Source organism: Panicum virgatum, chromosome 4N (genome assembly GCF_016808335.1).
Source record: "Panicum virgatum strain AP13 chromosome 4N, P.virgatum_v5, whole genome shotgun sequence".
Taxonomy (NCBI): domain Eukaryota; kingdom Viridiplantae; phylum Streptophyta; class Magnoliopsida; order Poales; family Poaceae; genus Panicum; species Panicum virgatum.
In genome coordinates, this window is record NC_053148.1 from 9,877,751 (window position 1) to 9,933,997 (window position 56,247).

Sequence of the window (56,247 nt, forward strand, 5' to 3'; positions counted from 1 at the left end):
CCCTAGAAGAAATGCTAGTCATGTGACCAAACCATAACCCACTCAATACCGTGAGCACGGCTATTCGAATAGTTTTTAACTCTGCAGAGGTGTGCAACTTTGCCCACAAGCAGGGTAACACAGCACGATCACCTTAGTGTCGGTGCAGATCCCAACAAACCCATTACCCACCTTAGTTAGACTTGACTAGCCAACACGTTATCCACCAAGGGGTCATTGACCAGTCACCGTGATTTAACTGGGGCATAAGTCACACAGAGTTTATCCCTTTTCCTTGATCACCCGTTGCTCTCAGTTCTCCTGATGGCTATCAGACTAACTAGTGGGGTTTATGCTAAGCCGTTGCCACACACAACGGTCGAGTGGTTTGCACGATAGTTGAGTTAGGCAAGATGACACATCAACTCGGTCCTTAATTGTGACAAGATGGATATCTCCCTAACTTTCTTGCTCAACCACAAAGGTACGAGCACACCTTTTGATAATTCACACATAAATGCCATCCATCTCATCGGAACACATGTTTCATTTATTTTCAACAAATCCACCTTTTCCCTTCCCACACACTCACACATTTTCCTTTTATAAAACCATTATATTTGATGTGTAGTAGAATGAGTATAAGGTCCTAAGCAATTCTAGTGGTGATCAACATCCACATAGAATGAATCATATGTAGACATCAATTTAGATGGTCAAGGAATGGTTATAACAAGTCAAGGGGTGGCTATCCAACCATGTTTCAGCAGTAAAAACAAATGCAATTTTGTAAAACAGGTCAATATGTTGTGTTTATAAAACTGGGACAAAATATGCATCAAAGGATGAGATTGAACTTGCTGTTCACAAAGTCTTCCGGGAAGTCCAGATCGTGGTACTGTCCTTCGGGTTCGGGGTCGTGGTACTAGTCCTCGCATACTTGCCCGTGGTACTGCTCATTGACGGGTTCTCCCTCGTTCACACCGTGATCTACGGCACACACAATCAAGCACACAATAAAGAAAAAGAAATAAAAGTTTTTCTGTTGAGCTCCAAACAGAGAAAATTAAGATATGGATATGAGAAGAATATTTTTGGGAGATTTTCTAATGGCATGACCGAAATTATATTAGAAATGGCGTGGTAAAGTTTCGGGGCAAATGGAGGTTTTTAGCGCATGAAATGATGAGTTAAAGATAAGTTTAGGGGCTAATTCGTAGTCCATGGGCCAATTTGTAAATACTTCTAGAAAGAAAGGACTTGATTAGAATTTTGGAAAAGATTCGGGCTACTCTAGAAAGGGGCAGGGGTCTATTTGAAATTATATTTATATAGTGGAGAGGCTTATTCATTAAAAGGAATAAGAGAGGGGCTTATTAGAAAATACTTTTAGAAGAGGAAAGGACTTAGTTGCAATTTCTAGAAATATCTGGGCTGAACTAGAAAGGGCAGGGGTTTATTTATAAATGTTTTTGTGTAGAGGAAGGGTTTATTTTCAAAAAGGATGAACATGAGGGGCTTTCTTGGAAAAGGTTAGAGAGGAGGTGGGGTTCTTAAAGAAAAAGTTAGAAGGGCAGGGGGGTCTGGGCAAACTCGCCCTTCTTCTCCCTTTCCTCGACAGAAACAGGGAAGGGGGCGCAGGGGGGCGGCGCCATGCGCCGGCGGCCATGGGGGAGGGGGAGAGCACGAGGGGACCATGGGGATTTGATTCCACCGCTCACGTTGGGCCGAGGCAGCCCGTGGACGGCTCCCCACGGCGGCGGGTGGAGGTAGGCGGCGGCGGCAATGACGGTGGCGCTGCAGGTCTGGGGAGGGGGTGAGCAGCAGTGGCAAGGGTTTGTGGGTGTGGAGAGCTGTGTTGGGGGTCTATTTATAGACCGGGAGGGCGAGGAGGAGCGGGAGCACGATGGCCGGCGACCGGCAAGCTTGCTGTGCGGCGTTAATGGCGTGGGGGCCAGCTCGGCCGCTTGCCGGCGTCCGTAGCGGTGCTGTGGCTTGGATGTGATGGGGTGCAATGGTGGGCGGTGGCGTGGAGCTGCGGTGAAGGGACGGGGCGCGCAGGGGCGGTGGTGGCCGGTGGTCCTCTGCTCGGCGTGCGGCATGAGCTCGGCTCGGCCGGCGGCGCTGTGCTGCGCGGGCGCCGAGGCGGCAGGGGGGTACAGCAGTGTAGGCGATGGATGGCGAGCAGGGCAGCGCAAGTGGGGGGCTGGAGGTGGCCGGCCGGTGGGGCTCGGCGCTGCCGAGCTCTGCTCGGTGTGCAGCGTGTCCGCGGTAGGGAGAGAAGGAGGCGGGAGAATGAAGAAAGGAGGAGGGGAAAAAGAAAAAGGAGAAAAAGAAAAAGGGGAGAGGGAAAAGAAAAAGAGAAAAGAGAGAGGCGTGTTGTGGTGTTTGGCCGATCAGCGTCGAGCACGCGGAATGAGGAAAAGAAAGAGATGGGACATTGATTGGTACTGGTGTCGGGACGGCGGATCGCCGGGAAAAATTTCGGGGGATCAGGATCTGGGACAGAAGGATTTGGAATGATTTGAGCTCAGCGTCGAAAAGTTTTTGAAATAATTTTTAGCGCATGGTTTAATTGGATGAATTTTTATGGATGTTACAAACCTACCCCACTTAAAATGAATCTCGCCCTCGAGATTCGGCTGATTCCTAAAGAGATGGGGAAACTCCTTCTTCAGAGAATCTTTGCTTTCCCACATAACTTCTTCTACTCCATGTCTGCTCCATTGCACTCTGCAAACCCGTACCTCTGAGTTCTTTGTTCTTTTTGTGACAGTGTCTAAGATTTTGACAGGCACTTCTTGATACCGAAGATCCTTTTGCAGATCAATTGTTTCCACTGGTACTATTTCTTCTTCAGGTACCTTCAAGCACTTTCTGAGCTGAGACATACAAAATACCGGATGTATATCCGACATTTCCTCAGGCAATTGAATACAGTATGCTACCGCTCCAACTCTTTTCACTACTTGGTATGGTCCAATATACCGAGGAACTAATTTTCCTTGAACTTGAAACCTTCGAGTCCCCCGAATCGGAGAGACCTTAAGGTATACAAAATCTCCAACCTCAAATCATAATTCTCTCCTTCGCTTGTCCGCATAACTCTTCTGCCATGATTGGGCTACTTTTAGCTTCTCTCTAATCTCAGCCACATGTTCTTCTGCCTCTTTTATGATAGCTGGTCCGGTTAGTGTATGCTCTCCTACTTCTGACCACATCAAAGGGGTCCTGCACTTTCTTCCATAGAGAGCCTCAAATGGCGATATGTCTAAGCTTGCCTGATAACTGTTGTTGTATGAGAACTCCGCATAGGGTAAACTTTGTTCCCAATCTTTACCATAGGTAAGGACACATGCCCTTAATATATCCTCCATAATTTGGTTTACTCTTTCAGTCTGTCCATCAGTCTGCGGGTGATAGGCCGAACTAAAATCCAATTTGGTCCCCATGGCCTTATGAAGAGTTTTCCAAAACCTGGAGGTGAACTGGGTCCCTCGATCTGAAACGATTCTACTAGGCACATCGTGCAGCTTTACTATATTATCCACATAGAGCTGGGCTAACTTTTCTCCTCCATAGTTGGTCCGTACGGGTAGGAAGTGAGCGACTTTGGTGAGCCGGTCCACTATTACCCAAATGGAATCATAACCTTTCTGGGTCTTGGGCAATCCTACCACAAAATATATTCCTATCTCAATCCATTTCCAAACTGGGATAGGTACGGGTTGTAGTAATCCTGCTGGCTTCTGATGCTCAGCCTTGATCCTTTGATATGTGTCGCAATGGGCAACAAACTGGGCAATGTTTGACTTCATTCCATTCCACTAATACTTTTGTTTTAAATCCAAATATATTTTGGTGGACCCTGGGTAGATGGAATATGCCGATTTATGAGCCTCGTCCATGATCATTTGCCAGAAGTCTCCTTCTTTGGGCACACAAATCCTATCTTTATACCACAGGGTTCCCTTATCGTCCACTCGAAAATCTGGTGCTTTGTTCTCTCCGGTATGTTTGCGGATTTTCATTAAATCTTTGTCCGAATCTTGGGCTTTTCTGATGCTGTCCTCCAGGGTAGGTTGAACACTCAGCTTGTGGCTGGAATCTCAAGGGACAATGTGCACATTCAATCGTGCCATTTCCTCTTGCAGATGGGCATCCTTGGGTCCATACGATTTCCGGCTTAAGGCATCGGCTACCACGTTAGCTTTGCTAGGGTGATAGTGAATTTCCACATTATAATCCTTGACCAGCTCTAACCATCTTCTCTGCCTGAGGTTTATGTTGGTGTAAGACACTCTTCGGGATGAAGAGGTCACAACAGCTAGAGAAGTGAAGGGCGAAGTCCTTAAAGAAATGGCAACGGACGTAATTATGACACCAAAATCAAAGCAACAACATTTTTGCTCTGTATTTCATATATCTTCAACAGTTACAGGGGGTATTTATAGCCCAGAAACTCAACTACTCCCCGGCCAAAATTTCCTTTCTACCCCCTAACCGCCAGCATCTTGGAATATTCCCGGGGCAAAAACGTAATGTTACAACACTCGACACAACTTAGTGGAATTACAGTTGTACATCCCGTACAGAATTCTGACAGTGGGGCCGCTCCACTTCGTGTCTCTTCGCGACTGTGGGTCTTCGCCGCTCTGCACGACGGGGCCATTGAATTCGCCTCGCCGTCTGCCTCTTCGGCACGCACGCTCTCCCACGCTGCGGGTGCTGCATCTTCGCTCCTCTTCGGGCGGCTTCGAGCAACTCAGGCCTTTGTTTGGTAGGCTTCGCTCCGAGCCCCTCGGGTCTACCCTATTTGCCTTCGTGATACACTTCATCGTTCGTCCGCTTCCTCGCTCGGAGCCGAACGCCTTCGACGACGGGATTTACCATCGGGCGAAGGTGGCGAACGCCTTCGACGATGGGCTTCGCCATCGGGCGAAGGTGGCGCCCCCAACAGTAGCCCCTCGAGGCTTCGGCTGCTCCTCGGAGCAACCGAATGTTCGACCATCCGATGCGCGGAACATGGCCTGAAGCGCCACCCTTCGGGCGTGCGAGCGTGCACGGATGTCCTGAACCTGTGGAGTCAAAAGAAGAGGCAAACAGAACACATGTTGTCGAAGGCAGGTATTGTTTATGCATTTCCCAGAAAATTCAATAAGATGTTTTAATTGGACAAAATGGTATGGATAAATTTTTATGGAAAAGACGTCGCTATCCCGCGGCCCTTCGTATTCTATTTGTTTTGCGCGTGGGCAAATTCATCATATCTCGCTTGCAGCGCGCTCTCCCATGAGCCACGGCTGGGGGCCCAGCACTATATAAGCCAACCCCCCGGGGGGCGAGAGCTCACCTCCCCCGCTTTTCAGCCCCCAGCCCCTGGCCTTTCCGTTGCTTTTGCTCTACGAGACCTTCGCGAGGCTCAGGCTGGCTGACTTGCTATGTTCACATTCTTCGGGCGCGACGGACTCTTCAGAAGAAATGACATCCCACGACAGAACTCGTCTTCCTCCGACGAAGATTATCGGCAAGAGCCACATAACCCAGGGCATGATTAAAGACCTGGAGAGACGAGGTGTACTCGGAGTTGGCATGGCGAGGCCTCCTCTAGAAGCCGAGATTGAAGCGAAGCCTCAGCCCGACGAGGTCGTTGTCTTTCATGACTTCTTCTTTGCGGGCCTTCGCTTCCCGATGGATCCCGTGGTGGAGATATTCAAGCTCTTCGACGTGTACACCCACCAGATGACGCCGACAAGGTTCGTTCGTCTAAATTTGTACATGTGGCTGTCGAAGACTTACAAACTGAAGCCTTCCGCTACTGGCTTCACTCGCCTCTTCAGGTGTCACTATCAGCCGAAGACGGTGTTTGTGAAGTCGAGCGAAGATGCTGAGGCTACGGAGGCGGACCCCCAATTTGGTGTGTACACCTTCGCATTCCACACCCAACTACCGAGCCCGGTCGTCGCTTATCGTAACAGGTGGGGCGTGGATGACGATGTGGTTCTACCACAAAGTCCCCCTGGATGGATCCTCGCGGACCCACCCTCTGGTAGTGAAAGAGATTGGGTTTCTTCTGGAGCAGCCTCCATCCGTGGAGGTCGACGAAGGGACGGAGGAGGCGAAGGCTCATGTCACGATGCTCTAGGAGGTGTCAAAGTTGTTTTCGACGCGAGATATTGTCGAAGAATATGTTGCTTGCAAGTGTTTTCCCGTTCGCGAAGGTTGGTCTATAACCTCGTGGGCGGGAAGGGAGAAGCATATGGGCGGCCTTCCGATGCCCAACTTCTCTACGTCTTTCGGGATCATGAAGGACGGTTAGCACTTGGCCTTGGTTTTTTTAAGTGTCCTTCGCATATTGTGCGCAGGTGTTGATCCTGTCACCGTAGAAATGCTTGCGGACGAAGCCATTGGGGCAGAAGCTGCGAAGGAGCAGACCCTTCTTGAGTCCCAGCTGGGGGGCACCCGGAACAACCGGGTTTTTGCATTTTTTGAGATCAAGGCTCCCTAGCGCGCGGCCGACGCTCGGCCTACTGAGGCTGAGGAGAAGAAAAAGGCGAAGGTGGAGCCTTCATGTGCTGCGGGGGGGCAAGCGCAAGAAGTCCAAGGGCGGAAGCATCACCGGGGCCCTGGAGATGAAAAATGCAAGAACGAAGGTGGGGGAACACTTGCTAAGAAGCATTCCCGCCTCCTCGATACTGTCCTCGCGCCACCACCGGCGCCGTCACATCTTCGCAGCAAGGGGGGATCTGAGGACAAAGTGAAGAATCAAGTGGAGACAGTGCGGCAACGCCGCGAAGCCGCGCTACTCCGATTGTAGCCGCCCCAGAGCGGGCGATGCCCACCTTCTCCATACAATTCAGCGAGCCGGAGATGAAGAGTGACGACGACAATGCCCCGAAGACCCATGCTATTGCCGGCTCTGCTACGGAGGCTGAGGAATGCGCCGAGAGAACGGCGTCGTCATGTTCGGGTCTGGAAGAGAAGGAGGAGGCTATTGATGCCGTGAAGTCCAATGCGGCCGCGAATTGGAAGTAGGTTGCATCTAAAGTCAACTCGAACGATTCGGACTCCTCGGACAGCAGCGCGTACTTGATCAGTCAGTCTGTCCCTTCAGAAATCGCGGAGGCCCTCGGGATGAGACACGCGAAATTGATTGGCGGTCAAGTTATTGGGAAAATTCGGTTCGAGGGCGGGCAGCACGAGCGGGACTATCTTTCCGAAGCTGGTGGCTCATTTTGCTTCCTGCTCATGGAGCGAAGGCTCATGCTGACTGGTGACAAGAACGCTCTGCAGTGTGCCGAGGACCTTGCCCTAAAATCCTATGTTGCGGCAAGATGCGCCAGCCATTTGCTGGATGCGGAGCGTGATCAACCTCTCCGCATTGCCAGTCTGGAACAGAAGGCCCGTGGCCTGGAGGAGGAGGAGAAGGCTTCGCTGGAAGCTAAACTTGAGACTGCTCGGGCCAATGCAGAGGCGGAGCTGCAGGCAGCTCGCCTCGAAGTCGAGAATGCCAAAGCTGAGGCAGCTGAGCTCCGCCGGTAGCTAGAAACGAAGGACACCGAGCTAAAGGATGCGGAGTGTCGGGAGCAGGCCGCTACGCAGGCGGTCAACGCCTATCGCAAAGCAGTTCGTGCCGGTGCAGAGCCCCTTCAACGCGACATTGTCGCCTTCCTCGAGACCCTGAGCCTTTCACCCCCTGATCTTTCTCCAATAGCCAATTCCATTTCGATTTCTGAGCTGTTTTGGTGGCTTCGCGCCTGTGTTTCTAAGGCCACCTACGGTAACCGTGCGATGGGTGACTTGAGCGCCGCGGTGGCAGTACGGTCTCTTAGCACTGCGGTCTGCAAAATGCTCCCCGAAGGCAGCGGCGCTGAGGCTTCTCTGACAAAGACCCAGCTGCGCACAATGAGGGATTCAACTTTTGTGTGGCCTTCGCTAGAGGAAGTTCGTCCCGAGGCTTTGCCTGCCCTTCCCAATAATATTGTGAAAACCTTCACCGCAAGCTTTTTTAAGACTCACGGGAGGGATGTTGTCCGGGGCGAAGCCGAACGACTTCGGAGACAGGTTAGATTGCAACCTTTTAATGAAGTGCTGCTTTGCTTTGATCTGGCGCTAACTTAGGAATTTTCCTCAGCTTCAAGACAACGCAGAAGCCTTCGCGTGAGCCTTTTAGGGCCCTGCCAATGCTGGGAATCTTCGTGGGGCTTCGACAACAGGCGTTGTGGCGGCTGTCGAGGGCGAAGGTGGACGCGATGATCACCCCAGAGATGATGTAAATGCCGACGAAGATTAATTTGTGGATGTAGTGTTTATTAAAGAACAAATATTTTTGTAAGAAACTTATACCTTCGGTGTCTGCGCAGGACCCTGTGCTAGAACCTGCGTGGGTCACCGAAGGTACTCTACCTTTATGGATGCGGTTTGGTTCATTTCATGTTGCTGGTCAAGCATGGGCCAAGTATCATTATGAGCATCCCTGGGGTTCTTTTGCGGAGTGGTTGGAACATTTGGAACGAAGATACGATAGGGATAACGCTGAGTCCAAAAAAATTCTAGGCTGAGTTTTCGAGTAATCCAGAAAAACAGGCGAAGATTCTTGCCGATAGGACCCTTCGTCGAGAGACGAAGCATATTTTAGATACGGATCGCCCCTACACGCCCGCGAGGGGTCTTCTTGAACCTAAGCCCGAGCCTGTCGACGAAGTTTCTAACGTTGGGAGCTTTGCAAACCGTCTTGGAGGGGACATTGTGTTCGAGTGAGACTTACACGGAGCTTCGCTCGTTTTCAAGCCTTGGGTTCGAAGCATATTTGCAGAAGACGGCCGAAGAAATAATTGACTGTGCGGTCCGCGTGGTCATCGAAGATGTAGAACGCTGTGTTTTCGAGGAGGAGACGTCGAATGTGGCTGTGTAAATTAATTGATGGGCGAAGCCCCTTTTGTAATCGTAACTGTAAATGTAAAATTTTGTTGTTCGATTGGAAAGTGAGTCCCTTCGAGGACAATGTTGACTTTATAAGCGAAGCGCCACCCCCCCTTCATTGTGCTTGGAGGGTGGTATTCTTTCCATTGACGCTTCGTCTCATGTACTGGCTCATTGGATCCGCCGGAGATGGCGTTGATGATATCCACCGTGCCTCCGACCGGATCATTTGCTCTCTCTGGGATCGTGCCTACCTCTAGCTTCGACGGTGGAGGGAGGTAGCTGGATGCTTGTAGCTGGGATAGTGGGCGCCACCATTGATGTGGCGCCGAAGTGTTTTGGATTTTTGGGAATTGAGGAGCCAAAGGCAATGGTAGGGCTGGAGCGGTGTGTGTGGGGTTGTAGTGGAAGGTTGGAAAAGATGGTGAAAGGGTGGGATATGTCGAAGTCCAATGAGGTTGATGCGAAGGCTGTCACTGAATTTGTGGTGGCGGGACTTGCTGCTGGTTGGTGTGGGTACAGTTGACAGGCTTCGGTGGCTGCTCGGTGTTTGCGGCTCGCTCCAACTCTTCTTTTTTCTCCTTGACGAGGGGGCACTCACTCGTCCAATGACCTTTGTCTCTGCCGTGAATGCATCAGTAAGCAACTTTTTGCTTTCGGTCGGAGTTCTCCCTCCGGCCACGATTGGAGTTGCTTCATTCGCTCCTCCCTCCTCTGTTGTTCTGAGGCCAGGAGTCGCGGGCTTTGTCACCGGAGACCGTGTTCACGGCCTTCGGGGTCTTCGCTTGTTCAGCCTGGTGTGGCTTCGGTCGATCGCGATTACGTGACCTCTGCTCATTCATCTCTTCGATTCTCTGGTGTTTTCCTTTGTCTGAGACGCAATATTCTTGCATGATCTCGAAGAGCCTGTTCAAGGTCTTCGGCCTGCGATGCTCGAGGTATTCTCCGCACGGTCCGAGACTCAGGCCTGCGATCGCGGCATCGATGATGGTCTTCTCATCTACATTTGGTGCTCTTGCACGAAGTCTTACTAGACTTTGCAAATATTCTTGCATTGAGGATCCTCCTTGCTTCAGGTTGTGGAAAGCACATGAGTTGACATCTTCGGGCTTTGGTGCTCTAAAGGCAGCGATGAGCTCTCTTCGGAGCAGGTCCCACGTGTGGATGTGTCCTCCCAGGAGGTTTGAGTACCAATGTTGTGCGAGGCCCTTCAGTGAGAGGACGAATGCTTTGACTTTGCATGCCGCTCCGCCTCCGGATGATTCGATGGCCGCTTCGTACTTGAGGAGGAAGTCTTTTGGGTCAGAGTCCCCATCGAATTGTGGTAGGATGGTGGGGTTGAAGCGTGGAGGCCACGAGATCTCTTCGAATTCGACAGAGAGGGGCGTGGTGAGGTCTTCTTGTGGATGAAATTGTTGCGGGCGAAGGTGTTGTGGCATCATGTACTCGCCTTCCTATTCGTCCGAGAACTGTTCTCTAATGAGAACGGGTTGTTGGCGAAGCCTTTGAGGATGAGGCGCCTGTTGCACAAGTCTGGGGTCTTGGCGAAGGGGCTTCATCATAATCAAACGATCTCGACGAGATTGTCACATTGCTTTGTAGCCAAGTTCTTGTTCCTTTAGCTTGTTTAGCTGCTTCTCTAGCTCTTCGGTAGTGAGTTTGTGTCCTTTTCCCTTTGCTCTTGTAGCTGCCGGCGCGGTTGATGGGCCGGCTTGTGCTTGCTGTGTTTGACGGAGACACTCGGAGAGGCGTGTGTCGATTTTCTTCATGACTTTGGATGTCTTCGGTGGAGATGCCGAGATCGTGGAGGTCGACCTCAAAGTTCCCATCAGCGAGGTCTTCGACCTCGAGGTCTTCGTCGTGATCATCGATGGTGTTGTTGCCGTTGGACGGAACAAGGGCGTTGTCCGTTGAAGGTGGGGCTTCGGTCGAGGCATTAGCCTCCGGAGCGCTGGGGTTTGGTTTCTTCTTCGCTGCCATGTGGTCGTATAGAGGACGAACCGCGGGTGGGCGCCAAAACTGTTGGTGTAAGACACTCTTCGGGGCAAAAAGGTCACAACAGCTAGAGAAGTGAAGGGCGAAGTCCATAAAGAAATGGCAGCAGACGTAATTATGACACGAAAATCAAAGCAACAGCATTTTTGCTCTGTATTTCATATATCTTCAACAGTTACAGGGGGTATTTATAGCCCAGAAACTCAACTACTACCCGGCCAAAATTCCCTTTCTACCCCCTAACCGCCAACATCTTGGAATATTCCAAGGGCAAAAACGTAATGTTACAACACTGACACAACTTAGTGGAATTATAGTTGTACATCACGTATATAATTCTGATAGTGGGGCCGCTCCACTTCGCGTCTCTTCGCGACTGTGGGTCTTCGCTGCTCCGCACGACGGGGCCGTTGGATTCGCCTCGTCGTCCGCCACTTCGGCACGCACGCTCCCCCACGCTGTGGGCACCGTCTCTTCGCTCCTCTTCAGGCGGCTTCGAGCAACTCAGGCCTTCGTCTGGTAGGCTTCGCTCCGAGCCCCTCGGGTCCACCCTCTTTGCCTTCGTGGTACACTTCGCCGTTCGTCCGCTTCCTCGCTCGGAGCCGAACGCGTTCGACGACGGGCTTCGCCATCGGGCGAAGGTGGCATCCCCAACAGTTTAGATCTGGTTGGGTGAAGATATACTTTAGGCTATTATGATCCGTATATATCTCACACTTATTTCCGATCAAATAATATCTCCAAATCTTGAGGGCATGCACTACGGCTGCAAATTCCAAGTCATGAGTTGGGTAATTCTGCTCATGAGGCTTGAGCTGACGGGAAGCATATGCAACTACTTTCCCATCTTGCATAAGGACACACCCTAAACTTTGTTGGGATGCATCACAATAGATGACAAAGTCCCGATGAATATCTGGTAGGGTCAGCACTGTGGCAGTTGTCAACCTACTCTTCAATTCTTGAAAACTTCTTTCACATGACTCTGTCCAGGTGAATTTCTTTTCCTTCTTGAGCATTTCTGTCATGGGCCGGGCTATCTTGTAAAATCCTTCAATGAACCTCCGATAATACCCAGCTAATCCAAGAAAGCTTCTGATTTCACTAACATTAGTCGGCTGCTGCCAATTGGAAACTGCCTCAACTTTCTCTGGGTTAATTGCTACTCCTTCTGCGGTCAAAATATGACCAAGGAAAGCTATTTTCTCTAGCCAGAATTCACACTTGCAGAACTTGGCATATAGCTTATGTGCTCTTAGCTTTTCCAGGACCACTCTAAGGTGTTGCTCATGCTCTTGAGCACTTTTGGAGTAGATGAGTATGTCGTCAATAAAGACTACGACAAACTTATCAAACTCATCCATAAATACCTTGTTCATGAGGTTCATGAAATAAGCAGGTGTATTAGTGAGTCCAAAAGATATCACAGTGAACTCATACTGCCCATAACGGGTGACAAAAGTTGTCTTTGGGATGTCACTTTCCTTAATCCTGAGCTGGTGATATCCTGATCTCAGATCAATCTTGGAGAAGTACTTGGCTCCTTTTAGCTGATCGAAGAGATCATCAATTCTGGGAAGAGGATACTTATTCTTGATGGTGACTTCATTTAGTGCACGGTAATCTACACACATCCTCATACTCCCATCCTTCTTTTTGACAAATAGAACAGGGGCTCCCCACGGGGATGAGCTGGGCCTGATCAAACCACTTCGTTGTAACTCTTCTAATTGTTTCTTTAGCTCTGCTAGTTCTGAGGCTGCCATCCTATAGGGTCTCTTAGCAATAGGAGAGGTTCCGGGGATAAGTTCAATGACAGACTCTATATCTCTGTCAGTTGGCATTCCGGGGAGTTCTTCCGGGAAAACATCAGGGTACTCCTTCACAACTGGAACTCCTTCTAGGGATTTCCCATCCATACTGAAAATCATTGGGTCTAGTCCACTTCCCCGAGTATGGCAGGTCACTTGCATCCCATCTGAGTTGGTTAGGTGTACTACCTTGTCAGCACAACCTATGAGGCCATTGTGTAGGCTTAACCAGTCCATTCCAAGGATCACGTCTATTCCCTTAGACTTAAGTACTACTAGGTCTGCTAGGAATTCTACCCCACTTAAATTGATTCTTACCCGTAAATAACCTAGTTGGCACTTGATGTCACCTCCAGGCATCCGGGTTAATAGGGGGTGTTTTTAGTAGTACCGTAGGTATTTTATGCTTATCCACAAAGCTTAACGATATGAATGAGTGTGATGCTCCAGAATCAAATAACACTGTTGCCAGAGTTGAGCTGACTAGGAACTCACCAAGTACCACTCCTTGTGCACCCTGAGCCTCCTGCGCATTGATGTGGTTGACGCGGGCTCGTCCATAAGGCTGCTGGCTGTTGTTGTTGCCCTTGTCGTTGCTGCCGACGGGGACCGGTGGCTTAGGTCCATTCACCGAGTTGGAGAAGGCTGATGCAGCAGGCTTTTTTTTGGCATATGGGCAGTTGGCAATGTAATGCCCTGTCTCACGGCAGTTGAAATAGGCCCTAGCATTGTTGTTGTTGGTGGTGACTTGGCTGGCATTGTTCTGCGGGGCTTTCATGGTGTTCATGGTGTTCTGGCCCTAGCCTGGGAGCCTGTCACTTGGGACTGGGTCATTTACTGCATTGGGCACTGAGATCTTGGTGCAGTGTAGCTGGAGCTTCTTTGTTTCTGGAAGCGGTCCTGCTAGCGGGCCTTACTTTCCAGGAACTTACGCTTGTTTTCTTTCCTTTCTTCAGCTTTGGCCCTTTCTGTGAGAATGGTCATGTTCATCAGAGTGTTGAAGTCCGGGTATATCTGAGGGGTAAGTAAGGTTCGGAGTTCTGGGCTTAATCCCTTCTTGAACATGTCCTACTTCTTTTCATCCTTATCAACTTCCTCTGGTGCATAGCGGGCAAGTTCCATGAACTGGTAGGTGTATTCTTCCACAGACATGCTCCCTTGCTGCAGTGCGCGGAACTCATCTGCCTTGCGCTTCATGGTGGCTGCGGGGATATGGTAGCGGCGGAACTCTATCACAAATTCGTTCCAAGTGATGGTGGTGGCATCTTCGGCAGCGGCACAGTGATTCTCCCACCAAGCTAAGGCAGTTCCGGTGAGTTGGTGAGCTGCCAGAAGAACTTTGTCTCGGTCTTGGCATTTGAATGGCTCGAGCTTCCTTTCGATCACACACAGCCAGTCATCTACCTCCAAGGGGTTACTGGATCCGGTATAGGTGGGTGGCTTGGTTCTCAGGAAAGCTGTCAGCTTGTCATTCATGGTCTGCTCTCGTGGCCGCTGATTGACGAGGGCATTGGCCAGGGCTTCCAGTATGAGGGTCTGATTGTTTATCACCTGTGCCAGGTCCCCGATAGGTGGAGGTGGTGGCAGTGGTGCTTCTCCTTGACTTCCTTCTCCTTGCTGGTTTACCTCCTGCTCTCTCTGAACAGGGTCCTGTCCGTGCTCATTTTGCGGTCCTCCTGCACCAGGGGCTGCAGAGGTCCGACTGTGAGAGGCTCTTGAACCGCGTCGGGAAGCCATCTGTAGATTGGGTAGAGTCTCTGGGATTAGGATTAAGTGATGTTTAGGTTATTTAGTTCGTATTTTTGAAAAGGCAGAATCCACCTCCTGCCGAAGGCACACCAACTAACAACAAACACACAGACTAGCAAGCAACAAGTACAAACGACTTCATTACAGCAAGGAGGGGTACAACACTAGGGCAAGGCCAAAATGCGTACTACACATCCGGGTACACAACTCCAAAAGAAGGGGGGCACAACTCTAACTTCGAACCACACGGCTTCATCCCTTGACGGTCACTAGCACTTAGGCAGACTCATTGGCTTGAGTGGGTTCTCCCCTTGGAAGAAAACACACATGCTCCAGGGGAATGAGCAGTCCCTGCTCGCCGTTCTCTAGGTCTCCGTTTTCCAGGGGTTGTTCAGCAGCTTCTCCTTCAACGGCGGCAGTAGGCCCTTCAGGGTTCTCGGGTGGGGCTTGTGGGGTCCCCAAAAGTTGTCCCCATCCTATGATGGACGTCCCAAGCAGGACATGATCTTCCCAAATTGCCGGGACTGGTGTTCCACTTCTGGTCCATTCTTGCATACGCCGATCCCGGGCCTGCCTGTGGCTCTCCTGGGCAACTGCTTCACTACTGATCGCAGCTGCGGCTCTTGCCTCGGCTTGAGCCACCCGAATCTGATGCATTCTTACCGCGACCTCTGCTTGCTCAGCCCGATGGGTCTGCTCCCTCAGGATGATGGCTTGCTCGTCAAAGAGCTGATCCAAGGAGGCTAGGTAAGTAGCCACTTGGTACAGGGGGTCCTCTTCATGGCGGTGCCGTTCCAGACTTCTCATGCGAGCCTCCCAAACTGGGGTTCTAATGGCCGGAGGAAAGATCCTCATTGGTGTGGGGGCGAGGTGTCCCTCAAAAATCCGGCACAGATAACGGAGTGTCTTGTTGACGACCAAGGGATAGGTGTCTTGGTACCTAAACCCGGTGGTGGTCACTCGCCATGGCTGGATGTCGGGGTAGCGGTCACTTTTGGCGATGGCCAGGATCACCCTGCAGTGGAGGGTGCCATGGTGCTCGTACTCTTTGATGTAGTACTTTGGGCGTTCCGAAACACCAAGGCTTTCCAGGGCATTGATCAAAAGGCTAGGGAAGCCGGGGGCAGCTTGGTAAATGCCCTGGGTCCATCATTCCTCAGCCATCTGAAAACAAAGATAGGGTGAACAAGCTTTGCACAGATACTTGGGTACAAAGGGGATAGATGGTCTTTATTATTACAATAGGGTGGGGTACATTTTTCATGGATACACGATTATTAGGATAGCAGTTCTAGCTTAGGTGTACTACTCTCCTATCATGGGGACTCTTCCTCGATCTGGATAGGGCACTTCTTTGGTGGAAGATACTGCTCCAACACCTCATCTTCGGTCTGAGTACCTTTGTCCCAATGGGTTTCTTCGGGTTCTTCTTCTAACAACCCAACTTCTGTCCTGAGCGCCTCGTCGTTTTACCTTTGGGTTTGGAGACCGGCTAGGGAGTTTTCTGCTTGTACGGCTCTTATCCGTTGTGACTCCATCTCTTGGATTGCCTTTTCTGCCCTGCGGATTTGGTATTTCAGTTGTGCCGCCTGTTCGTGGTAGAGTTGGTCCAAGCCGGTGAGGTAGATGGATAGGTGGGAGACCGTATCTTCTAGTTCTTCTTCTTCCCTTCCAAGTCCTCTAATCCAGGCAATCCATGAGCGTCCTCTTCCTTCAGTAGGCGGGAAAAATCCCATAGGAGTCCACTGAAGATGGTGTTTGTAAACCACACACAGACATCGCAGGGCTTTTCGGGCGGCCTTTCGGTAGGTGTCTGGGATGCAAAAGCCAGTGGTGGAGATGAACCAGGGTTCCATGTCAAGATAGCGGGTGCTCTTTAACACAAATATCATTATGTCACACCGACGGGTGCCCCTGGAGTCGTACTCCTGGTAGGTGTACTCCGGTGGGTCCACAACTCGGACGCGTTCCAGGCTGAGTAGCAATAACTTAGGGAGGTCAGGCTCTGCGGGGCAGATTCCGCCACTCTATCCATTATCAGCCATCTGGAACAGGCAAGAGTTAGCGGTGAGTGTTTGTGTGGAAAAAGGGTTAAGCAAAGAAAGTCCTAATGTGGAAAGGCTTAGAAAAAGGGTCTCGATCCTAGGGGTCGCGTCATACGTCCAACCTACGGCTCTGATACCACCTGAAGCGTCCCCTCATCAGAGGTGACTCAAATGTGATACAAATATCAGTCCCAGGAGGCTGATAACACATTTATTACATCAGATGATACATCACCGTACAACTCTGCGCGGTAATGGGCAATGAAACGCCACTATCGCGAGGATAACAACTAAAATCCAAACAACAATATTAACTACAAAGAGGTCATCAGAGTCTTGCGCCATACGAGCTTCCTGCGGGTGACCCTATGCACAGGCAAGGTTGGGTGCAGAACGGAACCTCTACTCAACGTCCATGGGAATAAAGTGTGGATCTTCCTCTGTAAAAATTAAGCAAGGGGTGAGTAAAAACGTACTCAACAAGTCCAACCGCACCCACAAAGGGGGGTATAAACAGAGTATATGCACTGGATAAATCAAGGATAAGGCTAGCGTAAAGTTTGTGGAAAACTAATTTTTATGCATGGGTTTGTTTGAACGAAAAGGATTTTTCAGAGCCATTATCTTGACACGTAGGCTTGATCCACACAGGATCCAAGTTTTAAATTACTATCGGACTCCTCATCTGCCGTAGCACACGGCACAGCTGCCGGACACTTTTCCAAAATAACTCGCGCCATCCCAACCATCCCCAGAAGAAACACTAGTCATGTGACCAAACCATAACCAGCTCAATACCGTGAGCATGACTATTCGAATAGTTTTTAACTCTGTAGAGGTGTGCAAATTTACCCACAAGCGGGATACCACAGCACGATCACCTTAGTATCGGTGCAGATCCCAACAAAGCCATTACCACCTTAGCTAGACCTGACTAGCCAACACGGGATCCACCAAGGGGTCATTGACCAGTCACCATGGTTTAACCGGGGCATAAGCACACAGAGCTTATCCCTTTTTCTTGATCACCCGTTGCTCTCAGCTCTCCTGGTGGTTATCAAACTGACTAGTGGGGTTTATGCTAAGTTGTTACCACACACAACGGTCGAGTGGTTTGCACGATAGTTGAGTTAGGCAAGACGACACATCAACTCGGTCCTTAATTGTGACAAGATGGATATCTCCCAACCTTCTTGCTCAACCACAAAGGTACGAGCACACCTTTTGGCAATTCACACAGAAATGCCATCCATCTCATCGGAACACATCTTTCATTTATTTTCAACAAATCCATCTTTTCCCTCCCCACACATTCACACATTTTACTTTTATAAAACCATTATATTTGATGTGTAGTAGAACGAGTATAAGGTCCTAAGCAATTCTAGCAGTGATCAACATCCACATAGAACAAATCATATGTAGACATCAATCTAGGTGGTCAAGGAATAGTTATAACAAGTCAAGGGGTGGCTATCCAATCATGTTTCAGCAGTAAAAATATATGCAATTTTGTAAAACAAGCCAATAGGTTGTGTTTATAAAACTGGGACAAAATATGCATCAAAGGATGAGATTGAACTTGCCGTTCACAAAGCCTTCCGGGAAGTCCTGATCGAGGTACTGTCCTTCGGGTTTGGGGTCGCGGTACTGGTCCTCACACACTTGGTCACGGTACTGCTCGTCGACGGGTTCTCCCTCGTTTACACCGTGATCTATGGCGCATACAAACAAGCACACAATAAAGAAAAAGAAATAAAAGTTTTTCCGTTGAGCTCGAAATAGGGAAAATTAAGATATGGATATGGGAAGAATATTTTCGGGAGATTTTCTAATGGCATGGCCGAAATTATATTAGAAATGGTGTGGTAAAGTTTCGGGGCAAACGGAGGATTTTTGGCGCATGAAATGATGAGTTAAAGATTAGTTTAGGGGCTAATCCGGGGGTCCAGGGGCCTATTTGTAAATACTTCTGGAAAGAAAGGACTTGATTAGAATTTTGGAAAAGGTTCGGGCTACTCCGGAAAGGGGCAGGGGTCTATTTGAAATTATATTTTTATAGTGGAGAGGCTTATTCATTAAAAGGAATAAGAGAGGTGCTTATTGGAAAATACTTTTAGAAGAGGAAAGGACTTAGTTGCAATTTCTAGGAATATCATGGCCGAACTAGAAAGGGTAGGGTTTATTTATAAATGTTTTTGTGTAGTGGATGGGTTTATTTTCAAAAAGGATGAATAGGAGGGGCTTTCTTGGAAAAGGTTAGAGAGGAGGGGGGTTCTTAAAGAAAAAGGGAGAAGGGCAGGGGGGTCTGGGCAAACTCGCCCTTCTTCTCCCTCTCCTCGACAGAAACAGGGGAGGGGGCGCAGGGGGCGGTGGCGCCATGGGCCGGCGGCCCTGGGGCAAGGCGGCGGCCATGGGGGAGGGGGAGACCACGAGGGGACCATGGGGATTCGATTCCCCCGCTCACCTTGGGCGGAGGCAGCCTGTGGACGGCTCCCCACGGCGGCGGGCGGAGGTAGGCGGCGGTGGCAATGGCGGCGGCGCTGCAGGTCCGAGGAGGGGGCGAGCGGCAGTGGCAAGGGTTTGTGGGAGTGGAGAGCTGCGGTGGGGGGGTCTATTTATAGACCGGGAGGGCGAGGAGGAGGGGAAGCGCGATGGCCGGCGGCCGGCAAGCTTGCTGCGCGGCGTTAATGGCATGGGGCTAGCTCGGCCGCTTGTCGGCGTCGCGTAGCGGCGCTGTGCCTTGGACGAGATGGGGTGCAATGGTGGGCGGTGGCGTGGAGCGGCGGTGAAGGGACGGGGCATGCAAGGGCGGTGGTTGCCGGTGGTGCTCTGCTCGGCGTGCGGCACGAGCTCGGCTCGGCCGGCGGCGCTGTGCTGCGCAAGCGCCGAGGCGGCAAGGGGGTACGGCGGTGCAGGCGATGGATGGCGAGCAGGGCAGCGCAAGTTTGGGGGCTGGAGGTGGCCGGCCGGTGGGGCTCGGCGCTGCCGAGCTCTGCTCGGTGTGCAGCGCGTGCACGGCAGGGAGAGAAGGAGGAGGGAGAAGGAAGAAAGGAGGAGGGGGGAAAGAAAAAGGAGAAAAAGAAAAAGGGAAGAGGGAAAAGAAAAAGAGAAAAGAGAGAGGCGTCGGCGCGATTCGCGGTGGCGGTCGGCCACGCGCGTGCTGCGGCGTTCGGCCGGTCAGGAAAAATTTTGGGGGATCAGGATCTCGGTCAGAAGGATTTGGAATGATTTGAGCTTAGCGTCAAAAAGATTTTGAAATAATTTTTAGCGCGTGGTTTAATTGGATGAATTTTTACGAATGTTACACTCTTGCATCAACCATCTAGGGTTAAGGATAATGCAGCATCTTCATTAGTTGGTGCCGGGCCGCCGGGTCCGGACACCGACACTTCCTATATATACCAACACAAAATGAGAAAAATGAAACACCAATACATTTATTTATTTTCCTATAAATCTAATTACCGTTTAATTAGGCGTTACTCAGTATTTTTTCCTGACAACCTACAGCTCACCCAACTAAACACATTCTTGCAGTTGTACATCAGAGCAAGTTGTTTACGGGCGAAGCTTGTCCTGTCGATGCACCGCAACCAATGGTTGCCTTTCTTGTGGAAGCATGAGTTTGTCTAGGTAAATTTTCCAACGTGGTAGTACGAAGGGCTTAAAGGATTTTAAAATTTATTAGTCTGTACTAGCTAATATACCCCGTGCGTTGCTACGGAAAGTCATATAAATATATTGATTAGTATATAAAAATAAATATATTACACACAATATATATTTTATAATAATATAGTATGTGTCCATCGAGAACTTTAGTCTTTTTCTATCTTACTTGACAAACACTAATTCTAAACAGAGTCGAACTCTTAACTCAATAAACGATCACCGAATTTCGATTAGGACTCCGATTGATGAACCAAGATACATTGCTTGCTAGAAATACACATAGCTAGAGTACAATTTGAAGCTACGATCGTGTTTAGTTCGTGTTTAGTTCGCGAAAAAGTTTGGATTTTGGTACTGTAGCATATTTTGTTGTTATTTGAAAATTAATGTCTAATCATAGACCAATTAGGTTTAAAAGATTTGTCTCGTATAAAATATTTGAACTGCGTAATTAGTTATTTTTTCAACTATATTTAATGTTTAATGTATGTGTTCGAAGATTTAATATGACTAGTATTGTAGGAAAGTTTTTGAAAACTAAACGGGACACCATATCGTTGAATTACAATGAGACAACTAAGAGCATCTCCAAGAGTGCCCAATAAATCCCTCCCATAATCAGTTTTGGGCAAAAAACCGAAAAACAAAAGTCCAACAGTGTCCAATATCTGTTCCTAATTTTTTCGCGTACCCAATAAGAAAGCTATTCTGAGCCAAATTTGCTCTCCTCAATGCACTCCCAATCCTCTCCGTGAGAAAAAAAAGGCCACATGGATGGAAGATGGAGAGGCAAGGAGGTGTCGTGCCTTTTTTCCGCGAGAAACAAAACTGTTGGTACGTTACTATTTTTTGTTGATTTGGCAAATTTTAAGGCACTATTGGAGAGGTGGTTATTTTCCATGTCTAAATTTTTTTTAGCAAGGTCCAATACAAATATATTGGAATTAGAAAATTAGTTACTTTTCGAGATGCTCTAACGGCGTGATCTTTTACCACCCTAGAAGATAGACATGTCGCTGTGGCGTCGCGTGTGTCCGGAGACGTACCCACCCAGGTTTATTTATGGGCAAGACCGCAGGACGGAGTAGTACTCCATCTACCCGGATTACTTTCTTTTTTTTAAAAAAAACGACCGTATGGGCTCCCTCGACCCTCGGTGCTTGGGGTACGGGCAGCAGCCGCGCAGAGTTCCTTATGCCAAAAATTTTTGGAATAGAATATCGCTAATTTGTTGTATTAAATGAAGTCTATCTATAAAACTTTTTGTATGGATGATCTGTAAATCGCGAGACGAATCTAATTATGGTAATTAATACATAATTAATTCATAATTAGCGGATGGTTACGGTAGTATCACTGCTGCAAATTATGAATTAAGTAGGCTTATTAGATTCGTCTCGCGATTTACAATTCATTCGTGAAAAGGTTTTATAAATAGATTTTATTTTGTACTTCATGTATGTGTCCAAACATTCGATTCGGGGTGTATAAAGTTTATAATGTGATAGTAGAAATTTACAATATAATAGTAGAAAGTTTATTATTTTGAACTCAAAGTTAAGAATTACAAAGTTTTAGACTTTTTCTGAAATGTTTTGAAACATGTGTAATAGGAACTCTTGACAATTTTTAAACTGCAACATTTGGAGTTAGTTTTGTAAAATACTTTTACCTAGTGTTTTCAAAGTTCCAGAATTCAAAGTGCAAGTTACCAATTTTTGAATGCAAAATTTTCAAATGATGTTGAAAGCTGGACTTGTCAAAAGATTTTAAATATACCATTTGAAAAAATTTTATATCGAATCTTAAATATTTTTATAAAGTTTTTCAATATACAAAGTACAAAGTTTGTAACATGTTAGCACAAAACTTTTGGATGCAGGAGTCTAAAGTTTTTGGATTAGAAAGTTTTGAAGGTGTACAAAGTTTATAATTTGCTTGGAGAAAGTTCATTAAATTTAGATTCAAGGTGTGGATATACGAAGCTTTTGAATCTTTTCATAGCATAATATTTGAATCTTTTTTTCATTCTAGGCTTTTTATTCCCCAATTTTAATGTGCAAAGTTCTTGAATTTAGTGTGAAAAGTTCTGGAACTAAAAAATTCATGACTCCAGCTTATAAAGTTTGAAAATATGTTAGCACAAAATTTTTGAATTTTTACAGTGCAAGAGTTTGAACTAAAGTTTTGTATTTGGGAGTACAAATTTCTATGTCTAAAAATACAAAGTTTGTTATATGCTGCTAGTAAGTTTCAGATATAGTACAATAGGAGTTGGAATTTTTTCTGTCTTTTTCTTTGCTGCACACAGCTGCGATAGCGGTATATTTGTTACGAAACTCATGTAAAGCCACGATGGTGACAAGCAACACCTGTTCAAACCAGTGAGTATACTTTTTTCTTACCCGTCTCTATTTTTTTTCATGGTTCATGAGTAGTCAAAATATATTTATTTATTCAAATATCATAGTTTCATATTCTAAATTTTGGTACTATAACAATTTATTAGTGTGCTAGTATAAAGTTTATAGTTTCAGATTTTAAAGTTTTTGGGGTAAACAAAAAATTATTATGTGCTAGTACAAATCTCATAATGTGCTAGTACAAAGTTCATAGTTTTTTGGCTTTCAAAGTTTTTATGGCCTCAAACTTTATTACTGTGGTACTACAAAGTTCATAGTTTCGTATTTGAAAGTTTTTTTGGAGCTGCAAACTTTTATTGCTGTGGTACTACATATTTCAAAGTTTTTGGGAAGCTAATAAAATTTATTTATATGATAGTAATAAACTAATAAGAAACTATTATTGTGGTACAAAGTTTATAGCTTCAACTTCAAAAAAAAAATAGAACTACAAACCAAGTTGCATTTTCTTTTTCCTTTATATTCCTACTGACCAAGTACGACACACTTGTGGAGATAAAAAAATACTAAATATGCATGTAAGTTTATATGTGGATATCTTTTTAGCTCACTTTTTAAAACATATTTTAACTGATGAGCAATTATAAGAAAAGACGTTGGATAAAGAATATGGATGTGATGTTTATTCTATGTTGGAGAATAACGGCCCATAAATGTTCTTTTTTTATTATTTTTTATCCTCCTATACGCCTAAACATGAGATGTTGGAGTTTTATTTTATATTTTTTATCTATTTTCTCAATCTTCTTTTTGCTTAGTTCTACATGCATATGGATGTATAACCCTCCGCCCATTCACTCACCTACACATCCATTGTCCCGAAAAAAGAAAGAAGAATGAGTAGAAGGCAGAGTATAGCACGAAACTAGCAAGTCAAATACTTATTCGCTAGTACTAGTGACACTGTACGTCTGCTACTTGCTAGTGACACTGCACTTGCTAGTGACACTGCACGTCCGCTACTTGATAGTTGCAGTGCTCGTTCGCCACTTTGTCATCATGGCGCACGATTGCCAAATAGTGCCCCCCATGGACCTGCGCTGCGCCGAGAGGCTCACAGCTCTGATCGATGAGGGACCAGTGCTTTTACCGTGTCACTCACTGCACGGCCCACTCCTACCTTTGCCATCGGAAACTGGAGCCGCCCCGGCCGTAACTAGCGGCCAGGGCGAGCGATCGGCGCCGCAGCTCGCAGGATCACCGGCGGCGGCGGCGGGAGGGGCAGGGATGGGCACCGCCGCGGCCTCACGGTCCTCCCCACGCCCGCCGCCCGGCGGCGTATCGCCGTCCACATGCCTGCCCCACGCCCTCACCCCGGCAGACGTACCGTGCGGGCGTGCCCAGCGAGCGAGCCCACGTCGTCACGTGATGAGCTCGACTCGGCTCGATCGCCTTCATCCTCCCGACCCGTCACGTCACGTGACGAGGTTGGTTTTCGTTGCGCCGGAATGCTGCTATCCGATCGTGCTCGTTTTCATGCCATCATGTGGCTATTTGGGTTGACAACGTGGATCAGCTACCGTAATCTCCTGCGTAAGCCGCCGCTCCATCGAGCAGCGACGTTAACAAGGACCCGGTGGTCCATTCCATGGAGGCACCGCCGCTGCCTCGTAGCGCGCGCCGCCACGTGCAGACATGCTCTCTTGCCTCTCCCCGATTGGCCGGACTCCCCAGCAGCCCATGTCGCTCTCGCCCGGGCGCCCATCCCCCTCCCTGCGCAGCCTCACATGCCCATTTACCACACCCCTGCGGCGGGCCAGCCGGCCGGCCCCTATTAATTCGCCCTCCCTCCGGCCGGTGTCCGACCCGCCGCACAGCACCAACCGACTAAACTGCCACCGCCCGCCACTGCACCTACAAAGACACAGAGGCCGCCGGCCAGCCTGAGCCTGTTGTCGTTCCCCATGGCGCGGCTCGTGTCGACGCCGGCGGCGGTCGCGGTGGTGGTGGCGGTGCTCCTCGCGGCGTCGCCGGCGGCGCTGGCCGTGCACGACTATGGCGACGCGCTCCACAAGAGCATCCTCTTCTTCGAGGGCCAGCGGTCCGGGCGGCTGCCGCCCGACCAGCGCCTCCGGTGGCGCCAGGACTCGGGCATCCACGACGGCGCCGAGGCCGGCGTACGGGGCACTTCCCTTGCATTGTTTCCTCGCAACAATGAGAGCTGTATTTGTTGAAACGAAACGGTGTACTCCTATGTGTCGCGCAGGTGGACCTGACGGGCGGGTACTACGACGCCGGCGACAACGTCAAGTTCGGGTTCCCGATGGCGTTCACGGCGACGCTCATGTCGTGGGGGCTGATCGACTTCGGGCGCAGCTTCGGCGCGCGCGAGGAGGCGGCGGCGCGGGAGGCCGTCCGGTGGGCGACGGACTACCTGATGAAGGCGACGGCGACGCCCGGCACGGTGTACGTGCAGGTGGGCGACGCGTCCCGCGACCACGCGTGCTGGGAGCGGCCCGAGGACATGGACACCCCGCGCACCGTGTACAAGGTGGACGCCGCGCACCCGGGGTCGGACGTGGCCGCCGAGACCGCGGCGGCGCTCGCCGCGGGCTCCCTGGTGTTCCGCGGCGCCGACCCGGCGTACGCGGCGCGGCTGCTGGCGCGCGCCGCGGAGGTGTTCGCGTTCGCGGACGCGCACCGGGGCGCGTACAGCGGCAGCCTCCGCGACGCGGTGTGCCCCTGCTACTGCGACTACTCCGGGTACCAGGACGAGCTGCTGTGGGGCGCGGCGTGGCTGCACCGCGCGTCGCGCCGCCGGGAGTACCGCGAGTACATCAAGCGCAACGAGGTGGCGCTCGGCGCCAGCGACGCCATCAACGAGTTCGGCTGGGACAACAAGCACGCCGGCATCAACGTCCTCATCTCCAAGGTATCCATGGCTTCCATCATTCATCCCCAATGTTCAGTCGTTCACTTGCCGCCATGAACATTGCTCTTTCGCTGATGCGAGTTTGAGGAGCTGTTTAGATTTTTACCCGTAAACTCTGTAAATGAAAAAAATGTCATATCAAATGTTTTGACATGCATAGAGTATTAAATGAAGTTTATTTATAAAACTGTAAATCGCGAGACGAATCTAATGAGCCTACTTAATACATAATTTACAATATCGATGCTACAGTAACCATCTACTAATTATAAATTAATCGTGAATTAATTAGCATCATTAGATTCGTCTCGCGATTTACAACTCATCTATAAAAAAATTTATAAATAAACTTCATTTAGTCCTGTGCGCCGCCGCGCTGCACCCGGCCAGCGTCGCCGAGCGCGGCGCGCACATGGCCCCCCTCCTTCCCTGATGTCGTGCCTGCCTCCGGGCTCTCGTCCGGTGGACCACAAGTCCACCACCCTACAGGAACACCTGCTGCCATGGCATTGACCCATTTGGCATGCTTCCCAAGTCTGTCCTGACGCGTGCCTTTGCAATTTGCCACCACGGCCGTGCTTAGGGTATGAGAACTGCTAGTTTGCTCCTGACGGTTGTGGGTTTAGGACTAGTCCAAGCCGTAGCAAATTGGCCTCTGTACTCGCTAGGGCTCGGAGCCTCGGAGCATGGGCACCGGGGACGGAACCTTTTCACGCGCGCGAGCGGTAGTGCAGCTGCAAGCGCCTTTTGACCCGACACCTGGGTCCGGCCGGCTGCCGGAGAGCATGTTGCCGTGGCGCTACTCGAGTCACGTCAGCTAGTGTCGCGCGCCTCCATGGCGACCGATATTCCCCTTCTCGCGAGTCGTGAGCGCACACATCGGCTAGCTTTTGAGAGTTGTGACAGCATCGGCCACGTTGACCTCTGTGCTAACAGTAACAACGGCAGGTCAAGCAGTGCAGTTCCGGTCTCCATCTTGTCTTTGCTACGGTTAATGGGTATCGCTACCGGCCTATGTACGCTGCAATCGCTTGTACATTGTACAAGTACCGCACCATTTGTACAATTGCAGAGGGCGTAGGAGTTGTAAATTCTACTTCTGTGCGCTTCATTTAGCAGGGGCTGGCCCGTCTGCCCCGCGCCCAGAACTGCATCAATGCCCTTTCAGGCTTTTCAGCTCAGCCTGTGACTCCGTGAGCTCGGATGGATTGGGTACTGTAGCATCTTGTTTATCCACCTAATCATTCTCATCGTGGTCTTGTGGTTCCTGACACCATGCCATTGCAATATATAGCGTAATGGATTGGTCCCCGGCACGCCGCGTCACATGCCGGGAATCAGTAGTACTGATGGCCTTCATTGTCTGTCAAAACAGACCATTAGTGTGTACTAATTAGCAGTATATCCTCTGTACCATCCATAGGACCAAGATTCTATCTGGATAGACTAATCAACGCATCAGCAGTACCCGGTCCAGGCTTTTTGTCAGTGACTGATTAGAGCGAGTGGATCTCGAAGCAGGCAAGAGCATGTTGTGCCATCACGGGGACCCTTGGGCTCTCTTGCCCACGGCGCCTTTCAGCCTTTGCAGCTCCATCACGCGTCCCGGGGCCTCGTGTTCCCTGCAAACTCTACGTACCCCTGCTAATTACTGAATCATTACACTGTTATTAACCATGCATGATGACACTGATGCCTGTCATTATCACACTGGATTAGAATTTTGCTCTAAAGATTTTTTTGCTGCTGCTGCAGGAGGTGCTGATGGGCAAGGACGAGTACTTCCAGTCGTTCCGCGAGAACGCCGACAACTTCATCTGCGGCCTCCTCCCGGGCATCTCCGGCGGCTCCGGGCACCCGCAGATCCAGTACTCCCCCGGCGGCCTCCTCTTCAAGGTGGGCAACAGCAACATGCAGCACGTGACGTCGCTCTCCTTCCTCCTCCTCGCCTACTCCAACTACCTCAGCCACGCCGGCGCCCGCGTCTCCTGCGGCGGCTCGGCGGCGGCGGCGTCGCCCGTGCAGCTCCGCCGCGTGGCCAAGCGGCAGGTGGACTACATCCTGGGCGACAACCCGCTGCGCATGTCCTACATGGTGGGCTACGGCCCGCGCTACCCGCTGCGGATCCACCACCGCGCCAGCTCGCTGCCGTCGGTGGCGGCGCACCCGGCGCGGATCGGGTGCAAGGCCGGCGCCGCCTACTACGCTAGCCCGGCGCCCAACCCGAACCTGCTGGTGGGCGCCGTCGTCGGCGGGCCCAGCAACAGCACCGACGCCTTCCCCGACGCGCGCGCCGTGTTCCAGCAGTCCGAGCCCACCACCTACATCAACGCGCCGCTGCTCGGCCTGCTCGCCTACTTCTCCGCGCACCCCGGCCTGGAGGCGGCCCAGCTCGGCAGCGACTGACTGGATCACTGAATCGAGATGGCGTTGGGCTTGCTTTTGTGTGTGTTGTGCGATGGGCCTGATTGGTTCATCCGTCCTGTTCCCGATTCTGCTGCATTGCCGATTCAGTTTCAGTAGTAGTAGTGCTACTGTGCTAGTACCGTAGTAGTGTTGCGTGTGTCATTATCATGTGTGTGCCGATCCGCTCCTGAAAAAATGGCAGGAGCAAGGGTTGGTCCCAGTGTCAGTGTCCCCTGCTTCTAGTCTTCCACTATGGCAAGTACCTACCTGTATGCCCATGCTTGGAGTTAGGGATGAAAATGAACGGAAACGGAAGGAAAAACCTCATTTCTACTTCCGTTTTTATTTTTTTTTTGCGGAAACGGGATCGGGTTCGGAAAATACGGATACGGAAACGGGATCGGATTATGCGGAAGTATGGAAACGAACCAATACGGACGTTGAGCCGGAAAGAATAACGTGATCAAATATTCTCGTATATACATTAACAAAGTCACAAAATAATATACACGTATGAATTTATTGGTCCAATATTCACTAGTATGCCATGTGTTAACATGTTAACATGCATACTTAGTGATTGGTATGTTTTTCAACATATCAATTTTTAGACATATCTTATGTAGATTAAAAACAGGATAAAAAACGGAATAAATACGGGTCAATTCCATGTAAAAACGGGATTCCTCGGAAACAGAAGGAGAAGCCTCATTTCTACTTCCGTAAATACGAAAACGGGATCCCACAAATGCGGAAACAGACGGACAAAAATAGAAAACGAAACGGTTCGGAACGGAAATATTTCCGTCCGTTTTCAACCCTACTTAGGCCCCGTTTGGTAGGGCTTCGGCTCTTCTAAAAACAGTTCCGGCTCTGGCTCCTCAGATGGAGCGGCTTTTCTAGTGGAGTTGGAGCCGTTTTAGAAAATATTTGGCAAAACAGCTTCACTTGTTAGATTGATGTGTAAGCCGCGTGAAGCCACGATTTCATAGCTTCACCTTACCTGTGTAAGCCGCCGACGGCTTCAGAACCGGCTTCACCTGAAGCCGCTCGTGAAGCCGCCGGTGAAGCCCTCCCAAACGGGGCCTTAGAGTGGATGCGAGCTTTAAGATCCACAATTTGTGTGTAGTCTTGCTAGGGATCCTGTGGCGTTTGAGCGCGTAGCAACAACACACGTCCCTTTTTGTCAGCCACAAGCTCACGGAGACATGTTCATGTAATCATGTGCCGGACCAGGACCATGGTCTGTTTCTTTCAGGCTGTGTGGGGGTATCCTTTGCTGGAATCCAAAGGTTGCTTGCTCGATCGAACCAAGCAGCCAGCAGCGGCGCAGCGCCCATCATTCCGCGCGCGCGGTGGCGTGCCAGCATGGCGGCGTGGAGCCTCACCGAGAAGGCGAGAAAGGGCAAGGCAGGTGAGAGTGCCCTTCCAAAGTGGCGTCCTCTGCAGCCCTGCTCGCTCGAAGCGGCCCCTGGGCTGGGCCCCAAGCCCCCAACACGCTGAGTAACCGCCGCCCGCCGCCGCTAATGGCTCGGCCGGCCGGCAGGTGGCCGTGGCCGGCGCCCGTCACGGCGAGGTACCCCGTACGCCCATGCGTGTACGTGACGGTGCGCCGCACGAGACGTCGCAGGCGCCGGGTGTTTCGGGGTCCTTGCAAGGATCGATCGGCGGTGGGGCTAACGAGCACTCTGGCCCGTACTACGTGCGTGCCGTTCAGATCGCGGGGCCTGCAGGTGCAGGTGCACGCCGTGTATCTTTCAGCCGCCGTGCGATCGAATCGGGCCACCGCAGGTGCGGGAGGCCTTAGGAGAGCCCTGGACAAGAACGGCCCGAGTACCGACCAGGGTTCACCAAAACGGTGGAAACCGGTCCGGTTACCGGTCAAATCGGTCCAGCTCGGTTCTGGTTTGGACCGGTACCAAACCGACCGGTTCCGATATCAAACCGACTGGTATACCGGTCCGAACTAATTGCACGGCGGTTTTTGAATTCAAATTTAAATTTGACCTGTTCCGACCGGTTACCGGCCAAACCGGACCGGTATACCGGAACCGAATTCCTCCGATTTGGCCGGACCAGTCGGGAAGGTAAACCCTGGTACCGACGGCACTGGGCCCCGGATGCTTACGGTGTACCGGCAGGAGACGTGCGCGAGAACACAAACTTTGTTTGTTGTTGCAGGCCGCAGCGAAAAAAAAAACCGGGGGTGCTCGTGGAGCTGAAGAGTATGCATGCATTTTGGAGACTGATCACTGCTTTAAAACTATGGCAATTTTTTTTTAAATATAGAGTGTGACAAATTTGTCTGCAGATTTTTAAAGTTCGATCTTGATTCTTTTTGCTGTGCAAGTAATGAGCGTAGAAGGGTGGAAGGGGAGCAAAAAGGAGGGAATAATCAAATGAGCATCATGGCCTAAAAGGACCGAAGTGCAATAATTAATTAGTGGCGACACTTAAAAAAAAGGGAAAGTGGTGAGCATATTTGATTGCAGGTTTTTAAAATTCAACTTGATTTTTTGCTGGGCAACTGGGCAAATGGTGAGCGACTGAGCGTAGAAGGGTGGAATGGGAGCAAGGGTGGGAATAATCGAAAAGGGGCGCCATCAAATGAGCATCATGATTAAAAGGACCGAAGTGCAATAATTAATTAATGGCGACACTTAAAAAAAAGGTAAAAGGAGGGGGCACAAAGAGGCTTGATTAGTTGATTAAAGGATAGCGTAAGCGTCAGCTCCACTGTGGCATGAACACCCCTCCGAAGCCACTTAATTGCAATTTGGCGAATGGCGAGCGCCACTGGTTTTGGTCTGGTTGTTACCCCGCGCCGCCGCTGCAGATGCCGGTGAGCAGCACCGGCAGCCGCGCCAGCGACGACGAGCATTCGGACGCCCGCAGCAGCCGCCACCTCCCGCGCTCCTCCGCCGCGGCGGCCGCCGCCGGCTGCGGGGGCCGCACCCTGCCGTCCTCGAACAGCGCGGTGGCCGCCGCCACGGACGCCGCCTCCCGCCCCGAGGCGCCGGCGCCGTCGCAGAGGAAGTCGGCCCCCGCGAGCTGCCGCTCCATGTCCAGGAACTCGCCCAGCGACGTCGGCGGCCCGCCGTCGCCGTGGTCCCGGCACAGCCGCCACCAGCTGCCGCCTAGGCTGCGGCCGCGCCGGCGCCAGCGTCGCCTCCTCCTCCGCCACACCCCGCCGCGGCGCCTCTCCTCCTCCTCGCGCGGCGCGCGCTGCGCCCCTCCCGCGCCCTCCTCGCCCGCAGCCGGCGCCCTCGCCGCGCGGCGCTGCTGCGCCTGCGCGCCGCCGAACGCCGACACGCCCATCAGCGTCCCCAGCGTCGTGCTCCGGTCCGGGAAGAAGGACCCCGTCGACTGCCACCACGCAAGAAGCCAAAACGTTATCCACGCCATGTCCACTAGCTAGATGAATGCGGCTTGACCAGGCAGCCAATGCAAGCCAAGAACACACAATGCAAGAAGAAGCTGGACGGTGAGTTACACTTACCTCCGTGTCGAGGTCGGAGGAGGAGGGCGAGGAGTCGGCGGAGGGGGAGGTGGGGATCATGTCGGCGTCGAGGTCCATTGCGTCCGAGGACCCCGCCCGCTCCGGCAGATGCGTGGCCGGGCGTGGGGAAGGCGCGGGGTCGTGGTAGTGGTGGTGGCCACTGGCGCTGGCGGACGGAGACTGCAGGGAAGTGAAGCGAAAGGGTTTATATGGAGGCAGTTGGCTGGCGGGGCAGTTGATTGTGGTGCCGCCGTGATGGCGATGTTTGAGGACCCATGGGCCATGGAGAGGGAGGAGCTGCCTTTGCCTTTGTTTTCTTCATCGTCATCGGCATCCGGTGAACAAGTACACAAGGTCTTGTGACCCAACACCAACAGACCAGATGCACGGCCAGGGTGTGCATGAGTTTGAGGACTGTTACGTCATGAGATCTTGGAGCCTTTCAACTTTGTTTGCTTGGCATGCTAATTCATCCCTTAGTTTGGAAGATGGTAATAGCCGCAAGACGTTTCAGTGCTGCCATAAGTCAAAATCATTTAACTCTAACCATGTTTATTGAATAGCAGGTATAAGATCAAATTTAATTAGTTCCACTACTAGTCGTCAATAGTATATCTTCGTACTCCATTTGTTGAACTAATCTATCAACCCGTGCTCCCGCACGGGCTAATTAAAATTAATATAAGAATGAGGTCAATAATTATAATTATATCTCACGTCCTTTTCATCTAGAGAATATATCAGGTGCAAACCAGCCTCTCCGTGCAAAACGTTAAACTCCAATCTGGGCCACCGGATCAACATCCAAGCGGCATGTGGGGATTGGGTAATTTTACAATTAACCGCCCCCTCCATCTGCGCCTCCAGTTGGATGTAGATCTGGTGGCTCAGATTGAAGTTTGCAGGGTTTGCTCGAAAGAGATTGGTTTGTACCTGATATGTTTCCTTTCATCTACTAAATACTTTAACACACACTCTAAAATATATATATTTAACATTATGTAGATACAATAGATTTTATTTTGCATCACACCTCCATATGTATTTAATATATGTTTAGTTGAACTATTTGTTTGTGAATTAGTATTCTTATCTCTTCCGTCATACATGAAAATATGATGACATATATCATGGGTAGCATTTTTATATAAATAATAATATTAATAATGTATTAATAATGATAGAAATAGTAATTTAGAATTTTATATTGGTGCACTTTAATATATTGTTATAATTGTATAATTTAGATTTAGATTTATGAGTAATTTAGCTTGTAATAATAAAAATTAGATAATTTATACGCAAATTTAGGGGAGTATTTGTACTATTTTTATAATGACATAGGTGGGTAATTTACACAAAGATTAGGGGGTTACTTTATATTTTTACTATAATGGCAGAGGTGGGTAATTTAGATACATGTTGGATTATTTTAGTCTATTTTCATAATGACAGAGGTGGGTAATTTAATAGAAAATAACAAATCCGATGGTTATTATAATTAGAGTTGTTGGATTGATGGTTGTATGTTTCTGATTTTTGTGAAAATTTATAGGATTTCTCTATTTTTTTTCAGAGTGTCCATCTAAGATCCTAGGTGGCTTCATGTGGAGGTTCCAAAGGAGCCTCCAATTAGTAATAGTAAGATATCTTATATTTTAATATTTCTTTCTATAAATTTGATCAAAGTTAAAGAAAGCTTGACTTATTAGAGCAAAGATAAATCGTCTTACATTGAACGGAGAAAAGATAAGTATATCTCGTTTAGGGTTCTGTTGGATTTAAGATGCTTTCATGAGAATTTTAAGTGATCCAGACGTGACCCATCTCGATATAATTTATGTCAGGTTTGGTTAATTTCATTGAGATGTGTACTGATAATAACTAGTTCTACATCTGATGGAAGTGCCCCTCTTAAGGTGGTCCTCGATCTCTTGATTTGGTCTTTGTGGGGCTCTGGGCTTTTACCTATGCCCCGACCTTCAGATTTGGCCCAGACAAAGGTTTTGCGCGCGAGTCTTCTTGCCAAAGGGACCCCAGCGTTATCATGGCATATGATGCAAATGCAAGTGACAACAAGATGGTGCACAAGAACTCGAGATGATGCATGATCCCTTGGTTCCGTAAACTTAGTACTTCGTGCTAACACGAACTCAGTGTAATGGCCAGGAAGACCATTTCAGTCATTCACCTATGGACACCCCACACCAAACAAGAAGATGGGTAAAAAGCAACGGGAGTTTGGAACGCAGCCAGCAACCAACCCAGTAATTTATATATCTAGAAACGGCTCAACAATTTTTAGCACATGTAGCTATGCAGGGCATCAAGATTCCCCTCCTCCTAGAAATAAAAAAAATAATGAGCTAAAGAAGACAGCCATAGCAAAATTTCTTCATAGACTACACAACAACCAAGGATGCCGGTGACTTGATATATATGAACTACTAGAACTGCGCGTATGAAACATTGAACTGAGAATGAGTTGGAAGATGAGTGCTAGCACAAGTGCACTGTGAAGGACACGGACACAAGGGACTAGTGTCTAGTTCTTCCATGATCATGAGATTAACATGGCGTGGAGTACCGAAAGCAGATTGCTGACCCTAACTCTTGATTTCAACATATCCGTACGATTCCCTTTTCTTTTGTGGTGGGTCCTTATGTCTGGTTGTCTGATCTCGTCCTTTGTGAAAATTCACGATACCGAGCTTTGCATTGTTGGTTTCAGTAATCACCGTGGCCTGGCTGAGTAACAGGGCATAACGAACTCTCCTATACTAGTTGAACAAAGAAAGACAAGCTTGTAATATCACCATTCATTTTATGAGCTAACTCTGTGGTAATTGCGTAGCATGACTCAGCCGATGACCTAACTCTATGCTAATTACGTAGGAACTTCGTGCTAACAATGATCTTGTTGCAAGAGCCAAACAGACCATTGATTTAATTATCCAAGAAAGACACCCCACACCAAACAATGAAATATTAGAATCCACACAGCAAACGACCCGTTAATTAACTAGCTAGGGTCATTAGGTCGACTTTTTTGCTAAAATAAACTAAAATCTCATGCATCGTAAATAATCTAGGAGAGAGAAATAAACTAGAATTACACACTTTTGGCCTGTTCGGATGCCCATATCTGGCTGGGCTGGAGCTGTCAGCCACCCAGCCGCAACACTACCGTCCAGACACCTCCAGCCAGTTCAAACTGGCTGATTCAGCCTTCTTCAAATTTAAACAAAAAAAATGGCGCCAACAACGGGAACTAAAGCGGCGGCTGTGCGGGACGAGAACTTCCCTAGGGGCCGAGCCAGCTGCTTTGTGCGGGACAAGAACTTCCCCAGGGGCCGAGCCAGCTGCTTTTTGGCTAGCCGTTCGGCTGGGCCTGTGCAGCCGAACGGTTGGGCTGATCAGCCCAGCACCAGCCCAACCAGAAATGGGCTTCCGAACAGGCTTATTAGTTAGTTCACCCAAAAATATCATTAAGATTAGGTCGCCTCTACTAAAACGGCTGAATCGTGTTTATAGCACATCATGCTATTAGAGCTTCAAGATTCCTCTAGTAGAAAAGAATAAATAAAAGAAATGAGCTAGAGCAGAATCCCATATATATTGCAAGGTTTTATATTTCTTCCTAGATGCACAGCAATCAAGGACGCCGGTGACTTGATATATATGTATACATCCTTATGCTGGAAGAAAGTAGCTCTCCCATCTCTACGAATTGCTAGCTGACACGTGTATGGTGTACCTGTGATCCTTTTTTTTTAACCATGGGGCAGCCCATCAGCTCAATTTCTTCTTCAGTGGGTTCCTTTTATTACAGCCCGTGTTTATATATATTTTACCTATTCGTGGGCTATACATCTGGCCCATCCCACATCATCGTCGGTGCCTCTTTAATTTTTTGCTTCCTCTTTTTTATATGACGGCTCAAATACTTTCACGTATAAAAATATCTCCACAGATTTCTTTGCAAAGCTTCATGCAGCTGCTTTTGACAAGATTGGAGCACACCCCCATCCAACGTGCGATTGTAATGCCTGCTAATATGTTTACTGTTACCGCCCTGTCCAGTACTGGTGATTCCGCACGTGCCCATGTGGACCCACACAGTGCCGTCGCGCATTGGATTTGTGAAGTCGAACTCTCTCTGGAGTTTGGCTCTGGTTCCTACACGCGTGGCCCAACAGCTCGTGCTTGCCTCGCAAAGAAAGCAAAGCGCGCCCGGCAATTCTATTCATAGCATATGCTACTGCAACACGAGCTGTCGCAGAAAACAACAGCATGCGCGGAACTACCATAGCATGGGTCCGGCCCAGTTCAACTATTCTTTCATTAGCCCGTTTCCTTTTTTTTTCTTCATTTTCTATTCCACGTCAACCAAGGCGGTTTGGCAGAAAAGGCACTTGACATCTCATAGATTATTGTGCAAATACGATTTGAATCTAAAAGATCCGTAATTCAAAATGTGATTGTCCAAATCAATTTTCTGTTCACATTTTTGTGTTAGTTACAATAAGATCTTTAAAATTAGACTACATTTGACTATATTTAGATGATATTTTTCTAAAATATTTTTAATTATTCAAGAATAAATTTTCCGGTATAACATTTTGTTCTGTTCTTAGGACAACTTCTATTTTAAATTTTACTCATTTTTTATCATTTGAAACAATATATTTTCGTTGGTTTTTTTAATTTGTTCCAGAACAATTTCTTCTTTCGAATCGAACTATTATGTTATCTAAAATAAAACTTTGAAATCTAGACCTAATTTTACTATGTATGGATCATATTTGTTCCGACTTCCGAAATATATATTTTGTTCTAGAATATTTGTTTTGAAACAATTTCTTCCTGTCAATATTTTTTCTAAGAACATTTTATTTTGTTCTTAACATATTTTCTAGTTCGTTTAGAGAATAGTTTTTCTGAACATTTTAATTAGTTCCAGAACAATTTCTTTTTTTGAATGTGCAGAATTTATTTCTCTTAGAACTAAAATTGTTTCTGTTTACCATCAAATTATTCCAACTGAACAAATATTGAAATAAACTCATGTGTGATCTTATTTTAAAGATACCATCATAATAAATATAATGATACAGTTTGAGTTCAGTTATATAATAATCCATTTTTATGGGTTATTAATTTTGTTAGTGTAGATTGCTTGTGCCAATGGTTTGTTTTATCTTCTCATCGATACCATTGAAGTATTTCTCTTCCCTTCTGTATGTGGGAGGCGCACCCGCGCAGGTGGAAGCCGGCCTCATTCTGCGTTGGCCGAGCCAGCTGATCACTTGTTTTATAAAGTAGAGAGTTCCGATTGGCCGGCCTGTTAAATTGTGATATTTTCGATTTTGATAAGACATGGTGCACGTAACTAATCGCTTGTTCGGGAACATTTTTTCAAAAAAGTTTTTGATTTGAATTATTTACAAATATGTTTCGGAACTTTTTCAATGTTCAAGAACATTTCAAAAAGTCCCAATTGAATATTTCGGAACTTTTCTGAGTGTTCATGAACTGAAATGTTCCAACGTAACATTCTGAAATGTTCCCCAAACAAATTTAGTCATGAACAATTTTAAAAGTTTTAAAATGTTCTAGAACATTTTGGAAAATAGACAGTTTCGGGATAAATTATGAGTTCTAGAACACTTTCTGAAAATATCTTAATGTTCCAAAACATTTTTTAAGAACTTTGTTTGTTTCGGAACACTTTTGAAATATTCCGAAAACAAATAAAATCTGAATGTTTTCGAAACAATCTTGAAATTTTTCCAGAAAATATACGATAACACTATGGGACATTATCAAAAGTTGTCAAACTTGTTCGGGAACATTTCCAAACACTTTTGAAATGTTCCGGACCTTTTGAAAAAACATTCTGAAACAATATTCAGGAATACTTTTCACGATGTTTCGGAAAACTATATAAATGTTCCGAAACACTTTTGAAATGTTCCGGAACACTTTTTTAAATTATTCCGGAACACTTTTGAAAACGTCCCGGAACACTTTTGAAAAATATTTCGGAACACTTTTGGAATGGTCGGGAACACATTTGAAAACCGTCTTAATGTTCCGGAACACTTTTCACAATGTTCCGGAACACTATATAAATGTTCTGGAACACTTGTGAAAATATTCCGAAACACTTTTGAAATGTTTTGGAATACTTTTTTAAATTGTTCCTAAACACTTTTGAAAATATCCCGGAACACCAGAACACTTTTTTGAAATGTTCCGGAACACTTTTTCAAAAACATTCCGGAACACTTTTGAAATGAGAAGGAACACTTTTGTGGACCGTCTTAATGTTCCGGAACAAACACAGTTCTTAAAAAAAAGTGTTCCAGAATATTTTTCACAATGTTCCAGAACACTATATAAATGTTCTGATACACTTTTGAAAATATTCCGAAACACTTTTGAAATATTCCAACGGAACATTCTGAAATGTTCCCGAAACAAATTTAGTCATGAACAATTTTAAAAGTTTAAAAAACATACAGTTTTGGGATAAACTAAAAGTTCTAGAACACTTTCTAAAAACATCTTAATGCTCCGGAACACTTTTTTTAAGAACCGTGTTTGTTTCGAAACACTTTTAAAATATTCTAAAAACAACAAAAATCTGAATGTTTTTGGAACAATCTTGAAATTTTTCCAAAAAATATTCCAAAACACTAAGGGACATTTATCAAAAGTTCTCAAACTTGTTTGAGAACATTTACGAACACTTTTGAAATGTTCTGGAATGCTTTTGAAATGTTTAGGAACCCTTTTTTTGAAATGTTCCGGAATACTTTTGAAAAACATTACGGAACTCCTGAACACTTTTGAAAATATTTCGAAACATTTTTGAAATGTTAGTGAAGACTTTTTAAAATTGTTCCCGAACACTTTTTGATTATTCCAGTGCACTTTTGAAATGTTCCGCAACACTTTTTTGAATTGTTCCTGACCACTTTTGAAAATGTTCCTGAATACTTTTGAAAATGTTCCGGAACACTTTTAAAAAACGTTCTAGATCACTTTTGAGATGTTCCCGGAAAACTTTTGAAATATTCCGGAACACTTTTGAAAATATTCCGAAACACTTTTGAAATGTTAGGGAACACTATTTTAAAATTGTTCATCAACACTTTTCAAAATGTTCCGAAACACTTTTGAAATGTTTCGGAATACTTTTCAAATATTCCGGAACACATTTTTGAATATTCCAAAGCACTTTTGAAAATGTTTCGGAACACTTTTTTTAATTGTTCCAGAACACTTTTGAAAATGTTCCTGAACACTTTTGAAAACGTTACAGAACACTTTTGAGATGTTCCTGGAAAACTTTTGAAATGTTCCGGAACTTTTGAAATGTTAGGGAAAACTTTTTTAAATTGTTCCTGAACACTTTTTGATTATTCCAAAATACTTTTGAAATGTTCCGGAACACTTTTTGGGAATTATTTCTGAACATTTTTGAAATGTTTCGGAATACTTTTGGAAATGTTCCAGAACACTTTCTTCCAATGTTTACAAACAAATTAACGTTTGGAAAATTAAATCCCATGGAATGAAAGCCTGTGAGAGAAAAGCGCATGAATGAAATGGAAAAAATGTTATAGAACAATTTTGAACAAGAATAAGTCAAAGGAAAAAAATGAAACGTTCCAGCCCGTTGGTTCCCTAAAATGTTTGCGCATAAGGTTAATGGGCCGGCCTCCGGTTCATTCGCTGCGTCGGCGCGCGCGCGTCGCGTCCACCCGCCAACCTGGCGCGCGGCAGGTTGGTTCTGCGATGATTCATTTTCAAGTCGCAGAATGCGACGCATAGACTCCCCCAGCGCGCCGCACCTCGCCTCTTCTATTTCCGTCCGCGTTATCACAGGCTGTGACCGGCGGCAACTTAATCGCATCTCTGGGCGCACTGACGTCTCTGCATACTCGGCCATGGTTTATTCCTTCACAAGTTCTAAAAACGTTGCATTTTTAATACATTAACAAATATGTATATGCATTGCTAAAACATATAAATATATTGTTTAGCATATATATATATATATTACAGTAATTCTATTCATCCTAAATTTTTCAAATTACTGAACAATGTTCTATAATATCTCGCCAATGAGTGGACTACTGAAAATTTGTCCAGCGATTCTGTTCATTTAGCTATTGGTGTAGAATAAACTGCTAGATGTAAGGTGTAGAATAGTGTATGGATATATTATAATACGTACCAGTCGAGGACTTCAGTTTTTTCTATTTTAATCGGCAGGCACTAATTCTATATATTTTCAAATTCTTAACATATGTACCTAGATTCCGATTGACGGTTCAATGAATCATTGCTTGCTTTATTATAGACTAGCATGGTGGACGTACGTTTATGTAAGTAATATAAATTTTATTCGGATCTATATGAAATCACTAGCTTTGTGCTCTTTTTATTCTGTATGACATGAACGTGTGAGGCATTGGTTGTCTAAATTCCGTTTGAAATTCCGATTATGATTTAGATTGATTTGTTCGGGTTCTGATTAGGATTCTAATTGACGGACCAAGAAATCATTGCTTGCTTTAGAGATTACTAGCAAATATGCATGTATGTTGCTAGAGGAAGCCATATGAATATATTAATTAGCATATAAAAATATATGTTATACACCATATGTTTGTTATAACATAGCAGTACGCGTTGGTTGAGGATTTCAGTCTTTTTTCCAAATTGTGGGACCGAAGCCGGCGACCAGAGGAGGGTGAATGGGAGCCGATCAAAAATTCTTCGAAATTCGAATCATCGGCCTATATCCCAAAATCTCCCAAACCCTCAAGCGTTCTGACCAAGTTTTGGAATAGCTATTGAAAAGCTAAACCAACACAAAAGGCCTCAAACGAGCGAGCAAAACCACGAAGCAAATCGGAAGCGACTCGAAAAAACAGCCGACCTGATTTGCCTGGACCGGTCTGAGCGGTGTACTGGACCGGTCTGACCGGTCTAGGCTGTTCAGGAACTAGCAGACCGGTCTGACCGGTCTTGCCTACCGGTCTGACCGGTGGCACCCAGAAAACCCCCGAAAACTTAGATTCAAACGAAGAATCTCAACCAAACGACCACGAAAATCGATGAAACTTGGGAGATAGGTTCGCCCCTACCCCGTGAACATATCCCCAAAAGATCTCGTCCTAAAGATCAACGAATCTTGAGAATTATGGAGGAGATCAAAAGGGATGGGGTTTTCTCTAGAACTCAAGAAATCGAATTCGAACGAGCTAGTGATTCCAGAGGGTTTAGGACAGGGCTAGAAGCACAGGAATCACAGCAAAGAACTCGTAGCCTCCTCGCAATCGTGTGCACCAAAAATGAAACCAAAATCCATCACAAACGGGCACAAAAACGAGGGGATTGAATCGAATCAAAAAGCCCAGAGGGCACGAGGAGGATAGGGCCTCCTTTCCCAATCAAATCCCTTACAAGGTTTCAACAATCCATGGACAAAATCTACTCTAAAGAGAGGAACAAAGGGAGGGAGACGCAGGGGCGGCGGCCTGGGGAAACAGAGAATTCACGGACAAGTTCTAAAAGCCGAAATTAACCTAACACAAGTGAAGGGGTATTTATACCCGCGGGACCGGTCAGACCGGTACGCTGGACCGGTCAGACCGGTTGGTTAGACCGGTCAGACCGGTGCCAGGGACCAGTCAGACCGGTTGGCCTGCAGCACCCCCTGTACACGATCTCATCCGACGGCCGAGGTTCTTTCTTCGGAACGAAGTCTTCTCCATGATGCCGCCGTCTTGATGAAGATCCAATCCGCGGTTTTGGAGGGTCCGCGAAACCCGGGTAGGTGGCCGGTTTTGATAAAACCGCCAAAACCTCATGCGCGGGAAGATTCCCGCCTCCACGCCGTGGCCCTAGACGCCGTTCCCGCCTTGGCTTCCTGACGGCCCTAGACGCCACCCGACGCCCGTCACCTCCTCGCCCGCAGCGAGGCCCTAGATGCCGTCGACGCCCGTCGCCTCCGTCAGTCCCGAGACCGACGCCCGTCACCTCCACGACTTCGCGTCTTCAACCGCCGTCCACCTCCTTGGTTTTGTGGCGCAAACTAAGAAACCCGCCTTCCGTCGCCGCTTGCGCCCTCGATCCAGGAGTGGACGCCACAGCTGCCGCCCGGTCCGAGCTCCGGTCCCGGCTGCCCTTCACCGCCGTCCACCGCACGGTCCATCGGCCACAGCACCTCCACGGCAGCTCCCCGTCGACACTCGACGCCCGTGTACCTGCAATCCAAAGACCAAGCGCACGATCACACCGCACGGTTGATAATTCACTCATCACAAGCAGGATAGAGTACTCAACATTCCTCAATCTCCCCCTTGATGAGTGCATTGTCAACACACCACCTGAAAGCAGAGAAGTGATAAAAAGAGAAGCAAGAAAGTGAAGAACTCAAGCAAGTGACACAAAGCTCAGAAAAGCAGAAACAGTCACTTACTCAAGCAGAGATCGATCCCCTAAGACAAGGGCAACGGCTCGACGCAATCGATCAAAAGCCAAAATATGACTCCTCAAAGACAGAGGTAACGCTCGACACAGTCATGCTGGAAGAGAAGGGAAAACGTGGAAACCAGGAGCTAAATCAAAGCAGAAACTCCCAAACCAAAGTTTTTTTTCCCTCTCACATGTGCAACTCTCCCAAAAAGATGCACTCTCAAAGCCCTGTGCACAACAAGTTTTTCAAAATCAAACAAGTCTCCCCCTTGTTCGATCACTTCTCCCATAATTCTCCCCCTTGTTGGCACATGCACACATCAAGCCTAAAAGACCTAAAACTCCCCCTGAAGCTGAGATTCCCCCTGAACAGATGCTATGAAATGAATGCAATGCAGGAGGTGTAAGTGAAAGCATTCAGGGATACAAAGATATGAGCAACATCTAGTCACAAGCGCGTGTGCATCCATAAACAAGACCTGCATCTAGCTCTACAGGGTATATCAAATCAGTCTAGAGCTAGGCAAGTTCAGTTTAGGAGAAATAAAAGCATCACCCATAATCTAGCACTAACAAGTAGGAAATGGAAAGCAGTGCTAATCAAATTCATACAGGTGAGCCAAAACAGCCAAACCAAGTTGCCAACTTTTATTTTTCAATCAAATTTATCTCAAGCAAATCTTAATGCCAGGGGTTGAAAGCTTGTCATGCTTCACTTAGCAACGAGGCCAAGCCTATGCCAAAAGACAATCAGAAGCTTAAAGCACTCGTTTCAGTCATGCACAGCCTTACCCGGGTTCTCACAAGTGCAAAGTGAGCCGTCCCGAAAGCTCGATCAGTGCGACAAGCAATCCCACATGGATCTTTTCAATCCATTTCAATAATAGTTCAAGCAATTTTATCAGATTTAGATCAATTCAAGTATGAATTGCTGAACGAAAAGGCACACTAGCATGAATAAGATAGCAAAGCACATCAACACACCCTAACATGCTAGTAGCCAAGACAGGGTGATCATGTTTTCAGATTTTCAAATCAAAATAGCTTAACTCAGATGATGTCATATACACAATGGAGCAAGCTATACATGATCAAGTTTATCAACTCACACTAGCAGGGACTAGAAGATCATAGCAATGTATACAAAAATGCTAGTGCAAGTGAGACAATGAAAAATGCAAATATGTACAATGCATATGCACAATGCAACTACCAAACCTAGAAAACAAAGAGAAAGACAAAGACAAGCCAAAAGCTAAGCAAATGAAGCATTCAGCAAATACATAGGCTCAAAGACACACAGGACTAGACCAAAATGGATCCAACTGAGTACCATGAAAGGTAACAATCAGAAAACCACAAGTCTATCCTGGGAAGAAATCGTACAAGTCAAACACTTACATACCTCGATGAAGATCCCGCAGGACCTAGAGCATAGCAAGCTCGAGGTCACCTCCCATGCGTCCTCAGCGGGTCCACCTTCTGCTCGAACAAGTTCTTGTAGAGGTGAACGATCGAAGTGGAAGTAATGGTACTGGATCGTCCTCCTGAGCTGAGGTAGTCGAAGCAGAAGGGGCCAGAGCTTGCAGCCGGCGCAGTAACTCCGGATCATCATCGGCACCTGAGGTAGAGCTCCCCCTCAACAAGTGATACCTAACACAAGAGAAGCTAGGACACAAGGAAATAGCAAATACCAAAGATCCAGAGCAAGACTCAAGCAAACAGTTAGGTGTTAGTCTAGCTACATGCAAAAGTATACCAAAAGACACTCTAGAACATATCAAGACAGAAGATATTCCTAGAAAAGTCTAAATGCACTCAATAGCAAGAACCAAAGTATCTAGACCATACTAAGGAGAGCTAGCAACCAGACCTAAGGAGCAAAAGCTACACAAGCATGAGGGGACTGGACAAAGCTCACAGCCTGAGCTAGCAAGAGTCAAGACAAAAAGAAAAACACAAAAACTAGCATACAAAGAGACTAGACCTCCGAAGCACAAGCACAGACCTAGCAAGCAAAACAATTAGAGATGTAGAATCTACAACATGTCACAAGCAGAAAATGTACAAAGACCTCAAAGAGACAAACTCAAATGTACATAGGATACAACAGCCACCATGGGCTATCCATCAGCCTTGGAGAACCATCAAGTCTTGATCAAACCTGCATAAGACCAAGATCCATGGAGCACTTGTTCTCTAGGCCTCCAACCTGCATCACCATCGAGAAAGAGGAGGAGCAAACGTCTCGACACTGGGGTTAGCAAAGTGAGAAGCAAACCAGTGACGAGTCATTTGCTCTACAGAAGGGTAAGCAAAATCAGGCAAAGCGTATCCACTGTCTTGTCTAACTCGAGGCTGACGACCACCACCGCGAGGAAAGCGTGGAGCCTCAAAACCTCCTCCAAAGCCTCGATCCCTTGGTCCATAGCCGTACTGAAAACGACCAGGAGCACGACCGGCAAAGCGACCACCCGCTGGAGCACGGTAACCACCACCGTCTCCCTGACCTCCACCTACACGGCGCGCCCTAGCATCTCGCCTATCACCACGCCGAGAAGGACCATGCACTCGAGCAGAGTACATGTCCGCGTCCCGTCTCTCCTGCTCTCTCCTCACAGCCCGCTTCCTCCTGAAGCAAAACTCCTCCAGGTGACCTTCCCTGTCACAGAACTCGTAGTGGTATCTCACCTCACGCTTGAGAGGTGGAGGCCTAACCTGCGGATGGGGAGGAGCAGCCCTCTTTTTCTGGGCAACCTGGGCGGTGGCAGCAGGGAGCGTGTCGAGGGGGTTCCTCAGCGCATTGGGATTTGGAACCCAAACCTGCTTCTGCGGAGGTGCTTTCGGTGGTTCTTTAAGCACACCATCCGCGGGGTCGACAAGCGAAGGCTGCGTGCTCGTGCCAGCAGTGTTTCCAGCAGCCTTGCCAATCTTACCATACAACCTGTCAAAGTCTTACTTCGTGTATGTGTAACCGACCCCAAACCCATCACCACGCTTGAACTGCTTGATCATCATGCCCAACTGCGGCTCACTAGCAGAAACCCAACTAAGAATCGCCCTAAGATAGGTATTCTCATTCTCCAGGTTGGCTTTCTCTATCGCAAAATTATCCAAATCAGAGATCAAACCAGGGCAAACAGAGCAGTCAATAGGTGAGCTAGACTCTATGACCTTAGTCTTTCCAAAAGACTTGATCAAAGCGTTCTTCTCCTCTAGCTCCAACCTAAGCGTGGGACAAAGCTTACAAGCACCAAGCAAAACTGGGCTAGACTTCATCTCCTCTAGCTCGCACACAACAGTAGCAAACTTGGACTGCAAAGAAGCTAGATTAGACTTGAAGATAGGACACTCATCGCATTCAAGCACATCAGTAATAATGGGAGCGTCCTTAACAAGTTCAAGCTCGTGCTTGGCCTTGGCTAGCTCGTGAGACACATCAGAAAGCGAAGTCTTAGCAACATCTAAGTTCGCGACGTTCTCATCATGCTTGGCACGGAGAGCAACAAGATCATTCATGTGAGATATGCAGCCAGCGCACTCATCCTCACTAGATTTCTCCCTAGCACAAGCCAGTTCAGCCCTAAGCTTTCTACGCTCTCTAGCTGCTTCCTTAAGCAGCCTCTTCTGGTTGTTGAGAGCGGCATACAACTCCCTAACCTCTGTATCAAGCAGGTCGATCGTGGAGTTTACCTCTGAATCGCTCTCGGATCCAGGAGAAGAGCCGGAGTGCGTCGGTGTAGCATGTCCACCCGAAGACGCACGAGCACCATCGGTTTCGCCCGCCATGGTGCAGAAGCTCTTGCACCAACCGACCGCCAAGCAAAGGCCAATGAAGCCGGTGGCTTCCTTGTCCCGCTTCTTCTTCTTCTTGTCGTCGTCGTCGGAGGTCGGTGAAGAAGAGCGGTCGGTGTCGGAGCTCTTGTCGAGGTCGCTGAGCTGCGCCAGGAAGGCCTTCTCCCGCTTCTTGGCCTTGTACTGGAAGCGCTTCTTGAGCGACTCCTTGTTGAAGCGTCCTCCCCGGTCACGACTGCGGTGCTTGTGGCGCCGACGCTCCTTGTTGGAGCCTCCCTCGTCGCGGTGGCGGTGGCGGTAGTAGTCGAAGGAGTTGTTCTGGCCACCGCCGGACTTCTTGGGGCAATCGGCGATGAAGTGGTTCAGATCGCCGCAGTTGTAGCACCCGGGGTTCTTCTTCCTCTGCCTGTTGTGGTAGACGCGCTGGAACTTGCTGATGAGAAGGCACAAGTCGTCGTCGCCCAGTGTCCCCAGCTGCTCATCTGAAACAGAAGGCAAAGAGGCAAGAGAAAAGCCAAGAGCAGAGTTAGCGTTAGAGCTCGATCCACCTGGGCCAGTCACAAGAGTGACGCTCTTGGAAGGAGGGGCACCATTGAGCTTGGCTCGTGTCTGGTTATCCACCTCCGTGGCCTTGAGCTTGCTGAAAAGCTCATTCACGGTCAGAGTCTCATAGCCTGCAGACTCAATGATCGTGTTCACCTTGAGATCCCACACAGAGCGGTCAAATGCGTAGAGCAACTTGAGAGCCTTCTCGTGCTCTGTGTACTCAAGGGCACCAGCAGATCCGTTCGCATTGACCTTGTTCACAATCGACTGAAAACGACTGAACATCAGGTCAATGCTCTCACCCGGCTCCTGTGTGAAGTTCTTGTACTCACGCCGGTGAGTCTCGAACAGTCTGGCCTTCACCTGAGGTGTACCCTCGTGGTAGTTCTCAAGACACGTCCAAATTTTGTGGGCTTCCTAAAAACCACGGACGCGTGAGAACTCCGCACGAGAAATGCCAGCGAACAAGGCATTGACGGCCTTGGCGTTAGCCTCGTGCTGGGTCACCTGGAGAGGTATGATTCGAACAGCAAACACCTCGTAAAGCTGGTTTGTGGTAATCTCCCAGACATCGGCTCCCATGCTCTGCAGGAAGGCTCTCATATGAACCTTCCAGTAGGCATAGTCCTCGCCGGAAAACACCGGGATCTTACCAAGACTCGCCATGGTCGCCGAGTGGTTTTCAAACCGGTTAAGGTACTGAAAACCTCAACCAAGCTCTGATACCAATTGTGGGACCGAAGCCGGCGACCAGAGGGGGGGAGAATGGGAGCCGATCAAAATTTCTTCGAAATTCGAATCGTCGGCCTATATCCCAAAATCTCCCAAACCCTCAAGCGTTCTGACCAAGTTTTGGAATAGCTATTGAAAAGCTAAACCAACACAAAAGGCCTCGAACGAGCGAGCAAAACCACAAAGCAAATCGAAAGCGATTCAAAAAAACAGCCGACCTGATTTGCCTGGACCGGTCTGACCGGTGTACTGGACCGGTCTGATCGGTCTAGGCTGTTCAGGAACTAGCAGACCGGTCTGACCGGTCTTGCCTACCGGTCTGACCGGTGGCACCCAGAAAACCCCCGAAAACTTGGATTCAAACGAAAAATCTCAACCAAACGACCACGAAAATCGATGAAACTTGGGAGATAGCTTCGCCCCTACCCCGTGAACATATCTCCAAAAGATCTCGTCCTAAAGATCAACGAATCTTGAGAATTATGGAGGAGATCAAAAGGGATGGGGTTTTCTCTAGAACTCAAGAAATCGAATTCGAACGAGCTAGTGATTCCAGAGGGTTTAGGACAGGGCTAGAAGCACAGGAATCACAGCAAAGAACTCGTAGCCTCCTCGCAATCGTGTGCACCAAAAACGAAACCAAAATCCATCACAAACGGGCACAAAAACGAGGGGATTGAATCGAATCAAAAAGCCCAGAGGGCACGAGGAGGATAGGGCCTCCTTTCCCAATCAAATCCCTTACAAGGTTTCAACAATCCATGGACAAAATCTACTCTAAAGAGAGGAACAAAGGGAGGGAGACGCAGGGGCGGCGGCCTGGGGAAACAGAGAATTCACGGACAAGTTCTAAAAGCCGCAATTAACCTAACACAAGTGAAGGGGTATTTATACCCGCGGGACCGGTCAGACCGGTATGCTGGACCGGTCAGACCGGTTGGTTAGACCGGTCAGACCGGTGCCAGGGACCGGTCAGACCGGTTGGCCTGCAGGACCCCCTGTACACAATCTCATCCGACAGCCGAGGTTCTTTCTTCGGAACGAAGTCTTCTCCACGATGCCGCCGTCTTGATGAAGATCCAGTCTGCGGTTTTGGAGGGTCTGTGAAACCCGGGTATGTGGCCGGTTTTGAGAAAACCGCCAAAACCTCACGCGCGGGAAGATTCCCGCCTCCACGCCGTGGCCCTAGACGCCGTTCCCGCCTCGGCTTCCTGATGGCCCTAGACGCCGCTCGACGCCCGTCACCTCCTCGCCCGCAGCGAGGCCCTAGACGCCGTCGATGCCCGTCGCCTCCGTCAGTCCCGAGACTTACGCCCGTCCCCTCCATGACTTGGCGTCTTCAACTGCCGTCCGCCTCCTTGGTTTTGTGGCGCAAACTAAGAAACCCGCCTTCCGTCGCCGCTTGCGCCCTCGATCCAGGAGTGGAGGCCACAGCTGCCGCCCGGTCCGAGCTCCGGTCCCGGCTGCCCTTCACCGCCGTCCACCGCACGGTCCATCGGCCACAGCACCTCCACGGCAGCTCCCCGTCGACACTCGACGCCCGTGTACCTGCAATCCAAAGACCAAGCGCACGATCACACCGCACGGTTGATAATTCACTCATCACAAGCAGGATAGAGTACTCAACATTCCTCACAAATGATTTTAAACCCTTAACATATGGTTACCCCAAAGATTAGGACTTCGATTGATGAACCATGAAACTATTGTTTTGCTTTAGTAATAGTAGAGATAGAGAAGTAAAGATTACATATATTACAAAATAGTCAAAATCCAAATGTATGAATAATTCGGGATGCATAGCTAGATAGTTCCAATAATGTCATAAGCAGCATTTGAGAAAAAAAACAATGTCTATGAGCACGATCCCTGCACGAGCGCGGCGGAGCGCGCTGTTCCTCCTAGTATATGAGCTGACTGAGGTGAAAGGAAGCCTGTGATTACTACTTGAGAAACATATATTTAGTTGGTCAAACAGTGCCAGCACCCAGCAGTACATTTTGTTTCAAAAAAGAACTACAAGTGCACCACACGGAGACAAAAGACTAGTTTCATGACCAGCGATGCTGAGGGATTATATAAACATGCTTTGAATTGAAAGAAGATCGCTAAACCTCATTACTACAGAAAATGGTATAATAGAATTAGTAGGGAGGGCAGCTACAAATAACTGTTTGTTGGAGCTGACAACGTGGCTCACCTATGTAAACATATTTTCAGAGGTGGGCCATGCTCTAATCCGCTCCTACAAATCTCATCTGGTATTTGTAGGGGCAGATTAGAGCATGGCCCGCCTCTATAAATTACTTTTTTCTAAAAAAAATAACAAAAATCGAAACAACAAAAAGAATCTAGCCAACCAGCCACCACCGCAAGTCCATCTACTATAGAGGTACATTTTCTTTTGATGTAACTAGCATTCGATTGGCTTACCTCAAGCCTCGCGCGTACCCACCTCTTCACCACACTACAAAATCACTTATGACTCTATAAGGTATGCCATTCTTTTTTTGTATCAACTCTCAAATCGATTTGTAGGAGCGGATGACAAAATCATCGTCCCTAGAAATCCATTTCCATATGCAGATGACACTACCACCCGACCCTGAAAATATTTTTCTATTTTATTTCAAAAATTCATTTGAATATTAAAATATACCAAAATAAATTAATAAAAAGTTAAACTTCTACACTATGGTTATTATGAACTATAGAAACAGAAATAAATATACCAATCATATTTTGGTGTATATAAAGGTTAAGATTATGGAAAGTTCAAAGTATAACTTGAGTTGTATGAGATACTATATAGTACCACTACATGTGTAAAGCACAACTATGCCTAAATGATCTTGTGAAGCTAAACTGTCTTAAATGAGTAATCTATAAACTATAAAGTTTTATATCTTACTACTACAGCTTTGATATGGAGCTACTCTAAAAGATGGTTTGAAAAAAAATCAATTTTTAATAATTTTTTGGACTATTAAATGACCTTAAATAAATAGTTGTCATCCACAAAATTTTATGTCTCGCCAACCTCTACAATTTGATATATGAGTTCATGTGAAAAAGTTATGAATTTATTTACGTGATACCATTTGACATCACTCGTCTTTGAAAATATATTTTCAAGGACGGATTGGATGCGACAGGAATCTCACTCCTTTTGTAGGAGTAGGTTACCTTTTGAGCCACCTATAGAAAAAGAAATGGCGCCTCTAAAAATTGCCTTTGTATTACTCCATCCTTGCCATAGTATGTCATTCTAGGATTTATATGATAAATTAACAAGAAGGTAAAATGATTATGTTTGCTCCTATTTATTACCTGTATTTGGCACTAATTGATTCTTGTATGCATATGTATTTTCTAAATATGGTAGGATGACTTATTTTTAGAATAAATTTTGAATCCTAAAATAAATTATTTTTTTGGACGGGGAAATAGTGTCTAATCACTCGAACTTCCTGCATTATTTGTTTTAATGATCGGTCCTTGTCTAGTTGTCTTTTTCTTTGTGAATGTTGACGATGCCGAGATGGGGATCCATCCTATCGCCCTTGATTGCCTGATTGATCGACTAGGAACGAAGGAATATTTCTGTTCCATTTCCCGGCTACATGTGGAGCCTTTGATGTCCCACGCTCCCTGCAAGCGTACAAACATCGCTATGTCACAGCGGCGCTCTTCAACTTTTTTAAAAAAAGAAAAGAATAGTCTTTTTCCGGTCTTTGCATGCAACTCAGCTATATCCTTTTAGTTTTAGCTATAGACTATTTTTAAGGTGCCATAACTACTCAGCTCATGAATATTTCAACAATTATCGTGTCAGAGTTCCTCAGTGCCCATCTCAATTGTGCTTGGGCTTCCTGCTTCTGCAGCAATGCCCATGAACGGGCCTAGCTAGTGTGTTTAGATGAAGATAAACCTACATATAATAATTGTTGCTATGGTAATAAATGAGGCAAAGAGCTGAAGATGAAGTTGTAAGTTATAGTTTGCTACGGTATGATTTTTTGTCATATCGCTTTTTTGTTCATTTTACTCTATAGGCTGTGTGCATCCTGGTTATATAGAGGCCGGATTGGATCTTAGTATGATTGTATCATCTTGATGTAATTGTCTAAGATTAATAAAACTTCCCTTTTTCAAAAAAAAAATCTAGCCTTGTAAAAACAATTCTATTCAACCATATGGCCTAACAAATTAGGGCACTTACTCCACCATATTTAGGACCTATGTCTACATGGCCAATTCCCAAACAAATGGGCACATGTTCGGAGGATGCAAATATGCAATCGAAAAGCAGTTTGTACCGTCCTCCATTCTCCTAAATATTTGGCAATGTAAATTCCTGCAGTTTTTCTCTCGATCTTAGCTTCTAAGTGAAGAGAGTATCTCATCAAGTGCCTAACGCCACTTTAATTAATTTTGGAATGAATCTTTACAGCATCTGCGAATGCACTTTCTCTTTTTTTTTAACTTAATTTCATCTTTACACACCAGGCTACGTCCTGCACCCTGCAGGTTCCAACTGAAAGGTGTGCTCATTATCTTTCGGAAAAAAAATAAGAGTGTGCCTCATCAGATTGCTCACTCAGTCTTGGAGATTTGGTCGATTCAGTCGGACAGAGATGTATGGTCAGCTTCGTTTGGCGGCATCCATCCATGACCAAACGTGAACTGGACGGTGGGTGGGCGGGTTGCGAGGGCAGGCACGAGTTCTGACTCTGATTCCCCTGACAAACTTCTGCTGGGTATACTCCAATCCAAACACGGAAGGCAGCTGACCCAAATCTCTCAGCAGTACACAGTTCGCTTGTATCCACTCCACTCAATCACATGATCCTCGTCGTCTTGTTCTGTTGTTCATCCCTCTCATTTTTCTCGTTTGAGATAAAGGATAAGATAGCAGACAGCGTTTCCAATTGCAGGATGGCAGTCTCACATGCTACCTTGGAGCTTCAGGAGGAAAAGAGATAAGGGTTTCAGCTTAGCCAACAGCTGCCTTTGACCTTTTGTCAAAGGCATGGAGCATGATGTCTACTCAACTCAACCACTCCGAATAATCCGCTATTTGTTACTCCCTTCGTCCCAAAATATTAATCGTTTTAGCTTTTCTAGATGCATAGATTTTACTATACACCTAGATATATATCATGTCTAGATGTATAGCAAAATCTATGTATTTAGCAATGTTAGGCTATGCGCTAGGCGGATTCTAGACGGTGACCCACCGCCTAGAGCTTAGGCGAGCCTAGGCGCCCATAGGTGTTTCCTAGGCGTTCTCTAGGCGAGCAGATGAGGGAGGAGCAAAGGAGGTAGGAGGCGGGGAGTAGACGAGGGAAAGAGCAGAGGAGCAGAGCAGAAGGGGGAGCAACGGACGGTGGAAGAGCAAAGGAGCAGAGCAGAAGGGGGAGCAGACAAGGGAAGAGCAGAGGAGCAGAGCAGAAGGGGGAGCAGACGGTTGAAGAGCAGAGGAGCAGAGTAGAAGGGTCAGAAGGGGGAGTAGACGAGGGAAGAGCAGAGGAGCAGAGCAGAAGGGGGAGCAGACGAGGGAAGAGCAGAGGAGCAGATCCGGGGCTCACGGCGGGGAGCGGGAGTAGCTTGGGGTCAAGGGAGCGGGCGGCGGGAGCACTACCGTCGGCGGCGGGCGGCGGCGGGGGCAGCTCGGGGTCGAGGCAGCGGACGGCGGTGAGGGAGCAGATCCGGACTCACCGGGGCTCACGGCGGGCGTCGGGGTAGCTCGGGGTCGAGGCGGCGGTGAGGGAGCAGATCCAGACTCGCCGGGGCTCACGGCGGGCGGCGGCGGAGCATCTCGGGGTCGAGGCGGCGGGCGGCAGAAGCACAACCGGCGGCGACAGAGGTGCCCGCGCCGCCTAGGGGTCCGCCTACCCCATAGGCGAGGCGGTGCCCCTCCGCCTAGCGCTGAAGCGCGCCTAGTCGAGCGCCTAGGAGCGCCTTACGGAACACTGATATTTAGAAAAGTCAAAACGACTAATAATTTAGAATGGAGGGAGTACCTCAAAAAAAAATCCACTATTTATACTCTGCTTGCTTCATGAGCTCTGCTCTTTTGTAATATTGAGTAGACTGGTGAGGTTTCCTCAGTCACCTTTGAGTTCTTTCCCCGCTGGAATTTTGGTGCCTCTAAATTGACTGGATTCTCCTAGCTGACCTTTGAATTATTTTTTTGTAGTCCTTTTTTTAGATAATGGAATTTTCCGGCCTCTACGGTTTAGCACAGCCTTCAATTATTATATTTTTCCAGCTTCAATAGCTGGATTTACAGGAGAGTAAAAAAAACAAAATTAAGCCTGACAAAGTCTATTATTATGCTTCGGGAGGCAAATATTTCTAAGGCTATCATCTCCAAAGAAGTGTTGACCTTCATGAATAGATCCTTTATCATCTCCTTATGCTGCAACATGGACCAAAATTGCAGCCAGTAGGTTCCCCTGAAAATAATATGCACAAAGGATGAATGTTTAACGTTATATCATTTTGACAACACCATATTGCCCAACATAGAGCCGTTGTCCCTGTTAGAATAGTAAAGGCCTCTTGTGCATTAAAATTTTGGAGCCTAATCCCAAGTATGTGGGTTACCAATCTAGGTGGGGTTAAACCAGTAGCAACTAGGACAGTCCTCCGGATTACCTTTGCATGTTGGCAATCGAAAAAGAGGTGTTTGATTGTTTCGTTACAATTGCAATAGCTATATTTTTTACTGCCCTTCCAGTTTTTCCTTCGAAGATTGTCCTTGGTTAAAAGAACCCATTTTGCAGGTACCAAAGTAAGATCTTTTTTTAGTGGAATTTTAAGTTTCCAAATAAATTTATGTCGGAAAGGGAAATTAAGGTTAGGCAGGTGAAGGCACATCGAGCAAACCGTAAATTGTCCGCTCTTGGTTAAATGCCAGCTAAAAGTATCCCTTCTTGCTTAAATGCTAGCTAAAAGTATCCCTTCCATGAGTCAAATTAAAGTTGGAGACTTCTGCTATTAATCTTAGCCATTCATCTAATTTTTCATCTACCAACGCTTTTCTAAAAGAGATATTCAACGATGTTGAATTCATGACTTTTGCCACCGTATCATGCGGATGGTGAGCAATGCTATATATATAGTGGGGTAGATATCTTTGAATGGCCGGTTTGATGCCCATGTATCCTCCCAAAACCGCGTTCGTGTTCCATCCTTTATTTGAAAAGAACCACTAGCTAGGACCTCATTTTTTATTTTCATGAGCCCTCTCCAAAAATGAGAGTCGCCCTGTTTGGTCTCAATATGTGATAGAGATTTGGAGCTTAGGTATTTATTCCTAACCAATGTTTGTCATATCCCTTCACCATTAAGCAAATTTGTTATCCACTTGCTTAATAAGGCTTTGTTCTAAAGATCAATGTCTATATATAATGCCAAGACCTCCTTGATCCTTAGGACGGCAAATGATGTCCCATTTTGCTAGGCGGTATTTCTTTTTATCTTTGTAACCTTGCCAAAAGAATTTTGATCGATATTGATCAAGTTTCTTCAGTACCTCCTTTGTTTTTTTAAAAAATGACATCATAAACATGGGTAAACTGCTAAACACAGAGTGCTTAGCCTTCCAACATGAGAGCTCCTTCTCGAAATCCTCTTCGATCCTCCAATCAATATTTAGGTCCTTAGATGGGGCAAACTATTGAAGTATTCAGCTTTGGCCCAAGCATGAAAAAAATGCTGGAGATGCTCTTAAGCCTAGAGCTAATTATTAGCCACTGTAAAACGTACTTTTGTGGACTTGCTCCTGTCAACATAAAGATGTGTGTATCTCATGTGTCCTTTGATTCACTGACAAGGATGTGTTTGCCATAGTCACAGAGTTGATGGTCCGCTGCTATGCACAAACAATGCAAGCGAGCACGAATGTTTCCATGCTTTCGCGCACTGAATGCAGGTAGCAATCGCACGATCCGTCGCCAGCCACAGGAGAGACATTGCATCGGGCTATCGTCGGGGAACAGGTAACCCGCCATTCCGTCGTCCTCCCCATTGATTCGGTGATGTAAACTGCCCGTGGTCAAACTATATTCGGGAGAGCTTGAATTAGTGGTACCAAATGCAAAGAAACACTACTACACTAGAGATTGCACTATTCATTCTCGAATAATTTATAGGAAAAAATCAATTTACTCTCTCCAAGCATAGAGAAAGTCTAAATAACCCCCTAAACTATAATTTGGTTCAATTTGCCCCCTAAACTATACCATTTAGTTCATTTTACCCCATAATATAATGTTGTTTTCATTTCTCCATACATAAGTTGAATTTTCATTTCAAATTTTACAAAGTAGCAGTGGACATCACAATATATGTTAAAATTTGTTATAATTTTTTCATTGTTATTTTTCATATAATTTTGAACTCCAATGATTAATTTCTTATTAAATATCCTAACCTATCAAAATAATAATAAACAATTATGATGCATTTTTAAATATTTGTTATGATATGTACTATCATCTTGCAAAATTTCAACTTAAAACTCCACCAATGTAGGGAGAAATTTTAAAAAAAAAGACAAATTGTATTGAAGGGTAATTTGAACTAAATAATATAGTTTGGAGGGTAAAATAAGCCAAACCAAAGTTAAGGGGTTATCCGAATTTTGGCTATAGTTGAGGGGAGTAATTTAGATTTCTTTTTCTCCTTTATATATCATTGTTTGCATGTGCGGTGGGTTTGTGCTTGTATAGCTATCCTTATTTTTCAGAAAGAGGAATTAATTTGTGCTTGTATAGCTATCCTTATTTTTTCAGAAAGGGAAATTAATAATGTGAGACCAATGGATGAATGGGTCACTAAGATTTGACGACGTGTTAGACCTAGCAGATTATTTCCTCCTCCACTTGTAAAATCAAGGTAGGTGCAGGATTTATATCAAGTACCCCAAATCTAACAAATGCACACATGTGTGGGCTTAATTATTATACGCTCTATTTGGATAGGAGAAAAAAATTAAGAACAACAACCAAATTACCTAATTACTATTGCACACTCAACCAATTTTTTTTAAAAAAAACTAATTTTCATTTATTTTGTGTACGCTAAAGGTGCTGCGCAACTTCCACTGATGAATTATTTTTATTAAGTCATAGTGAATTCGGTTTATCGCCACATAAATTTTATTTAGAACATTTTGGTCACTAAGCAACCATCCGGACGTTCATAACTTTAAAGTTAGATCCCGTAAAGGGATACAATTTTGTTGTAAAGAATAATGCCTCAATTCGAAGTCATATGAGTCTTCTATGAA

At 47.1% G+C, this 56,247-nt stretch overlaps 2 protein-coding genes across 2 annotated transcripts; one reads left to right on the forward strand and one right to left on the reverse strand.

The window, feature by feature from the left end:
• Window positions 1–24,365: 24,365 nt before the first annotated feature.
• Window positions 24,366–28,161, forward strand: LOC120671044 (endoglucanase 17-like). The gene is made up of 3 exons (XM_039951274.1): window positions 24,366–24,716; window positions 24,806–25,471; window positions 27,227–28,161. Exons 1-3 carry the CDS (start codon window positions 24,504–24,506, stop codon window positions 27,875–27,877), a joined length of 1,530 nt encoding a protein of 509 aa, XP_039807208.1. The 5' UTR covers window positions 24,366–24,503; the 3' UTR covers window positions 27,878–28,161.
• A 2,314-nt stretch (window positions 28,162–30,475) lies between these two features.
• On the reverse strand, window positions 30,476–31,678 carry LOC120668982 (uncharacterized protein At3g17950-like). Its single transcript, XM_039948805.1, has 2 exons — window positions 31,377–31,678; window positions 30,476–31,243 (listed from the first exon to the last, which is right to left on the reverse strand). The coding sequence occupies exons 1-2, from the start codon at window positions 31,452–31,454 to the stop codon at window positions 30,692–30,694; spliced, it is 630 nt and encodes a 209-aa protein (XP_039804739.1). The 5' UTR covers window positions 31,455–31,678; the 3' UTR covers window positions 30,476–30,691.
• Window positions 31,679–56,247: the final 24,569 nt, after the last annotated feature.

Coding starts and splice junctions, on each gene's coding strand:
- LOC120671044 (XM_039951274.1), top strand. CDS start 24,504: ATGGCGCGGCTCGTGTCGACGCCGGCGGCGGTCGCGGTGGTGGTGGCG. Junction 24,717..24,805: donor ACGACGGCGCCGAGGCCGGC/GTACGGGGCACT, acceptor TGTGTCGCGCAG/GTGGACCTGACGGGCGGGTA. Junction 25,472..27,226: donor TCAACGTCCTCATCTCCAAG/GTATCCATGGCT, acceptor CTGCTGCTGCAG/GAGGTGCTGATGGGCAAGGA.
- LOC120668982 (XM_039948805.1), bottom strand. CDS start 31,454: ATGGACCTCGACGCCGACATGATCCCCACCTCCCCCTCCGCCGACTCC. Junction 31,244..31,376: donor CCTCCGACCTCGACACGGAG/GTAAGTGTAACT, acceptor GCGTGGTGGCAG/TCGACGGGGTCCTTCTTCCC.